At 42.6% G+C, this 55,586-nt stretch overlaps 2 protein-coding genes across 3 annotated transcripts; both read left to right on the top strand.

The window, feature by feature from the left end:
• Positions 1–23,755: 23,755 nt before the first annotated feature.
• LOC134753014 (RING finger protein 17-like) lies at positions 23,756–34,314 on the top strand. Its single transcript, XM_063688778.1, has 7 exons — positions 23,756–23,865; positions 24,020–24,237; positions 26,589–27,135; positions 27,283–27,480; positions 28,510–28,679; positions 28,883–29,158; positions 32,991–34,314. The coding sequence occupies exons 3-7, from the start codon at positions 26,698–26,700 to the stop codon at positions 34,084–34,086; spliced, it is 2,178 nt and encodes a 725-aa protein (XP_063544848.1). The 5' UTR covers positions 23,756–23,865; positions 24,020–24,237; positions 26,589–26,697; the 3' UTR covers positions 34,087–34,314.
• Positions 34,315–39,957: 5,643 nt separating this feature from the next.
• On the top strand, positions 39,958–50,929 carry LOC134752883 (uncharacterized). Of its 2 annotated transcripts, none has more exons than XM_063688661.1 (12): positions 39,958–40,132; positions 40,208–40,479; positions 41,216–41,445; positions 41,910–42,016; positions 42,399–42,618; positions 42,903–43,077; positions 43,976–44,085; positions 44,252–44,398; positions 47,696–47,820; positions 48,181–48,310; positions 48,979–49,124; positions 49,773–50,929. In XM_063688661.1, the coding sequence occupies exons 1-12, from the start codon at positions 40,038–40,040 to the stop codon at positions 50,905–50,907; spliced, it is 2,892 nt and encodes a 963-aa protein (XP_063544731.1). In that variant the 5' UTR covers positions 39,958–40,037; the 3' UTR covers positions 50,908–50,929. The 2 variants fall into 2 exon arrangements, with proteins under 2 accessions (XP_063544731.1, XP_063544739.1); XM_063688669.1 differs by lacking the exon at positions 39,958–40,132 and adding an exon at positions 40,765–40,906 and having other exon boundaries at positions 40,342–40,479.
• The last annotated feature ends 4,657 nt before the right edge of the window (positions 50,930–55,586 follow it).

Below are 55,586 nucleotides of genomic sequence, written 5' to 3'. Positions count from 1 at the left end.
TTCACACTAACAACAAGATCTACATTAGTATAACGTCAGAAGTATGTTTTTAAAGAAGTAAACAAATGTAGCTTTCGTTAATTTATTACTAGCGTGTGCCCACGACTTTGTCTGCGTGGAAAGATGATGATGATTGATAGTAACTATCCTATGTCCTTCCCCGGGCCTCAAATTATCTCCATGCCATCATTCATTTAAGTTGGTTCAGCGGTTGAAGCGTGAAGAGGTAACAGAAACATAGATAGTTACTTTCGCATTTATTGTAGGTAAGTTATGAAGTTACTCCAACTTCAAAACTATACCTATTTACTCATATCACTCATATATGTAAATGCAATATCCAGATTTCCTTTGCAGACGATTAATTTGTGTTAAAAAAACGAACCGTTAAATAGTACCTATTCTTCCCGCTTGGATAATAATTAAACCTAATTACCTACTCTTGTTTTAGGTCCTGAGTTAATAAAGAAAGCTGCCAGTCAGACAGTTATGCCATTTGCCGAAAATAAACCGTCGATTGAACTAAAAGCAGGTAAGCATGTGATTTATTTGTCAAATCAATCTGTAACTGCTGTAAGAGCTTATCCACCTAAAGCTGAATGTGCATTGAAATGTTTCAATCTCAACGTCAAACTTTTATAAACAAAATACAGTAGCTTTTTTTTTTGTATCATTGCTTTCTCAAACAAACGAAATTCATCCCAATTTACTATAAAACAAGGTTCAATTTAAGCAATACTAATGCCGGGAAACGGTTGATTAAGTCGACCAGATTTAATTGTCAAAATTTTTGTTATTATTGATTAAACGAATGTCATTGCATAAGCGGGGTTGCGTAATGCATTGTAGCCATAATATCTGTTTTTAGTTATAAGTTAAATTTTAAAAAATGTTTTAAGTTTTAAGGTATTTGTCTATAGGCCTCCTGCCTGATAAAGATTTATGATAATATGATTTTAGATAATAGTTTTTCTCCATTTATACAGATATACAGATCTTTATTGGTAAAATAAAATACATTTTACACGTCACAAATTCTTAAGAATAAAATAAAGATAAAATTATTATGCACAATAATAGGTTGATATAAATGTTTAGAGGAAGTTACGATATGGAGTCAATGATCATTTCGCCTAGACAGCATGAATTCGTCGATCGAGTAGTAAGCCTTTTCTACAAGTAACGATTTTAGCTTTTTGTTAAATATTGTGTCACTTTTCGATTCTTTTATATCGGTCGGTACTGAGTTATAAAGCTTTGGTATAATATTTAGTGACTTTCGTGACTTCGCGAGCCTGCATTTAGGAGCGAGTAGAATAGGCAACCTGCGGGCTGGGCCACTGCGGGTAGATCCACTGGATTTATACAAGTGTATATTTGTTCTGACATACATACATGCGGTCAGTATATATATACACGGTAGCGTTAATATCTTGTGTTTTTTGAACAGAGATTGTGCAGGATAGTCAACGGGTTTGCCATCAATAATACGAAGGACGCGTTTCTGCATTCTATGCAGTCTATCTCGATCAGCAGCTGTACCCCAAAGATCGACACCTTGAGAAAGTATTGCGTGGAAATATCCATAGTAGGCGGTCTTTAAGTTCTCAATAGATAAACTGGGTGCTATTCGGGACAGCGCAAAACCGGCTGAGGCAAGTATGTCGCAGGTGGATTGTATGTGCGGGGCCCATCACGTTAGTCCTGAGTCGATTTGGTATCCTAGGTATTTTACAGTGTCTACTTGTGGGATTTGGGTATCATTTACTACAATATTCAGTTTATTTGTATTTTGTAGTCGAAAATGTATAATATTTGTCTTGTCGATTAAACTTGTCACGTGACAGAGTTTGGACTTTAAATTGTTGAAATTATCCGCTTGTACAATAATACAGGTATCATCCGCGAATATAATATATTCAGGATCTGGGCAAGTTGCTGTTATATCATTTATAAGAATCAAAAATAGGTTGTTACCTGCGACAGAGCCCTGAGGTACCGCGCAGCTTCCTGCGGATTCTAAATTAGACAGCGTTTAACACGTAAGTGCTCTGTTTCCGGTTTATTAAAAATGATGACATAGTTTCGTGAAATGCACCTGCAATACCATACTGTGACAATTTAGTTAGGAGGAGCGAGTGGTCAATCATCTCGAAGGCGCGGGACAGGTCACAGAATATGGCCGCAACTGCCTCGCGTCCTCGAGATGTTTTAGTACTCGCGTCACTACGTCGCGAGCGGCGTCCGTCGTCAATTGACCTGGCTGGTAGGCATATTGCTGGTTGTTCAGAAGTGAATTGGAGGTGAAATGCTGCATCAGTTTGTTACTGAGCAGTCTCTCAAACACTTTTGAAATAATAGGTACTAGCGATATTGGTCGATAGAATTTGAGTGACTGCAAATCGCCCTTACCCTTATAAACTGGTTGCACCTTTATTAATTTCAATATGTCAGGATGTACACCTGTACGGACACAATCGTTAAATAGGGAAAGCAACAAAGATATAACTACCGGAGGTAAATAATCAAGAACATGAGTCGACATATCATTTATGTTATTTTTGAGGGTTTACGTTTGATTTTTTTTAAAGTGTCTATCATTTCGCTTAATGTAAAATGGTTAAAAACAAGGGCAGGGACAGGTTTATCTAAATAATTGTATAGGTACTCTAGAGCAGTAGTAATGCAAGGTTTTACGTTGTTTACGTTCGGGTGGACATAGTAGGTATAGCCTATTTGACTAATTTTTGAAAATGGTTTTAATTGATTGTTTATGACTTAATAATTACACTACATTGATATTTCCGTGAAATTTCCTGTATTAAATATAAAAAAAAACAATGTTAAAGTTTATTTATTTTGAACGCGCCTTAAACGCTATTTTTGCAAAGGGGCTAATCACGTGACACGTGTGACGTCACGCGCAAGTAAACTCAGTCAATGACCTTAGTTAATCTTATGGTTTATGTGCATTGAATTCATTATTTCACTGTAAAATGCTATATAAATGGTGTATAGTGCCGCAATGTTCAAGTACGACTTTAAAAAATCCAGACAAATCGTTTGTTTCCATTCCAACAATCCCAAAAAAAGAAAAATGTGTTTAAAGCGCGAAGAGACCCAAAGAGCATTTTAGCGCATACAAATGTTTTTATGTGTGAAGACCACTTCGATGTAAGTAATATTTAACTGTAAATAAATATGGTAATTAAAGCAGCGGATTTTGTTATTTAACGAAACAAGATCTAGGTATTTAATGTATTACTACTAATGCTGAAAGAACTATTTTATACATCGTTATTTTCGAAATAAAAACTTCTTACAAAAAAACCGTCTTCAAAAAGGATGAAATAAAATATAATCCTTTTTTAAGTATATGTATAAAAAGTAAGTTACGAAGACGTTAGCGAATATGTAGTGCCAAACTCGTGGTAAGGCTACAGTTGCACTACATCAAATTGGTGGTTTTCGGGAGGAAATGCTTTAGTTACTTTAGAAAACAACGAAATCACTATACTCAATTCCTCAAGGTTCCCATCATCAGATCAGAACCCGGTTAATATGGCACCACCTTGAAGGTACCTCCTTTCAAACAGAAAAAAAAATCAAATCGAACCACGGGTCTCGGAGTAATCGGTGAACATAAATCCTGACCAGTAATATATGATCATTGTCAAGAGGGCGTTGTTCATTCTCATGTATAGGGTGACAGTTCAGTATAGTATGAAAATAGTTATTTACGATACAAGTGCGGAAAAGAGGAAATTCGAAACGAGTGGCGATAAATTAAAACACGACCGCAGGGAGTGTTTTAAATCGACACAAGTTGCGAATTACCTATTCGCACGTGTATCGTACAACGTTTTACAGTACACATGGCCCTTTAAACTTTCGACATATGCACGAAAAGTGCTCTTTTACGCACTAGTGCGAGAAAGTAGCACCATATGTACTGTAAAATTAGTTCCAGTGAAATTCCGCAACATGGCGCGTAATCGTATATTCCTGGTCAGGCTTTACTTAAAAACCGGACAAGTGCGAGTCGGACTCGCCCACCGAGGGTTCCGTACTTTTTAGTATTTCTTGTTATAGCGGCAACAGAAATACATCATCTGTGAAAATTTCAACTGTCTAGCTATCACGGTTGATAAGATACAGTCTGGTGACAGACAGACAGACGGACAGAGGAGTTTTACTAATAGGGTCCCGTTTTTACCCTTTGGGTACGGAACCCTAAAAAATAACATAGCCACAACCGAATTTTTAACCTAACTATGAACAAAAGCATAGTGTAGGTATAGGTTAAATTAAAACCTATACAATATAGGTTTTAATTTTATAGTAACTTCTGTTAGTGAACATAAGTAGACAATTAAATGTATCAAAACCATCTTTATCAGACTCAAACTAAAAGTTATTGTGTAGGTTAGTCATGTCCTAGTCTAGCCATATAAATAAGAGAGAAATTCTGCTAGTCAATATTAATGCCAAATGAACATTCGACCTATTGTGTTTCGTTTCGACCCATGGTTTCTCGGGTAATTATGACAGTTTCCAAATGATTATTCTACGAATAGTAAATATGCGTATCAATTGCTCTGCTTATTGACTACGCTCCAATCGTTACTCGGCCAAAAAACCCGTCGGCGAAACAAAAATCGGCGAAATTTTTTCGGCATATCAATAGGGCACCTTGCATGTTTCATCAGATATTATTCGCCAGATGCTTCGACTCATGTTATCGCTGCTCTTCGCTATTTCCCATTTATGTATGTAGGTAGGTTCGAGTCTATGAAGGTCGGAAAGTGACTAAACATCATATGGATTGTGCGAAAGTTTAATTTTGAGTTTACGAATATTATTACGTTTAATTTTCACTAGATCATTGACCCAAACATCGTTAGACATCTTTACGGGGTGGTTCTTTACAGGAAAATTTACTTCAAAATAGTGTTTTATAACATTTAGTAATAATTCGATTTTTTCGCTAGGACAATTACTCTTCGATAAGATAGAATCCCAATTATACAAATCAAGGCAACTAGCAAAATTCTCGTTCAATTATACAAATTTATCTCTGGCATCTAGTCTAGTCTAGGTTATATTTGTATTAAACGCTTATTTCACAGGGATGCAAGAGATAGTCCGCATCACCTATATGCAGGACCCTCACCATTTCTACGTTCGACGCGTGCGAGACGACGCGTTGCTCTCCGAAATTGAGGACCAACTCCATGAAGATCTTGGACGGTTGACGCGCGAAGTTACTATCTGTATAGGTATGTTTCTATAAACTGGCTACATCTATGCAATTGTAGGTATAGGCATCGGCATCAGATTTGAGGCAGTTTTACATATTAGCCATTTGTATGTATACACTGTGCCTCCCTAGTTTAATTATACTCTGGCATAGCGTCCTTGTCAGTAGAAAAAGGAGGCAAATTTAAAAAATGTAGGCGCGAAGATTTGATTTCCCATTTAAAATTTGTACTTGCGCCTTTTTCTACAGACAAGTTGGGTGTGATCGCACTTAAACTATCGTGAGACATATTTCAAAATATTTATCAGTACGGTTTTTACTCACTATTATTTTTAGTCGCTTTTGGCGACATGTTTCGGATTCTTTGGGAATCCATCCTCAGGCACGAGTGTCCGCGGCGGTTGTTCGTCGTGCCCAGTGCCCAGTGCACGACGAACAACCGCCGCGGACACTCGTGCCTGAGGATGGATTCCCAAAGAATCCGAAACATGTCGCCAAAAGCGACTAAAAATAATAGTGAGTAAAAACCGTACTGATAAATATTTTGAAAGTTGGGTGTGTTTCAGTTTATTAATCTGATTTACATGAGAGATATCTTTACATGTACTATTATATAACTATTAAGTTAACCGGCAGGTCCCTGAAACCGGTCGAATGCATCGAATTTTCCCAAGTATATGCAATTCCTTAAGGGGTCGCTGCGACGGGATCTGCTGTGATTGCAGTGGACTCTGGTTCGATTCCAGCCCTGGGCACTGGAGGCCTTGGTCACATTTTCCTTTGTATATGACATTTATTTCGGTTAATAATATATATAGTAGTGTTTCCACTCGAAATAACAGAAATAAACATATTTTCATAAAAATAATTTAACGTTGATTTTGTTGCAGGAAAAATATATGTTGTCAAACACGAGTACCCATGGAAACGTGGGCGCCTCGATAGAATAGACATAGACGAAGTAACGAGCCAGCCCAAGTACCGTGTCACCTTCGTGGACTTCGGAGTTACAGCCAGCGTCAGTGTTGACCGGTAAATGTTCCTTGCGCCTATGTTTTTACAATTCTCAACCTTTTATAACCCTACTGATATTATAAATGACTGGATCGTACGCCCACGGGATGGATCTTGGGGCAGAGGAAGTCCAAAACGGAGATGGCGGGACGACCTAGACACACATTGTGAAAAGTGGCGGGAGTGTGCACTGGGCAAGACCAAATGGCGGGAAAGAGGGGAGGCTTTTGCTCAGCAGTGGGACATTTCACTCTAGGCTAGAAAAAAAAAACGCGAAAGTAACTCTGCCTGTCTGCCTATTACCTTTTCACGCTTAACTCGTTAAACCAATCTCGGTAACATTTTATATGGAGAGAGTTTGAGGCCTGGGGAAGGACATAGGATCAATTATCATCATCCCACGCAGACAAAGTAGCAGGCAGAAACTGGTAATATTATAAATACGAAAGTAACTCTGGTCTGTCTGTCTGTTACATCTTCACGGTTTCTCCGCAGAACTGATTTAGACGAAAATTAATATGGAGATATTTTGATTCCCAGGAAAGGACATGGATAGTAGTCCCGGAAATCATCCCTTGAGGAGGTGAAAGGGGGATGGCATGTTAACTATGGAAATACTAATTGTACGCAAACTAAGTCGTGGGCAAAAACTAGTATTACAATTAGTGCGTTACTTTTGAATATTTTTTACTTTCTGGGTCTTTAATAGTACATTATTGCCGAGGCTCGGAAGTAGCTACTTGCTGGCTGAGGATTCGTTTTAAACGGACGACCTTGGGAGTCCGTTTAATTGAATCCGAAGCCAGGAAGTAGCCTTCCTGTCAATCAATCAATCTTTAATGTCAAAAACACATGTCAAATAATCGAAATGTCGAGTCATATATAGTGCTTTTCTCAAAAATGGCGCAATATATACAAATATAATAGAAAGTATAATAAATATAATTTTAATTGAAAAACGAAGTGTATTTTTCTGCCGAAAATACGCCAACCTATTTGACACAGCTAAATAGTCGCAGTACCAACATTATAATAATAAGTACTGATCATCTGTTTGGCTGTTTAATGGACCTATGGCCACATTTGATATGGCCACTTCAACTTTTAAAAAGTTTGGAACTCGACAAATAATGGAATTTGTATGCAACATTGCAGTCCCGAAATCGAAACTGCAATGTTTTTAACTTTTTAATTTTTTGACTGATCATAAACTACGCACTTCGCGACCTAATTTTTAACCGGCAACGTCTACTTTGCCGTCCATTTTTGAGAAAAATATGTAATATGTCACTTATTTTAGGCTGCGTGAAATACCGGCGATGTTAGCAGACCGCCCTGCGTTGGCGCTGCGTTGCCGGCTCGCCAACTGCGAGCCCGGCGGCTCCTGGCACCCGGACGACACCGCCCTAATGCTACGCATTGTGGACAAGTATGTACATTACATGTAATAGGTTGCGTGAAATACCGGCGACGTTGCCAGACCCCCGCCCGCCCGACGGCGCCTGGCAACCCAACGAAACCGCCCTAATGATACGGACCGTGGACAAGTAAGTTTGTGTAACAGATGGAATGGACTCCAAAACCATGTTATGTTTTGTTTTATTTATAATGGTGTACACAACGCAAAGTAAGGCACGGGTTACTTGCAGAATAAGTTGCTCAAGTTTAATGCAATTACTCGCGTAGGTCCATAACTCAGGAGCAAATATCTGTGATAAACACCTTCTGCTTCGTAGGCAGGGTCAGTACCGACTAAGCTCTGAGGCCGTTTATTATTGTTAGTATAGTTTGACTATGTATTTGTACGCAGCTCGCCGGTGACGCTCCACGTGCGACGCTTGGGCGCGTGCAGCGAGTGCGACGTGACGACGCACGCCGGCCTCAGCGTCGCGCACGTGCTCCGCTTCCACGCCCGGGTCGCGCTCGTCGACCCCTCGCTACCGGTCAGTGCACACTGTACGCAGCTCGCCGGTGACGCTCCACGTGCGACGCTCGAGCGCGTGTAGCGAGTGCGACGTGACGCCGCACGCCGGCCTCAGCGTCGCGCACGTGCTCCGCTTCCACGCCCGGGTCGCGCTCGTCGACCCCTCGCTACCGGTCAGTGCACACTGTACGCAGCTCGCCGGTGACGCTCCACGTGCGACGCTCGAGCGCGTGTAGCGAGTGCGACGTGACGCCGCACGCCGGCCTCAGCGTCGCGCACGTGCTCCGCTTCCACGCCCGGGTCGCGCTCGTCGACCCCTCGCTACCGGTCAGTGCACACTGTACGCAGCTCGCCGGTGACGCTCCACGTGCGACGCTCGAGCGCGTGTAGCGAGTGCGACGTGACGCCGCACGCCGGCCTCAGCGTCGCGCACGTGCTCCGCTTCCACGCCCGGGTCGCGCTCGTCGACCCCTCGCTACCGGTCAGTGCACACTGTACGCAGCTCGCCGGTGACGCTCCACGTGCGACGCTCGAGCGCGTGTAGCGAGTGCGACGTGACGCCGCACGCCGGCCTCAGCGTCGCGCACGTGCTCCGCTTCCACGCCCGGGTCGCGCTCGTCGACCCCTCGCTACCGGTCAGTGCACACTGTACGCAGCTCGCCGGTGACGCTCCACGTGCGACGCTCAAGCGCGTGTAGCGAGTGCGACGTGACGCCGCACGCCGGCCTCAGCGTCGCGCACGTGCTCCGCTTCCACGCCCGGGTCGCGCTCGTCGACCCCTCGCTACCGGTCAGTGCACACTGTACGCAGCTCGCCGGTGACGCTCCACGTGCGACGCTCGAGCGCGTGTAGCGAGTGCGACGTGACGCCGCACGCCGGCCTCAGCGTCGCGCACGTGCTCCGCTTCCACGCCCGGGTCGCGCTCGTCGACCCCTCGCTACCGGTCAGTGCACACTGTACGCAGCTCGCCGGTGACGCTCCACGTGCGACGCTCGGGCGCGTGTAGCGAGTGCGACGTGACGCCGCACGCCGGCCTCAGCGTCGCGCACGTGCTCCGCTTCCACGCCCGGGTCGCGCTCGTCGACCCCTCGCTACCGGTCAGTGCACACTGTACGCAGCTCGCCGGTGACGCTCCACGTGCGACGCTCGAGCGCGTGTAGCGAGTGCGACGTGACGCCGCACGCCGGCCTCAGCGTCGCGCACGTGCTCCGCTTCCACGCCCGGGTCGCGCTCGTCGACCCCTCGCTACCGGTCAGTGCACACTGTACGCAGCTCGCCGGTGACGCTCCACGTGCGACGCTCGGGCGCGTGTAGCGAGTGCGACGTGACGCCGCACGCCGGCCTCAGCGTCGCGCACGTGCTCCGCTTCCACGCCCGGGTCGCGCTCGTCGACCCCTCGCTACCGGTCAGTGCACACTGTACGCAGCTCGCCGGTGACACTCCACGTGCGACGCTCGGGCGCGTGTAGCGAGTGGGACGTGACGCCGCACGCCGGCCTCAGCGTCGCGCACGTGCTCCGCTTCCACGCCCGGGTCGCGCTCGTCGACCCCTCGCTACCGGTCAGTGCACACTGTACGCAGCTCGCCGGTGACGCTCCACGTGCGACGCTCGAGCGCGTGTAGCGAGTGCGACGTGACGCCGCACGCCGGCCTCAGCGTCGCGCACGTGCTCCGCTTCCACGCCCGGGTCGCGCTCGTCGACCCCTCGCTACCGGTCAGTGCACACTGTACGCAGCTCGCCGGTGACGCTCCACGTGCGACGCTCGGGCGCGTGTAGCGAGTGCGACGTGACGCCGCACGCCGGCCTCAGCGTCGCGCACGTGCTCCGCTTCCACGCCCGGGTCGCGCTCGTCGACCCCTCGCTACCGGTCAGTGCACACTGTACGCAGCTCGCCGGTGACGCTCCACGTGCGACGCTCGAGCGCGTGTAGCGAGTGCGACGTGACGCCGCACGCCGGCCTCAGCGTCGCGCACGTGCTCCGCTTCCACGCCCGGGTCGCGCTCGTCGACCCCTCGCTACCGGTCAGTGCACACTGTACGCAGCTCGCCGGTGACGCTCCACGTGCGACGCTCGGGCGCGTGTAGCGAGTGCGACGTGACGCCGCACGCCGGCCTCAGCGTCGCGCACGTGCTCCGCTTCCACGCCCGGGTCGCGCTCGTCGACCCCTCGCTACCGGTCAGTGCACACTGTACGCAGCTCGCCGGTGACACTCCACGTGCGACGCTCGGGCGCGTGTAGCGAGTGGGACGTGACGCCGCACGCCGGCCTCAGCGTCGCGCACGTGCTCCGCTTCCACGCCCGGGTCGCGCTCGTCGACCTCTCGCTACCGGTCAGTGCACACTGTACGCAGCTCGCCGGTGACGCTCCACGTGCGACGCTCGGGCGCGTGTAGCGAGTGCGACGTGACGCCGCACGCCGGCCTCAGCGTCGCGCACGTGCTCCGCTTCCACGCCCGGGTCGCGCTCGTCGACCCCTCGCTACCGGTCAGTGCACACTGTACGCAGCTCGCCGGTGACGCTCCACGTGCGACGCTCGGGCGCGTGTAGCGAGTGCGACGTGACGCCGCACGCCGGCCTCAGCGTCGCGCACGTGCTCCGCTTCCACGCCCGGGTCGCGCTCGTCGACCCCTCGCTACCGGTCAGTGCACACTGTACGCAGCTCGCCGGTGACACTCCACGTGCGACGCTCGGGCGCGTGTAGCGAGTGGGACGTGACGCCGCACGCCGGCCTCAGCGTCGCGCACGTGCTCCGCTTCCACGCCCGGGTCGCGCTCGTCGACCTCTCGCTACCGGTCAGTGCACACTGTACGCAGCTCGCCGGTGACGCTCCACGTGCGACGCTCGGGCGCGTGTAGCGAGTGCGACGTGACGCCGCACGCCGGCCTCAGCGTCGTGCACGTGCTCCGCTTCCACGCCCGGGTCGCGCTCGTCGACCCCTCGCTACCGGTCAGTGCACACTGTACGCAGCTCGCCGGTGACGCTCCACGTGCGTACTAATAACCGTAAAAAGTCGTTACAACCATCTTAAAGGTTCAACAGATTATCGACTCTTTTTCGCTATTCCCTATGAACCAGGGGTCGGCAACCTTTTAGCAGCCAAGGGCCACATAGAGGTTAGCAAAATTGCAGCGGGCCGCACACTGTTAATAATTCGTGAATTTATTAGACAAAAGGTACATTGCCGTTTGTCAAAAAGGACTACTTTTAATAAACATTTTTGCTGCGGCGCCCCTCATACTTAAAGGTTGGCGCGCTTTTACATGCAGGGCGCCTACGGCGTCCGTCACAGTTATTCAGCGCCCTTCGCGCGCTCTTACATACAGGGCGCCGGCGGCGCCCCTCACACTTAAAGGTCGGGCGAAGCCAGACATTCAGCGAACCCTCCACACTTAAAGGTTGGGCGAAACCCGACATTCAGCGCGCTCTTAAATTGCGATAGGCAGACACTCATATTGGCACGTCTGTGCATATTGAGTGATCAGCACATTTAATGTAGATCTTGTGATAATGGGTCCCAACTCCAAAAAAATTTAATTGAAATTAAAGACTTTTCTTTTTCACTCCATCACTTTAGTGACGTAGGACTGATGCCGCATGCGGCCCGCGGGCCGCCAGTTGCCGACCCCTGCTATGAACAATATACAATTACAATGATTGAAATTCGAATTAAACAAGCGGCGGATATGTCTGCGTGGTCAGTCAACATCACTACCTTAATAAATACTACCTTATTCACTAGCAGATTGGTCGCTGACGATAAATCTGGCTTGTGAATGCTATGAAAGTTAACTGAGTGAAGCCGGATTCACATTTGTCTGACGTGTTGTAACAAATGTGGAGTGGCAAATGTTGTACAGACAGCATCAAATAGACAATCACGGCCAAATATATCACTGCACATCCTTATTATGGTAACTAAAGTGTGTTACGCCTTAGATATATTTGACCACTTTGGCCGTCACTTTCTATTTGATGCTGACTGCAACGGTGTACACCTGGCTCACAATCTGGTTGTTACAGTATCCGGAGGTGACAAGCGCAGCACCGCTGCGGCTGCAACCAGCGGACACCACGCTTCGAAAAACGAGCGGCGCTGACGTGGTCATCACACACGTCGTGTCGCCGGACAAGTTCTACGTCAGAGAGGTATGACAAACCGTCTTGGTGGGTTTCTATGGTGACGACGCAGTACCTGTAACCAGCGGACACTACACTTGGAACATTGAGCGGCGCCGGCGTGATCAACGCACACGTCGTGTCGTCAAACAAGTTCCACTTAAGACAGCTATCATCGTATATAGTATATAGTATCGTAGGGCGCTACCGCAAATTTGTAGTTTTTATATTGAAGTGTTATATGTGCCTTTCCACGAGAGAATTTTAGTTACGGAAATATGTTTTTTTTTCTGCGTAATAATAAAATGTAGGAATAGACGTGTCTTACTAGCTTAGTTTTACTCGTATACGTTAAGTATTTCTATGTTAAAGGCAGGGACACATTTATCCCACGTACGCAACCGACTACCGTAGGCTCAAAGGGCGTAAGGGACAAAATGGCGAAAATGAGTTATGAATGCAGTTATACTCAGAATTTTTCTCTCTATCGAATAGTATATTTAACGTCTCGATAACTTGAAAAAAATGTCCGTTACGCCCCACGAAAACATGTTGCTTGAACTCAATTTTCCACCAATTTAAAAAAATGTCCTAAATCATTTGGGCGTAACTCCCAACTTCGTGTACGATACGCCATTTTGCATCAGAAATTTACGTTTTTGCATTTGCATAAGATTACGCCCATATGCGGTAGATTTTCGAGTGCTCACTGTACGTTACGACCACAACTAGTGGCTATTTATACGACTGTTAGAGAAATCAATATAAGAGATACGTCAAGGTAATACTTACAATTTCGAGTTTTAAAATTGTTGGTTTGTTGTGTTTAGTACCTAGTATTTTCCTTTTAAACTTTTTATTAAGTACTTCCATTATTAGTTATTTGCTTATAGGGTTACTAAAAACTAACTAAACAACTAATACATCTCTATAAGGTTATAAAAAATCGTTTATAGATTACAGTACTCGGAAAAGTGTTTCTTAAATGGGACACCAATATTGTAAGAAACTTGTTGGAATTACGCCAAATAGTACAAAAAAGTATTATTTTTTTGTATATTACGCCCTTTTGCGAATAAGGTTGACATTGCAAAAGTTGCTGTTCGCTGATTAGCGAACTAGGCTCCACACTCGCGTTCGCGGCTTCGCGCCGTGATTCGCGCATGAGTGTGGGGGGGGGGGGCCTTAATGATTAACATGTATTATTTTGGAAAGTTTTTTTATGTAAGGTATTTTGGGGCAAGTGTGAACAATTTTTCGACAAGTTGGTGAGCTCTCACGGTTTATTTTATTTATCAATGATATAAGTACATAACTTTTTGATGGCGTCACTTTTACGTAAACACAAATTTTAGCATTCCGTGCCTAAAGGTTCCTTATACTCGTTATGGAGTTAACATGCATCCTGAATCTACATTATATAAGCTATCTAATAAATAAAAATATGAGCCTAAGTACCATACTTTAAAAAAAAAAACATTAAACCTGAACCTTCTAAAACCGTGTTTTTGAGAAAAAGTTATAACGCATTTAAATATGTTCCCGTTGGAAGTAACATAGATGATGATTGATTAAGTATCTTAAGGTGTTTTTCTTTGAAATACACTAATATTTATTTCAATTTCACTTACAGATTGTGAAAAAAAAAAAACTTTTATTTGCATAAAATATGGTACAACAAGGTGATATTGGAAAGGTTTTCCCGTACAGTGACATATTTTGCTGGTTAAGCATGCAAATATTATCTTAAAGCTATAAGTCTTAATCTATTACATTGTTTACTTAAAACTATAATTTCTATTTAATATTACTATATTTGGAGGAACTCATTTAAAGAGTAAAACACCTGTTTTTTGAGCCACGTATATAGTTGGGCTTTGAATGGATTTAGAGGCAGGGGTTTGATATTTTCAGGAAGGGCATTAAATATTTTCATACATAAATAATAGCTATTTTTCATAAAAAGTGAACTGTTCGGAACGAAGTCTAATACAAGTTTGTTAGGATATCTTGAATTTCTATGGTAAACATCTATGGCCTTTTTACAAAGATCTGGGTATTTTTTTACAACAACTGCTGCCTCGAAAATGTACATGCATGGTAGTGTCAAAATTTCATGTTTTTCGAATAAAGGTTTACATGAATCCCGCGGACCAATCCCACACATTGCCCTTATACATTTTTTTTTGTGTTATAAATGCCCTGTTTATATCACTACAATTACCCCATAAAAGGAGGCCATACCTTAAATTTGATGCAATATACCCATGATACGCCATAAGGACTGTGTTCCAAGTAGAGATGCTACGCAGTCTTCTCAAAACATGTGCAAATTTTATAAGTTTGTCGCACACAGTATTCACTTGGTTTTTCGAATTACAGTTTTTATCAACAGAAATACCTAAAAATTTAGCTGTATCTACTTTTGTAATTTGTGTATCATTATATTTAACGTTTAACTTTTTACCTTTACCTCCTGCGTTATGAAACTGAATGTATTGAGTTTTATTAAGGTTAACGGATAAGTTATTGAATTCAAGCCATTCTATTACAGATTTAATTGTATTATTAATTTCACTATTGTACTGTTTTTCGTCTTCGCATGTAATTAGAATAGATACATCATCCGCAAAAAGTGTACATTGGTGTTTAGTGATATCTGGCAGGTCATTGATATAAATTAAGAAAAGTAGTGGTCCCAGTACACTACCTTGTGGAACTCCTAGGCTGTTTTCTACGTATGACGATCTATGACGGGTTTTTGTTGAATCTCTGGGGCTTCCTATTTCAACACATTGTTGTCTGTTTGCTAAGTACGACTTAAGCCATTGTAATGTTGGTCCTCTTATCCCAAGATTATGAAGTTTTTGAATTAATAGCTCATGTGATACAAAATCAAATGCCATGGACATGTCAAAGAACACGACAACTGTTGGCTTCTTTTTATCAATACTTCGAACGACGTCTTTTATCAGGTTGAAAGTAGCAAGTGTGGTGCTTTTATTTTTTTGGAATCCGTTTTGCTCCTTTTTAAGTATTTGATATTTTTCTAAAAAAGACATGATTCGTGTATAAATAGCTCTTTCAAAATATTTTGGAAGTGATCGGTATTAGCGTTATTGGTCGATAATTACACATCGTGGACTTGTCTCCTTTTTTGAACAGCGGTGTGACTATGGATAACTTTAAAGTATCTGGGAAGCAGCCCACATCAAAGGATAAATTGACTAGAAAGGTAATAATTGGCACTAGTTCCTCAACACATGCTTTTAAAATCTTGGTTGATATTCCGTCATAGCCTGTAGAGTTTGTATTTTTGAGTGACAGTATTATGCTTTTTATTTCACTATGGCTCACCGGGGTTAGAAAAATAGTATTGTTTATTTGCTTCGAATTGGTGTTTTTTATGGTAGGACTCGCATTATTACCTGTTCGCTGAATAAAGTATCTATTAAATTCATGTGCTATTTGAGTGGGATTTTCAATAGTAATACCGTCTTTATTTATTTCAGTTATATGATGTTTATTTGTAAGGTGTTGATTTGGATCGTCGTTAATAATCTTCCAACATGCTTTGGTTTTACTTGTAGACTTCTGTATAAAATTGTGGTTGTGTAGTTTTTGGGTGGCATTTATACAATTAACTAGTAGTTTAGAGTATGACTTGTATTTGAGTCTACTTTCTAAAGTTTTGTCTTTATAATATTGAAATCGTAGGATGCGTTTGTATTTACAACTTAGTTTAAGACCTCTTGTTATCCATTTCTGTGTTTTATGATTGGTTGAGACTTTACATCTGATGAATGGAAAGCAAAGCCTCATTCATGTCTGACGAACTAAATGTTTCCGAAAAAGTTAAAGATTTTAGACATTCGCGGTATTTACGTATGTTACAGGTGCTGTAATCTCTTTTAGTTAGGTATGTTATGTTTGATTGTAAGCCTTTTTTTTTAATTGGTATATTCAGTATTTGAGCTGTCTCATGGTCCGATAGACCTAACGAAAGAAGTTCACCTTCTGCGTTTTCGATGTTGCTGATAATATGATCTATACATGAATTTGCCCGAGTAGGCTTTGAAATGTGACTCTTTAGATTATACAATTTTATAAGATCATTAAGTTGAGTTGACATTTTATTTTGTATTATTGTGTTTATGTTAAAGTCTCCGCTCAACACTAACTTTTTATCCTTTTTTTCTGGTCGTGACTTAAAATTTCCTCCAGTTCTTTAAAAAATATGTTAACATCAGAGTTTGGGGTACGGTACAGGGCAATTATGATTAGTTTACTATGGGTTATCTCTATTGCACAACATTCAAAGCTATTTTCACGAGCATGATTATTGATAAACGATAATTCTCTAAATTCTAGTCCTATTTTTGTCAAAATACAAACACCCCCCCTGTTTTTTTCCCTTGAAAAGTTAGAGGCTAATTTATAACCTTTTAATCTAATATTAGATTCACATCCTTTTTTAACAAATGTTTCGGATAAACAAATTATATCGGGGTCTTTTCCCTTTTCTCGCATTTCTGACAAAGTTATTTCTAGTATTTCGCGTTTTTGTAATATACTAGCAATGTTTTGGTGAAGTAATAAAAAATTTGTCATTAGGCTTATATCGTCTGGTGACAAGCAAAACTCACTAATTACTGAAAAGTATTTAAACAAAAATGAACCTTATTCGGATAATAAGACGATTCACTATGGCTATGAAAAACTTAAATTCGCTGTAATTTTTTAACTATGGTATCTGAAGCTATATAAACTAATTACAGGACTAGATATACCTTATCCTATTGTAAGTACAAGGTATCAGTGCAATCTAGCTAGTCGTTTTAAAATGATAGTGTAACTAAGTTTGTATGGAGAACCAAGTTTGCTGGGGACTCTTAAGGCCGTTCCATCGGTTTGCCGCTGTCACTGTCACATTTCGCAAGAAAGAACGGGAAAGATCATGCGCGCCAATCGTCAATTTTGATCGAATTTTGTCGATTTTTATTTATTTTAAAAACGTTACCTAACAATTTTTTTTTATTTTATTTATTTAAACTTTATTGCACAAGCAAAGAAAAATGTACAAATGGCGGACTTAATGCCAAAAGGCATTCTCTACCAGTCAACCATTAGGTCAAACAGAGACATAAATGTTGGTGCAGGATAGATTCATAAATTATAACGAGAAATAGAACCAAAAAAATTCAAATATTATGTATATATATATATAAACATAATAACGTAAACTAACAAAATTATGATTAAATACTAATACTTATATGATATACAAAAGATAAACTAATACATATTAGTACATACAAGATGGAGAACATTATTTAAATTCTTCTGACAGAAGATGCTTGCGGAGTAGACGCTTAAAAACAGGCTTGCTTGGGGCTTGTCGAATCGAGAGAGGAAGGGAATTCCAGAGACGGATTGCCTCAACGGCGAAAGAGTTCGACATAAAACCAGTACGGTGAGAAGGGATGGAGAGTTTGAGTGAGCGGGAGGAACGCAGTTCACAGCCTGGACGGGGGGCGACAAAAGTGAATTTACATTTAAGATATCCTGGTGTAGAAGGCTCGAACAAGATGGAAAATAATATACTCAGGATTCTAAGGGACCTACGCCGACGGATGGAAAGCCAGTTGAGCTGACGTCGATAGAAAGAAACATGGTCGTATTTGCGAAGGCCGAAAATAAAACGTATGCCATTATTAATGAGACGGTCAAGTTTATTGAGGTACTCCTGCGAGATATTAGTCATGCATACGTCCGCATAGTCAATGACTGGCAAAACTAGAGCCTGCACTAGGAGTTTTTTGGTACCTACTGGGAGAAAATTCTTAAATTTGTAGAGATTACGCAGCGTCCAACAGACTTTCCGACTAACTTCTGAGATTTGGTAATTCCAGGTAAGGCTTGGATCTAAAACAAGGCCGAGATCTTTCACTTGTTTAGATACTGGAATGATGGTGGACTGGAACAATATCGAAATTCGAAAGGTATGAAATTACTATTTAAGTTAAGATTGTTTTTTCTTATTTTCTTGTTTATAGTATCACATAATAAATAACCGAGTAAAGTTTGATTAAAAGTCCGAGTTAGAGGTTACTTTGGGAATTAATTGTATCGAGCGAAGTGTCATAATTCGTGTATCGGAAGCTATGTTATTAAAGATAATATAGTCAAGAACTACATCAATTTTTTCCAAGTTTACGAATATCAACGCCTCTTAGAAAAACATGATCATATAAGGAGATTTTTCGCCTTCTGGCTCAGGGAACCGCCTTAAGAGAAAATGTAAATTTTGTTGTTTAAAATAAAAATGTCGGGGATGGGGCGGCCTAATGGCGGTGGCGGTAGTGGGCGCAGTACATCGATGTATACCTACACAGCTAAATAGTATGCTACCACTGCATGAAATAATACTACGGACTCATCAACCTAGTGCCTATTATATTTTCGTACTAAATGATAAAATAACTAGTCTATTTAATTTGAAATAATAGAATCATTAAACGTTCAATTCTTTATTCAAGTAGGTAGGCATATTACAATGCTTATGAACGTCAAATAAAGCTACTCCGGTTCCAACCGTACACCTCTTGACCCGAGAAGATTTAACCTTATATGGGACCGGCAACAAACTCGGTGGGACATATCTTTTCAAAACAACACTTATTTTCTAATTTTTATAATAGTAAACCTCTAATGACTCTTAAGAAATCAAATTAACACTTGGAATAAAACACTTAGCTAAATGATTAAATAATGTTGGAATCTATAAGCTTTCAGAATAATCCTTCAGGTATAAGCCTTCAGGAACGTAGTGAGTTTAAGCACGAGGTTGGTTAACGTCCGATATCTAGCACGGTCCGATCGAGAATGCAAATTTCAGAATGAATGCCGCGATAGCGATGTTACGATTCGACTTCAAAAGTCGGTTCAAACCGATTTAGGCCTGAAGTCGACTAAATCGACGTGAGTATTCTGTAAATCGACTTAAGATACCTTTTCGATTTGTTGCTGCGTCACTTTCGTTAGTTTCGTTTGACATATTGAGGAATAATATGTACGCGAATCGACTTCAAACCACGAAAACTGTTGCCATGCACATTGCCGCCATTATTGAGTCGTCGAAACTTCGTATCTACTAGTAAAGTAAAATGAAACTTATTATTTGAGTAGTAAGGTTCGATTTCGAATGAGCTCGAGAGATCGATTTGGCGAACTGTACAAATTCGCGGCAATGACTCACGGAATCGCACGAAACCGCACGCTCTTTCCTGCTTGCTCGGATACTGCTTTCCCGTTTTAGCTTTAGCAATGAATGAAATTGTGATCTACGGCGCAGCGGAAAGTAAAAAAATATTACAAAAGTTTTTACGTCATAGTTTTCGCTGTCGTGTGCCTAGATCCTGTCCTAGCTAAGGATTCTAAGGGTCAAACATATAAAAGGTAAAATTGACAAATCGATTTCCTCGACTCAAAACCAAGTGACTACGGAGCGGTTTGTACTGATACTTAAAAACAATAGACGTTAAATCGACTTGGCCAAATCGGTTTGCAAACCGATTTGGGTTTAAATCGGAGTCGACTTATTCGGTTTGATTTTTTTTCTATTTGACACATCACTATGCCGCGGAGCGGCGGAGCCCATCGCTCCCACCAAAGTGAATGTAGGCCAACTTGCTTGACCAGTTACCAACAAAACTGCCAACTCGTACCTAACTTCACGCAAGCTAAACCACTTGACGTTCCAAAACCTGTACCTATCATCTTATTTCAACAATACGCCAATAGATGGCGTTACTCTCTACATAACTGGATAAATTACATTATCAACTAAGTAATACATAGCAAAACTGCTAATCGATTCTATACAGGCGTCTTAAACTGAAATGTAAAGCTGCAATGTGTCCTTCTGGAGTCACGCTCCGACATATATATATTTCTTTAATTCTTGCTTTTTATTTCTATCCTAACTTGTTAATTACAATATATTCAACCACAAAATATGTTAAAGATAGCAAAATATAAAAAAATAATCCGCACAAAGATTTTTTTTCTAATTTCATAGTCTCGGCGACTTGCTGCAATCAAAGCCTAATTTTTCTCAATCTGTAAGTGACATTGAAATAAATATTGGTGTATATCAAAGAAAAGCACCTTAAGATAAATGACCAATCATTATCTATGTAACTTCCAACGGGAACATAGTTAAAATGCGTTTCAAACTTCTTTTAACTTTTTCTCAAAAACGCGATTTTAGCATGCGTAGATTTGATGATTTTTAAAAAATAAAGTATGGTACCATACTTTATTTTTTTTGTATTAGTTAGCTTATATAACGTAGATTTAGAATCCATGCTTAACTCCATATCGAGCATAAGCACCCTTTAGCCATGGAACGCTTCATATGTTCTTACAACGGCAAATGCCATGAAAAAAATCACAAGGAAACTAGATTATATTTGCAAGGGCATACTCCAACCAAAACCCTACTAGGTATAATTTTAATTTTATTTCAATTGCATTGCGTTACCCTACGTACCCAGCATACTACAGCAGTATAATTTTGACGTGACAAGCAAAATTTTAAAAAGAGGTATTGAGAGGTAAAACGTTAAAACCCCTCGCGATGGCCATATCTTCCGTCGCAAGTTTAGCGCGGCGTGCCATATTATTTGTTCCCTTTCTTAATGGTGCAGTACATTGATGTGGCGAGAACAGTACAACTGCGTTATCCTACGTACCCAGCATACTACAGCAGTATAATTTTGACGTGACAAGCAACATTTTAAAAAGAGGTATTGAGAGGTAAAACGTTAAAACCCCTCGCGATGGCCATATCTTCCGTCGCAAGTTTAGCGCGGGGTGCCATATTATTTGTTCCCTTTCTTAATGGTGCAGAACATTGATGTGGCGAGAACAGTACAACTGCGTTATCCTACGTACCCAGCATACTACAGCAGTATAATTTTGACGTGACAAGCAAAATTTTAAAAAGAGGTATTGAGAGGTAAAACGTTAAAACCCCTCGCGATGGCCATATCTTCCGTCGCAAGTTTAGCGCGGCGTGCCATATTATTTGTTCCCTTTCTTAATGGTGCAGTACATTGATGTGGCGAGAACAGTACAACTGCGTTATCCTACGTACCCAGCATACTACAGCAGTATAATTTTGACGTGACAAGCAAAATTTTAAAAAGAGGTATTGAGAGGTAAAACGTTAAAACCCCTCGCGATGGCCATATCTTCCGTCGCAAGTTTAGCGCGGCGTGCCATATTATTTGTTCCCTTTCTTAATGGTGCAGTACATTGATGTGGCGAGAACAGTACAACTGCGTTATCCTTAAGCAGTGTGAATTACTATCAAGTATGGTTAGATTGGTTATTGACTCAACAATACTTCTTGGTACTAATAGTAACTACTTGCACCGGCCATAAAGTTATGGATGGTATAGAAAGGATGCCAATCTCTTAAGGCAGAATTGTTGCAAAAGTGATCGCTTTCAGCTTTAAATAATAGTTCCTAATCTCTCCGGTGGCGCTAGTTAGGATCTGGGACATAAGGCAACAAATAACCCGACCAAATTACGTAGGTTGTTTTTGGTAGTATTTCGGTGTATGGTGGCGCCGCCTTATTACTGTTTTTTTAAAGGACACTTTTCATACGTAGAGATTTGGCTCCTTTATATAGTCTCCATGCATAAAGTTTATAATGTTGACATTACGATTGCGGTAATCGCTCAACGCAAAGCATAGATTGCGCAAAGGCAGTTTGATTAAAACTATTATATTGTTCAAATGCCTTTATCCAGCAGTGGCCGTGTTTCAGCTGTTATTGCATTAGTTAGTCCGTATTGTCAATTTATATGGTGTTACATCATTTCAGAGTCGCTTGCAAGCGGACTATGTGAAGCTTTGCGAGGAACTGAACAACGCATACGACATTCGGGACGAGAGCGATCTCATGTTCTTACCAAAGGAGGGTTAGTTTTTCATTTAGTTTCCAAGCTATGTGAATGTAAGTGCTTTGACAAGACTTGAACTCGACGTCTCAGTACTTCATTCACTCACTATCTACTTCATTGTTCGGTTGATGCAAGATCAAGAGTTATCGTTACTTCGATGTAAAAAATTTGCTATGACCGTATGAACTTTGACGTCGATTTTGTTGGTAGTTTGAAGTGACTTCATTAAAATCAATGGTATTTTTTTAATGATCCAGGTTCGGTGTGCGTGGCGCTAGTGGGCGAGGAAGCAGGCACGCTCTGGGCGCGCGCACAGGTCCTGTCGGCGAGCGTAGCGTCCGCAGTGCGCGTGTGGCTGCCCGACACGGGCCGCCAGCTGTCCGTGCCGTGGGACCGCCTGCGCGCCGTCCGGCCCCGCTTCACTGCGCTCCGAGCGCTGGTCAGTCAGTAACTAGTCGCCGGGGACGGTGTGTGTAGCGTCCGCAGTGCGCGTGTGGCTGCCCGACACGGGCCGCCAGCTGTCCGTGCCGTGGGACCGCCTGCGCGCCGTCCGGCCCCGCTTCACTGCGCTCCGAGCGCTGGTCAGTCAGTAACTAGTCGCCGGGGACGGTGTGTGTAGCGTCCGCAGTGCGCGTGTGGCTGCCCGACACGGGCCGCCAGCTGTCCGTGCCGTGGGACCGCCTGCGCGCCGTCCGGCCCCGCTTCACTGCGCTCCGAGCGCTGGTCAGTCAGTAACTAGTCGCCGGGGACGGTGTGTGTAGCGTCCGCAGTGCGCGTGTGGCTGCCCGACAGGGGCCGCCAGCTGTCCGTGCCGTGGGACCGCCTGCGCGCCGTCCGGCCCCGCTTCACTGCGCTCCGAGCGCTGGTCAGTCAGTAACTAGTCGCCGGGGACGGTGTGTGTAGCGTCCGCAGTGCGCGTGTGGCTGCCCGACACGGGCCGCCAGCTGTCCGTGCCGTGGGACCGCCTGCGCGCCGTCCGGCCCCGCTTCACTGCGCTCCGAGCGCTGGTCAGTCAGTAACTAGTCGCCGGGGACGGTGTGTGTAGCGTCCGCAGTGCGCGTGTGGCTGCCCGACAGGGGCCGCCAGCTGTCCGTGCCGTGGGACCGCCTGCGCGCCGTCCGGCCCCGCTTCACTGCGCTCCGAGCGCTGGTCAGTCAGTAACTAGTCGCCGGGGACGGTGTGTGTAGCGTCCGCAGTGCGCGTGTGGCTGCCCGACAGGGGCCGCCAGCTGTCCGTGCCGTGGGACCGCCTGCGGGCCGTCCGGCCCCGCTTCACTGCGCTCCGAGCGCTGGTCAGTCAGTAACTAGTCGCCGGGGACGGTGTGTGTAGCGTCCGCAGTGCGCGTGTGGCTGCCCGACACGGGCCGCCAGCTGTCCGTGCCGTGGGACCGCCTGCGCGCCGTCCGGCCCCGCTTCACTGCGCTCCGAGCGCTGGTCAGTCAGTAACTAGTCGCCGGGGACGGTGTGTGTAGCGTCCGCAGTGCGCGTGTGGCTGCCCGACAGGGGCCGCCAGCTGTCCGTGCCGTGGGACCGCCTGCGCGCCGTCCGGCCCCGCTTCACTGCGCTCCGAGCGCTGGTCAGTCAGTAACTAGTCGCCGGGGACGGTGTAACGTTTTAATAGGGCGTTTTAAATCTTGAAAGACATTTAGGATCTAGAACGATTTAACGATTACCTATCGGTTTTGGGTTTATTATTACTGAATTGACGATCATTCCTCAACTTCTCACAGGCAATTGAAAGCCACCTGGCGGGGATAAGTCCAGTCGGCGGGCGATGGCACTTGTCCGCCGGCGAGCTACTGGCGCAGCGCTCCGGGCGCGCGCTGCGGCTGGTCGCGCACGAGTCGCGCCGCCGCAGCGTCGGCGCCGTGCTGCTCGAGCTCGACCCGACCGCCGTCGTGTGCCTCAACCGGGAGCTGCTCGCTAAACAGCTGGCTACTACTGACGGGTGAGTGAGCACGAGTTTCAGGACCCGCACGTGTTCAGCAGTTACTTTCAGCGAGAGTTTAAATTCGCATTCAATACGTGTGTACAATGAAATCTAAAATTTTCGTAACGATAGTTCTTCATTATAACGAGTCGATCTTTGTTTACTCACGCTAGTACCTACAGGTCTATTCACAAGGCTGGCACGAATGGAATGAATGAGTGAATGAAATTATCTGTGTGTATCACATTAACCCATAAAATGGTGACTCTAACTGTACACTCGGGAGCAAAAAATCGACTCGTCACATTTTTTAGTTTTTTTTTTCAATTTTTCTGAAAACGTTGGATATTTCAGTAAAAATGAAATTGCAGTATTATTGTTTATTAATTAAGCTATCAAAAACATTAACAACCGTTGAAATCGGTTTGGTAAATTTCAGGTTATTGTTATTTTTGTAGAAAACAACATTTTACCTGCTTTGATTATGCACGAGTTGCGCACCTTTGAGGGCCATAAAAACCGGTGTATCCGGTTATTTCTTATCAGTCCTTATCAGAAGTTGACCTGTGCACATCTCCCGCAATCATTCTCTGGAATTACCTGCAAGAAAATGGATACGACAGAAACTGAAGCCGGCCAAGTTATCGTCTTGCCCAATCAAGGCCTTACGCAGCGTGCAGTTGCTGAACAGCTGAATTTAAGTCAGTCTGCTGTTTCCAGAGTCAACCAAAAGTTTATTCGGACTGGAAACCTGGAAAGCTCGCAAACCTGGATCTGGCCGTCCCAGGTGCACATCGAGGAGAGAGGACCACTTCATCGTTACGGCCAGTCTTCGTGATCGACAGCGTACCGGCGTTGATATCCAGCAGCAGCTGATGCAGAACCGAGAGCAACCAGTCAGCAAGTGGACAGTTCGTCGAAGACTTAAGGAAGCCAACCTTACCCCAAAAAGGCCTGCCACAGGGCCCAAACTGACAGGGAGGCACCGGGACGCTCGTATGGATTTCGTAACCACTTACGAAAATTGGACGTACGAACAATGGAGCCGCGTACTCTTCAGCGATGAGTGCAGGGCAGGGTGTGTCTCCATGGCAGTGACAGAAGAAGACGGGTGTACCGAAGACCTGGAGAACGATTTGCGCAGTGCTGCATCTCCGAGACGGTCGCCTACGGAGGGGGATCCGTCATGATGTGGGCGGGGATATCCATGGAGGGGAGGACCGAGCTGGTTTTCATTCCTGGTGGGGGCCGCGGAGGTGGTTTGAACGCAGATCGTTACATCACAGATATCCTGCAAGATCATGTCGTCCCCTATGCAGGATTTTATGAGGAGGGATTCCATTTCATGCAAGATAACGCCCCTTGTCATACCGCACGAGTCACGCGGGCATACCTTGCTGAGGTTGGCATCCCCACTCTTGCATGGCCACCTCTGAGTCCGGACTTGAACCCCATCGAGCACTTGTGGGATCTAAAAAGGAAGGTTCGAAGGTTCTGAAAGAGGCTTTGGTCGAGGAATGGGAAGCTTGTCTGCAGGATACCATCAGGAAGCTGATAAGATCCATGAAGAACCGGATTGCATGCGTCAAGAAGGCCCGCGGCGGAAATACAAAATATTAAACAGGAAAAATGAAATGGTTTTCTCTCTACGAAATTGCTTTTATTCCCATTTTCAGGACGTTAATTGAACGTGATTTTACCCCATTTTGCTAAAATCGCTCAGATTTCAGTATCTGAAATAATACTTCAGGAATTTTGTGTTTTTTAAAAAGGTAAATTTAGCAGCTTTTTAATGGTACTATTACTTTAAGAATACGCGAATTAGTTTCGGAGATATTTCGTTTTTAAATCCAACACAGATTTGAGTCGATTTTTTTACTCCTAAGTGTATACCGATACAGGTGTCACGCATACAATGAGAGTTTCGTTAATTCCATTAGTGTTAGCTTTCGTGAATCAACCTGTACCAGTGGATACCAGTATTAAGGCCCCCGGCAAGCTCGACCAAATTGCACCTCCCCTTTTAAAACTACGTGTTGGATTGTAATGAAACTTTGCACATACAATGACATGAGGTATATCTAGGTCTGAAATTAGTTTATATAGCTCTGTTTTATATAAAACAAACGAAATAGAGCAAAAACAAGTTTTGTATGAAAAACTTAAATTCTCTGGTTTTTTTAGCTATGGTATCTGAAGCTAATACATAAACTAATTACAGACATTAGATATACTTTATCCTATTGTAAGTACAAAGTTTCAGAGAAATCTAGCTAGTCGTTTTAAAGTGAGAGCGGAACTACGTTTGTATGGAGAACCGGGCTTGCGGGAGACCCTTAAAAGCATATGCCTACTGGCTGTTTTTTTAGGTCCATTGACTTTGAAGCCCTCACTGCGGAATACGATTCTACTAAAAAGGAACCAATCCCACAATCACCCGTAAATAGTGAAAACGCCACATGCAAAAATTATGAAACAATGGCAAGAAGGTATCAGGATGAGTTCCAACCCGGCTCAAAAGAAACACTCCGATTGGAAGCGAAGATCCTTCTCTGCGAGTCCCCATCATTGATATACATCTCATTGGTACACCAGCAGAAAACATTCAACGAGCTGTTTGAAGATATGCAGAAATTCTACTCGAAACGCAAAACTCCGCGCCGCGAAAGATGGAAAGTGAACGATAGATGCTGCGCATTTTGTATGCAGTCACAGACATGGCGTCGAGCTACCGTCCTCAAAACGGAAAAGGACCAAGTCATCGTATTCTTTACAGATTTCGCTCAAACCGAGACGGTGTCGATATCGAACTTGAAAAAGTTGCATACCGATTTTGAAGTGATAGGAGACGCGGCTATAAAGTGTCATCTAGCGGGGTTGCTGCCGGCGGACGGGGAGTGGCCCTCGCTCACCAAGGTAAATTGAGGGAAAAAATACAATTCATATAGTCAAATCTGTTTCACTTTCTGATTTTAATATCCAATCCGATATAATCCATTGCATATCATGCAATCCTAGCTTGGCTTGAAAAATTGTAAAGATAATTATGTTAATATTTCAAAGGAGTTCCTGAAAGACAAACTGGAGGAGTACAAACGCGTGTTCGTGACAAAAGTCGGCGAGTTCGAGGACAAGAGCATGCCGGTTCAGCTGTGGGTGTACCACACGGAGCTGGGCAGCGCGCTCGAGCCCAACGAGTCCGAGTGGCGCTGCCTCAACGCCGAGCTGGCGAGCCGCGGCCTCGCCATCGATACTCGTCAGGTGAGACGTGAGAGCATGCCCGGCCAGTTTTGTGCCATAGGGCGCTGTCAGTCCGCTCGAGCCCGAGTCCGAGTGGCACTGCCTCAACGCCGAGCTGGCGAGCCGCGGCCTCGCCATCGATACTCGTCAGGTGAGACGTGAGAGCATGCCCGGCCAGTTTTGTGCCATAGGGCGCTGTCAGTCCGCTCGAGCCCGAGTCCGAGTGGCGCTGCCTCAACGCCGAGCTGGCGAGCCGCGGCCTCGCCATCGATACTCGTCAGGTGAGACGTGAGAGCATGCCCGGCCAGTTTTGTGCCATAGGGCGCTGTCAGTCCGCTCGAGCCCGAGTCCGAGTGGCGCTGCCTCAACGCCGAGCTGACTGCCGCGGATTGGCACTGCCCGATACTCGCTAAGTGCGACTAGACCTTGCCGTATACTCACTCATACACGTTATTCAATATTGATATAAAATACCTACCTACGACGAAACGACGGTATGCTTCTTTGAAGTATTTTTTGTGAATGCGATATTTTACTTTTCTTATTTTCGATCTTTTAGCATTTAGCAATTAGCATCGTCGACGATCCCAAACTCACAAGCGGTATTGACCTTTAAGTCTAAGGAGAGACTTCGCCTCCTTATGCGTGTTCTACCGCTTGTACAATGGGCTGTGCTCTGAAGAACTGTTTGACATGATGCCAACGGCCGCTTTCTATCACCGCACCGCTCGCCATCGGCAGGGTGTTCATCCTCACACTAGCACCTAAACGGTCGCATACTGTGCGGTTTAAGAGGAATTTCCTCCCGCGTACGCTTCGGCTGTGGAATGAGCTCCCTGCCGAGGTTTTCCCGAGGGGTTACAGTATGGGGTTCTTCAAAAAAGGAGTGTACAGGTTTCTAAAGGGTCGGCAACGCGCGTGTAATATCTCCGGTGTTGCAGGCGTCCATAGGCTACGGTAACTGCTTACCATCAGGCGGGCCGTATGCTTGATTGCCACCGACGTGGTATAAAAAAAAATTAAAACATAATTCGTGTAAATTTTGTTCAGATTGAGGGCGCCACCTCTGGACCAGACGACGAGCTGCGTTTCCTGAACGTGCGCGGCTCGGTGAAGGAGTGGCTGCTGCCGCCGCTGCCCGGCTCGGCCAGCTCGGACGACGTGCCCGCGTGGCTGCCCGCCGAGCCGCTGCGAGCCCCAGAGTTCACCGCCCTGCCCACGTGAGTGCCAGCTGACTCTCGGTACAGGAGTGGGTTCATTAACCGTTTCACTCTTTACTCTATCATTTTGATGTATATTTTTTATTTGAAGGACTGCGGTCCGTTTAGCAGCATTCTCTTATGTTTTCTTTTGTACTACCTGTTTATAATAATAGCAGATGTAACAGTTTCTTACTTTACTAGGGTTGTATTATTCTCCACAGATACATAGACAACGATGGCATCATCTACTTGCACGATGTCTCGCAGGAGGACGACTTGGAGTTCATCCGCGACACGCTCGAAATGGTGTTCAAAGAGGAGGACCTCAAGGCGCCGTACTGCTCGTGGCGCGTCGGGGAGCTTTGCGTGGCGCGATATTACCTCGACTCGAAGTTCTACCGCGGGACGGTGCTCGAGGTCAACCCCGCCCAGGGCAACTGCCTCGTTCAATACGTCGACTACGGCAATTCCGAGCTCTGCGCCTTTACCGACCTGAGGTTAGATTATTCTTAACGTATGCGAGTGAAATCTGGACAAAATTCAATGTCGTATTAAATGAAAACAAAATGGTTATTTTTTTATAAATTTTCATGTTCTTCAATAATGTATTTAACAAAGTTACATGCAAGATAAAGTTTACTCAAATGCGAGATTTTTAACGGCAGTTATGATACTTTAAAGCCATCGGTGTCGAAAACACAAATTTTATCTCGACATATTTCACATTCTCATCCGGACCATTGATTTTCTCAAAATAATAGTTATCTTGCCATGAATTTCCATTTCAAGTGACATTAGTCCCCCATAAATCCCATAATGCAAAACAGCTGATTTTTTTACATTTTTGACCGAATGACGTACCCGCTTTTTCAGTTTTTTTTTTTCGGAGATGGTTGGCTTAACATTTCTTGAACGTTTGTTGATGCCCATATCTTTAAGAGCCCTTATTCCCTGGAGCGTTCACCGATTTCACGAAATAACACTCAATAGATGGCGTTGACGCGCGGTACGCGAGCGCCGGCAACTATAACGCGTTTTGAACGCAGGCAAGAATAATCTTGATCGTTGTCGATTTCAATAGCAAGTAACATTATTTTTATTGTTATAGCCACTCTTTTATTTCAATTTACATGCATGGTAGTAGTAAATTCAGTTTATTATGTTAAGAAAATATACATACTTGTACCCAGAGATGACCAGGGTGCCTAGCTAAGATGCCAACCGTTTAGGTACCTATAGTTTACATTAAACCAAATCTGTAGCTGGCCTCTGAAATGGGTAATAGAAACGCGTTCCGTATGTCTTTCGCTTTCCAAATGGCCAGGGTGCCTAGCCAAGATGCCAACCGTTTACGCTCCGTAGCAAACGAAACGTTACTGTCTCTGTCGCACTAATATGGAAGAGTGATAGAGAGAGATTACGCTATTGTTCGCTTCGGAACGAACGACTGGCATCTTGGCTAGGCACTCGGGTTTAGTACCTACAGTTTACGTAAAAACCATTTAAAACCAAATCCGTAGCTGGCCACTGAAATGGGTAATAGAAACGCGTTCCGTATGTGTTTTGCTTTCCAGGTGACCAGAGTACCTAGCCAAGATGCCAACCATTGGTTCCGTAGCGAACGAAAGGGTAATTTCTTTCTATCACTCTTCCATATTAGTGCGACAGAGACGGTTGCGTTTCGTTCGCTACGGAGCGTAAACAGTTGGCATTTTGGCTAGGTACCCTAGTCATCTGGAAAGCGAAACACATACGGAACGCTTTTCTATTACCCATTTCAGTGGCCAGCTACAGATTTAGTTTTAATGTAAACTATAGGTACCTAAACGGTTGGCACCTTGTCCTCGTCCTGTCTCGGAACTTAAAACACCTATTTACCAAATTTAAACTAAATCGGTTCAGCGGTTTACGCGTGAAGAGGAGTTAAAAAAAAAGTTATTTGTTTAAAGTTTGTATGTTTTTACTTCGGAAAGGTGTATTGTTGATACCATAAATGAATTCAGCACCCCCGATTTATACGAAAATGTTACCAAACCCGGCCTAGCAGCTTTACTGATGTAGATAATCAAGATAAAAATGAGAGCCCTAAATAAACCTTCAAGAGCGGATTTCTCAAAAACTATACAAGATATCGAAAAACTTGACTGCATAAAACTTGTAACAAATTAAATCTCTTTTCATTTTGTATAAGTGGCCATGTCGCTCAGACGCATAGTTTCCGAGATATAATCGAAAAACCGAAAAATGGAACCTTCAAACCCCCCCCCCCTCTCCCCCCCCCCCCCCCAGCACCAGGGTTACGGCCGGGGACTTTTGATATGTTCATCTCCTAACTAGTCCAAACAAAGCTACGAAGTTAAAAATTGTGTTCCTTGCATTTCCCTCTATAGCTTCTTATTGCTTGGCCTACAAAGAAAACTCATTTATTTTAGGTTTAAAAAGAGAAAATGAAAACTTTAACTATTTCAGACGCTAGTTTAGGAAATGATTATTTAAGAACGTTAACAGTTTTTGAATAAATAATAATAGTTACGTCGTAATGTTGAATGAAAAAGGAAGCATTTTGCAAAATACGCTCGTTTGTAGGAGTAAGGCCTCTTAAGATATATTTAAACAGTTTTACTGCCACATTTGAATGTTCTTGTGACCTCTCTGTAAGATTTTGTGACACAGCGGGCCTTCATTTTCTTTAATCTATCTCTCCCAGAAAACCAGACTTTGTAGCAGTAATTTTTTTTTTTAAAGAAAAGAATGCAAAAATATTATAAACATACCTTCAACTCTAACCCGCTTACACAAAATATTCCTCTATCTTCACTTTCGGCCATAGTACGTACAGTTTCGCGACGGTGTTCTTCTAGATTGACCATAATTTCAAGAGAAAGAATCCAATGTCCATGAAACTTACCGGATTAATTGACAGTGATATATTAGATATAATTTTAGTTTAATTTTTTATTTACTTTTTACATGTTCAAAACTTTGTCCTGATTTCACTCCACATATGTTATATAAAATTGTGGCTCGTAGTTCACCGACGAGCCCTGCATGTGATACAAAAAATGGTGCCAATCGATTATTTACCTATTTTTATACTTAGATTAGGCCCTAATCATTAGGGTATTAGCAAAGATAGATATAACTCCGTAATAGATGGATACAGTCTAAGGAAAAAACGTGCCTCGAAAATCAGGAAAATTTGATTCTCGCTCAGATGGCGCCACTAGTATTGGCCTACTCTCGTATAGAGGGCGTTGATTGTTTTGTTTGTTATTTATCATTTTAACGCATATCAGTGAACATAGGTCAAAATCATATAAAAATAATTAATGCAAATAAAAAAATACAACAAATCCATATTTAAATACATTTTAACGTAATTTTATAAATCTTCATTTTTAGTTTTAAAGTATGTCGATAGATGGCAGTGAATTTACAGTGGTTACAAAATTTACTATGACAGTACCGCTCTATCTTATTATATCCTCTTTGGTATTAGTAAGTAAGTACATCCCGGTTATTATCCTGATACAAATATGTGGATGATACAAATTAATAATAGTTTGTTTATAAATCAAATATTTTTTTTTAATTTTCTTCCAAACTGCAAACATATTTTCAGCAAGAGGCAGTTTGAAAATATGAAGTGAACCAGCTTGTTAAACCCTAAATTTCTATTTGAAGCTTTTATACTTGCAGAGTATTTATGTATGTTCGGGTCAAATTTTGCAATCTAAATAAGACTTACTTCTCATTATTCGATTAAGCTGAAACTTCACACACACACACACATATATATGTAATTTGGGTGACAATGTAATATTATGGTACCATCGCGCAGATCTGACGATGTGACGATGACCAACGCAACCTAATAGGGGGTATTGCTGCAATGTTCTGCCGCCAGAGTGCAGCACTAGCACACATTGTAAACCATACTTACTTATACATACTAATACCTTAAATCGTTTTTGACAAGTTTTCACTATGACATTGATGCATCAAAGCGGTTTGTTTACACACAGCCTACCGCAAAACGCGGTAATCGAAATGTCGTTATCTAAGCTGCCCTCTATCGCTCGAATATGCAAGAATGATAGAGAGGCAGATAACAAAATTTCGATTTTCGTGTTTCGCGGTAGGCCCTCAGTTTGTGCTAGTGGCAGTGGCACCATCTAAGCAGAGTTTTGCGTAATATTCCCTATTGTGTTTGTTTTTTTTATATTGTCTTGATGAGCCTGTCTGTTACCTGTTAAAAGAAAAGTACAGTCAACGATAAAAGCTTGTATCAAAAATGACATTTTTGAACAAAAATCTTATTTATTTTAGGAAACGCGTTGCTCTACACCAGATCCCCATCCAATCCCACAAGGTCTCGCTCGCCCGCATCAAACCCGTCGGTGAGCCGTGGGACCAAACCGTCCTCGACTACATACACAAGGCCATCGTCGAGAAGAAATGCTTCGTCAAAGTGGCAGCCCCGCCGGTCAACGACGTCACGCCAGTCGACCTCAAGTATGACAAACTCTGGATTAATGACCACCTAGTCGAGTTTGACTTGGCTGAATACATTGACGGCTCCAAGCCTATAGAACGCAAGTTTATAAATAAATCTAAACACGCTTCAAGTACAACAGTAAAAAACAAAAGAACTGAAACAGAGATGAATGTTATTGAAATAAACAGTGGTTCCGAACCCGATTACATTGTTGAGGAGAATATAAACTCCTCACAAGCGTCAGGCTCGCCGGACTCCTTCAAAATGAGCACGCTAGTTGATCAAAACGGCAGTGCGAGCGAGAAAGACAGCTCTAACTTAGTCTCGTATCTGCGACAAGAGGATCGAGAATTTAGCTGTAACATACCCGTGATAAACGACGCAAACTCTTTGGAATTAATGATCGTTCAAGATGCGGATAGCCATGTGACATATGAAGCACTTTTAGATATTGTGAAAGAAATGGGAAATAATATGCCGCCGTTAAACGGTATATACGAGTACAAACCGTGCATCGCGCTCTTCGAAGACCACTGGTACAGGGCATCTATACTAAAGTACAGTGAAACGAAAAATCTAGTTAAAGTTCACTACGTGGACTACGGGAACATTGGAATAGTTCCCTTGTCTGACGTGAGGGAGATAAGTAAAGATTGGGTGTGTCTGCCGCCGGCCTGTATCACGGTGCGCCTGCACGGCGTCCGCGTCAACCCAGACTTCGACCCGGACGACGTCACCAAAGCCTACATCAATACGTTTCTCGACAAAGGACCGTTCCGCGCTACTATTGCGGACTATGTGGAATATGACAACTCGATGCCCGTCGTAGAATTAAGGAATACCGACGGAGAACTAGTGTATAGGAAATTGATTGAAGAAAAAGTGTTATTACGTGATACGCGCGATGAAGAGAATTTGGCTAAGTAATTAAAAGATCTGAAGACTGATCTGGAATTTGATCTGATCAAAATTTCAAAACTATGATTCATAAGTTTCGAGTCCAACTATTTTATATCATGAATCATGACTATACAGTCCCATTATTGATATAATGACACGCAACGCACAGCATAAACAGTTGAAAATTTGAAATATATAGATCCGGGTTTTATAGGTATTCTATTATTACCGAGGCGTTAATAAAAATAAATCAAATTCTGGTTAGTTTAATTTCACGACTTCAATTAACCTAATTAAAATTATAGACATTGAATTAGATTTTCATTTATTTATTTCATAATAGAATTACATTATAATGCTTCCGCTATGTCAATTGTACGGATGACTCGAATCAACAGCAGCAAGCATAGAAAATCGAAATTTCGTTATTTTTCGCATTACTATATTCTTGAAATTTTGATTTCCGATGTTCACGGTAGGTTAGACTGTTGGATTTGGATATTTTCGAAAATAACTGACATGGAAATAGGAAATATTACTCAAAACTCTGCGTAGAGGGCGTCACTAGCACAAACACAGGGCCTACCACGAAACACGAAAATCGAAAGTTCGGTTTCTACCTTTATCACTTGCATATTTGATCGATAAAGAGGCAGATAACGAAATTTCGATTTTCGCGTTTCGCGGTAGGTCACCTGTAAACAAACCGCCGTGATGCATCAATGTCAGTGAAAACTTGTCAAAAATGTGTAGAGGTAAGGAAATTATGGATGGTATAGAAAGGATGCCAATCTCTTATGGCAGAATTGTTGCAAAAGTGACCGCTTTCAGCTTTAAATAATAGTTCCTAATCTCTCCGGTGGCGCTAGTTAGGCTCTGGGACATGAGTATAACATGAACCAACAAATAACCCGACCAAATTACGTAGGTTGTTTTTGGTAGTATTTCAGTGTATGGTGGCGCCGCCTAATTACTGTTTTTTGATGGACACTTTTCATACATAGAGATTTGGCTCCTTTATATAGTCTCCATGAAGGAAATGAATCTTCATGTATCAAAAAGTGACTGTAAAAAACAGTAAATAGGCCATACACCTAGTATTTTATATAGTTGTGAGACCGTGAGGGACAGAACATACGCAATGCGACAAAATTAAAAACACGTTTTAACATTCCTGACAACATACCAGAAACAACCTACGTAATTTGGTCGGGTTATTTGCTGCCCCCTCCCCCATTTCATCTCTACATTATTATACCTCTATGGTTCATGTCAGAGTCTCCTATATAATACAATACTCTTTGATCTCAGAGCCTACCTAGCGCCACCGGAGAGATTTGGAACTATTATTTACAGCTGAAAGCCTTTCTATACCATCCATAACTCTATAGACAGGACAAATTTGTGATTATTGACAATTTAATCAGGTGGTGTGGACGCAAAATGAAATGGGGTTGGCCGGTCGAAGTCTTTAGCAGATGGCACCAGCATAGCTTGCCCTGTCAATCCCTAGAATTGTGTCAAATTTTTGTTTTTTTTAATGCCCTGGATCATGGAGACTATATAAAGGAGCCAAATCTGTATGTATGAAAAGTGTCCATCAAAAAACAGTAATTAGGCGGCGCCACCATACACCGAAATACTACCAAAAACAACCTACGTAATTTGGCCGGGTTATTTGTTGCCTTATATGGTTCATGTTATACTCATGTCCCAGAGCCTAACTAGCGCCACCGGAGAGATTAGGAACTATTATTTAAAGCTGAAAGCGGTCACTATTGCAACAATTCTGCCATAAGCATCCTTTCTATACCATCCATACCCTGGATGCCAGCCCTTTAAGCCAAATCTCATAGAAAAAGGGGCAAGCTATGATGGCGCCATCTCTGCAAACCTTTGACAGTTGCCAACCCCATTGGCTCGCCGATCCTTATAAGGTCCCTCCACACTCGTGCGCGTATCGCGGCGCAAAGCCGCGAACGCAAGTGTGGAGTCTAGTTCGCTAATCAGCGAAATCGACTCCACACTCGCGTTCGCGGCTTCGCGCCGCGTAGTCTGGAGCGCCTGGCCTGTATGACCTTGCTGGTTATATCCGTGTGCGATACATCTGGTATGTAGACGGTGGTTTACTGTGAAATTGCATTGCGCCCCGGCCAAGGTTAGAGGGTGACCTTGAACTGCAAAAGCTTGGTTCACCGTCTGACCACTCCTCATGGGCTCAACAGATCTTGCCATAAATCACATACAATTTGATACATTTCAGGTAAACACCGACTTAAGAATTTGTACACTTATTTAGAGGGTGGTATTCCACCTGTCCAATGTCATTGCGTCTCACTCTCTCATTAAGCAAAATGTGAGACAAAATACACATTGGACCAAGATATTGGACAGATGGAACACCACCCTAACTGACAAGTGCAAGGCGAGTGGACGCCGTAAAGGCTCCTGTACACCATGGCCCAGTGTAGGCCAGTCCAAGAAATGCAGTTATGCGTTAGAGGGAACAAGTGATATTGCTATCTCATTCCACCGTATAGCTACGTCCCTTAGACTGGCCTACGCTCGGCCATGGTGTACAGGAACCATAATATGTAAACGATGAATCTCCATCTCACTTATCCGCGACTGCGTCCCAGTAGGCTTGACTCGGTCATGAACTAAGAACTGTTAAGAATGAAATCCCGTGAAGGACCGAAAGGAACTAACTAACTTTTTGCACGCTTTTAGTCGGTCTTTAGGTCCTTTAGTTCAGTGGGATTGGAGAGTGCTTGACAGAGTGAAACAGAAAACGGACGGAACGAAACGGTTCTCAACGTCGCTGGCACAAGTGCGAACGAGATGAAACCCCAGTAGCATTTATACGTCATTATGACGTCAGCGACGTCTTTATGACGTAATAATGCCGTCATTATGACGTCGCTGACGTCATTTTGCTACCTGGGAAGACCAGAGTGACACGCTAAAGCCCAAAAAGTATAAAGGAAAATCAAATATATTTCTATATATTTTAATTTTCTTGTGTTAAGGTGGTCCAATGTTTAATATCGACATATCATATCGTTCGTACACCTTGAATTATATTCAATTCAGGTACCAAAGATTTGAAAAAAATCGAGTGTAAAACCGATTTATATTCATTCCCGGCTGAAATAATCAACCGAACTGAAATAAAGGAACTAAAAGACCGAACTAGTTCGTTTGACCGAGAGCGGAGCGCTCTCTGTAGTGAACGAGCAGGCACAAGCCTAGGTCCCAGTCGTCAATAACTAAAATAAATTCAGGAATTATCTTTGTAGTCTGTAAGAGACTTATTTCATTATTTGTCTTTGTTCGTCAATGTATCAAAAAATCGCGTGCGGTTTGTTACAAAGACCGCTCCAGACTATGCGGCGCGAAGCCCCGAACCCGAACGCGAGTGTGAAGTCGATTTCGCTGATTAGCGAACTAGACTCGAGTTCGTTCGCGGTTTCGCGCCGCGATTCGGGCTCGGGTGTGGAGGGTCCTTAAGGTCTGTACTGTCTGTAGAGCCCTGTACCTTGTCATGTATTGTGCGCTCGGATATCGATAGAAAATCTATATCACGCATTTGCTAAATATCACAAGGTCTAATACATTTTTAAAGTTAGTGATACACGTGTTTGTAAAGCCGCGAACGCGAGTGTGGAGTCGATTTCGCTGATTAGCGAACTAGACACCACACTCGTATTCGCTCACGATTGCGGAGGGACCTTAAGAATTAACCATACTAATTTAAGGCAACTATATTTGAACTATATCTCTTTTACTGGAACTGACACAAAACTGACATGAGTACTGTATTGTGAAACCATCGTGCAAATTGCTAGTTAAATAGTTATATCCAGCCCAGGGCTGCCAGATCGTATAATTGGATACGAAATCCGTATAATCAAATTGTTTTCGTATCTATCACGTATAGGTGGTCAATCGGTATAATTGGATACGAAAAAATACACGGATGTCAAACTACTGGCAATCAGGGTGCCAATACTGTTAAGGCCCCAGTACATAGTGGTGAAGGATGGGCCATGCCATGCCATCGCCATTGTATACAGGGGGCAATGGTATACAATGGCGGACGACTGGCCGTCAGTTGTCAGCCGTGGCGGGCAATCGGGAAGTTGTCGGTTTTTTTGAAACTTCAAAGGAATAGTACGGGAATCGTGGCGTAGCATGGCTCCAAAGGGAAAAAGTAATGAAGTTGTACTTTTGGTAGAAAGGAAAGATCCGCATGCGAGCACTTCATTCCCGAAGCTCGGCCTTCGGCCTCGCGTGCTTAGGAAATCGTAAGGGACGCTTCGGGCCTTCGGCCCTACGCGGAGCTCGGCCTTCGGCCTTCGCTGGGTTTCGAAGCTTAGCATCGGGACTTCGGCCTTCGCTGGGTTTCGAAGCTCAGCATCGGGACTTCGGCCCGCCGCTTCGCTTAATAAAACACTTGGGGAGGGTTGGTTTTGCTTTGGGTGGTAAGCGGGAAGTTGGAGCTTAAACACGACCCAATAATAGTAAAAGTGTCTTGACAAGCTCAGCTATAGTTTGTCAAAGGACTGTCTCATTTCAAACATAGACAGGGAGAATCATACTATCTTTGTCTTACACTAGTACTAGCTGCACCCAAAAGAAAAGGCTGAGTATAGTTTTTTTTGTTCTTATTTACTGACAATTTGGTTTGACCAACTATATTGAATGAACAAAAATCGTAATAATTTAATGGAGCGGCAACTATATTCTGTCCCTGTAATCGTCCCATAGAAAATTTGAATTTCGCTCCTTTTTCTATCAAAAGTTGTTTGACCGGCTATACCTACTTAAATACGCGTCAGTTTTAAAAATATTGATTTAAAATTAGCCCATTTTTTAGAATTAGTGTACTCGTATAATGCAATCGAATTTCGTATAGTTGAAGGCACTGGATCGTATAATCAAAATTTATTTATGTAATTTATTTAGCCCTGATCCAGCCTGGCGCAACTAGGAACAAAAATACGAAATGTATGGAAAAAACTATAATACTAATGGCGGTGTAATGGCGCATATTGCCGTCTCATTCTCTCAGTGTATCCATCTTACTTCATCTGCATCTGACAGTCGCCATTTTTATCTGCTCTGTTTCGGCCATATTGTATTGTTGGGAGAGTGGTTATATACTCTTTGGTTATACTTCTTCTTCTTCTTCTTTTAAAATTATGGCTTCAGCCCAGTGGGACTATTTCGCCAGTATCAAGGTATTAAGAGCTTTAGAACGACAAAAATTGTACGGTTGTACAAGACAGTGTACGGTGATTTGTTAGCTCTTGTAAATCGATAGCTAGACTTTACAAGAAGCACGTGGACTACCGGCCGTTGACTCCAAGATGGTGGTTAAACGCGCTTCAAAATTAATTCTCCATTCACTGCACACTACCACATTAGTTTACTGTATAATAAGCTATCGATATTACACTTTAAACAATATTAATGAGCAAAAAACAAAGTAATTAATCACGATGCTAACTATCAAGATGGCGCTCGAACCGGAAGTCCTCTCTTTGGTTATATCTGAACGGCACCCAATCCAACTGTCATTGTCAATGTCATTCTCATTCATTTTCATTATGGATGGAATAGAAAGGATCGCAATCTCTTATGGCAGAATTGTTGTAAAAGTGACCGCGTTAAGCTTTAAATAATAGTTCCTAATCTCTCCGGGTGGCGCTAGTTAGGCTCTGGGACATGAGTATAACATGAACCATATTAGGCAACAAATAACCCGACCATATTACGTAGGTTGTTTTTGGTAGTATTTCGGTGTATGGTGGCGCCGCCTAATTACTGTTTTTTGATGGACACTTTTCATACATAGAGATTTGGCTCCTTTATACAGTCTCCATGATTTTCATGCTTCGTTATCGCTTCCCACTAGTTCCCACATGATGCCGCTCAAAACAAAAAACATTTATACATTTCACTGAACATACAAAATGATTTTAGAATACGTGCTGAAATACCACCTCCAAGATTGTATCAATATTCTGACGGAAGAGGACGTATTAGCATTCTATAGTATAAAAATTGAGTAAGTCAACCAGTACTTGCCTATTGTTACTAAATGTTATTTTACGAGTACCTATTATAAAAAGTTGAATTTCAGTTTTTTAAAGCTGTTCGAGATATATCCTGATATAGGCGATAAAGTACTTTGTAGTCCAGTGGATAGTCTCCCACAATGCCACGAAGGCATAATAAAGGCGCAACAATATATACTGGAACAAAGCGAATACAAGTCTACCATCGAAAAGCTACCTCATTGCTTTTTGAAGAAAAACGTTCACGCTCGTATCTTTGGACTTCCCGTTTGCCCTGAGCTCCATCGAACAATATTTCCGAAAAATGTGGACTTGGCTTGCTTTTTAAAAGTTACTGGTAAGTAAGTGTTAAATGAAAAAACCCGGCCGAGTCGGACTCGCCCACCAAGGGTTCCTTACCAATTTAACATTTCTTTTGTACAAATTTACATATTATATTTCAGTTTTTTCCTGTATTTGTAGTGTAAGACGATATAACTTGCCAAATTTCATAGTTCTAGGTCAACCATAAGTGCCTTATCAATTTAGATTCCCTTGAGAGTATCGAAATTTACATTTTTTGCGACATAAACGGCCGTCTCTTTTTTTTTACGGTTACTTAGAAATTTTGATTTCTTCACAGCTTCTAGGGACTGTAGGCCTGAGTATATGGTTTTAATTTCAACTCGTTACCTCCACGCGTTCCTGAGATTAAGGGATGACTGACAGATGGATGGACGGACAACAAAGTGATCCTATAAGGGTTCCGTTTTTTTCCTTTTGAGGTATGGAACCCTAAAAATGGTAAATTTGCTTCTGCATGGTCATAAGTAATACTTTTTATTATGATTTAATTACATATCACAAATCACAAACTGGTACCCTAGCGGATATAGTCGCAAAAGAGGACCACAGTTCTGCAGGTGGGAAGACGAAATAAAGCTAACGGGATGTTTTTGGAGAAGAGCAGCTATGGCCAGGACCCACTGGAGAGATTTAGAGGAGGCCTTTGCGAGGAGGCAAACTGAGTTCCCCTATCTCAGTAATAAAGGCTATTTTGTTTTATTTATTTATTTATGATTTTATTATTTTAGGGACAATTGTAAGAGTAACTCAAGCTAAGATGTTGGAATATCAACGCAAATATGTTTGTGTAAAATGCAAGTTTGAGAACTGTATGGAAGCAGAGTTTGAGCACAGGTATGTGCTGAAAGCTCCTGCGAGATGTGGCAATGATGAAGCCAGGTGCAAGAGCTCCACATTCACACAAGTTAACTTAGTCTCCAGGGAGTACTGCAAAGATTATCAGGAAATTAAAATTCAAGTCAGTTGTTCGGAATCTACTATTAAGTTTTATGATCCATTCTAGGTTGGCCTAAAGCAAAGGGGGTGCAAAACAATAAAAAATAGGTGTCATAATAACATCACTCCGATGATAATTGTCTAAGTGTGGGCACCCCCTTTGCTTTAGTCCAACCCAATATTATTGTCATTAAATTTTATCCAGGCACTATACTAACTATAACTGCTGGAACTAATTCCATGCAAGGCGCGGGAAAAAGTTTGTTATGAGGTTATGACTTCTACATACCTGGTATTGGTATAAGTTTTATAATACTCATAAAAATATGTTCCTTTAATTCATGATCATTAATGATAGCAGAAAAATGTTACTTACTGTCTAAATTATTTTTTACAAAATACTTAATTCTTTATATTCATACTTCATTTCAATAACAATCAAATGTATGTTCCAACAATAATTATTGATTTTTTTTTTTGTATCAGGAGCAAGTAAATAAACTTGGCATAGGCACTATACCAGGCTCCATGTGGGTTGTGCTGGAGGATGACCTTGTAGACTCGTGCAAACCTGGAGATGATGTGCATATCTGGTAAGTGCATACACTTATTATGATGATCCCCATTGTATAGAGTGATTATAACCTGAAATACATCACCAATTTCCATAATAGATGCAACTTATGTTTAAACATAGTCAGGTGAGAAGTCACAGCCAAAAGGTGGAAACACCACTGCAGCATTTTATATTTGTATGCACGAGCATTTGGGTCTAATTATACATTTTGCATGTACTGCTTTCTTGCCTCACAATATAATCTGAGAATAATCAAATGCATAGATTAGGATGGTATTCCATCTGTCCAATATCTTGGTTCTGGTATTTTGTCTCACATTTTGCTTAATGAGAGAGTGAGACACAATGACATTGCATGCCACAGATGGAATACCCTTAGCCATTCTGGGCTATTTTAGTGGAACAGTGCGTCGCCGCTGGCGTCCCGCCGTCCAAGCCAAGCAGTCAGAGGTAGAATTGGTACTACAGGCTAACTACCTTGAGGTTTGCAATGCCCAGAAGTCAGAGGTCCTAGCCGCCGCTCCCGATGTCAAAGAGTGCTTTGATGAGTTCTGGGCGAAGTATGAAGCTTGTCCTCTGAAGGGCAGAGACCAGATTTTAAAGTCAGTGTGTCCACAGGTAAGTTCCATTGTAGGTACAATTACAATTTTTATTTTTAAATATTTGTAACGTTCCACGGATATCGCGACACGCAACAACACTTCAATACTAATGCGGTGCTACGCGACGTAAGCGCCAAACGCCATACTTTCAAATTTGCAATGTAGGGGGATGTTGCAATCACAAAGTTAGGATCTTAGATCTCTTTTAAATCTTCAATGTACAGACAGAGAGATGTGTTTGTGTATGTTTAATGAGCAGACTGCATGGAGTTCTACCATGAAGCTAATCTGCTTGTACAGGTATACGGCCTATATTCAGTAAAGCTGGCCCTACTGCTGACCGTGCTCACGGGCGCGGGCGCGGGCGCGGGCGCGGCGGACGCGCAAGCGGGGGCGGAGGCGAACAGCGGCGCGGGGGACGACAGCATCACGCGCGTGCGCGGTCAGTGCCATCTGTTGCTGGTGGGAGACCCGGGTAAATATCCGATCAATCTTTTAACTAATGCCATGCACAAGCAAATTTGATTATTATCATCATCAGGTTATGACTATTATCAGGTCTTTAGCTTGACTACATGAATGAAACAATTTCGGCAAATAATTGTGATTGCAAAATCTTGTACAGCATAAAGTTTTGACATCATATTTTCATTGAATGGAATGAATTCATAAAGTAAATGAATATTCATAAAGGCAAACCGCCTTTACCGCAAAAACCAATAACACTATCTATAATCTATATTTCAAAGAAATAAAAGTAACTTTAATTTGACGACCGGTCTGGCCAAGTGGGTACTTGGATAAGTGACCCTGCCTGCGAAGCCGATGGTCCGGTGTTCAAATCCTGGTAAGGACATTTATTTGTGTGATGAACACAGATATTTGTTCCTGAGTCATGGTTGTTTTCGATGTATATAATAATATAATATAAGTATGTATTTATCTATATAAGTATGTTTAAATCTTCGCCAAGTACCCATAGTACAAGCTATGCTTAGTTTGGGGCTAGGTCGATCTGTGTAAGATGTCCCCAATATTTATTTATTTATATCATACAAATTATAAAATGTATACCACAAAGCACCAGAAAACGTCAGTCTAGAACGAGCACGTTAGGAGGTGCGCTAGAAACTGCACTAGACTAAGCTTACAGGGCAGATTGCCAATGATATACATTTATCAGTACTTCCAAAGTGTGTAGAGCGATCGAAGCGAGCGATTTTGATAGCATACGCAGTACAAGTGTTATTTATACGTCATAATTTCATAAAAGTTTGACGTTTAAAATAACACTTGCACTGCGTGTGCTATGAAAATCGTTGCACACTTTTCTTGGTCTAACTCTACCTAACTACCTAATTAAATACGTACAGGTACGGGAAAATCGCAGTTGCTCCGTGCGGGCGCTGCGCTGGCGGCGCGCGCCGTGCTGACGTCGGGCGCCGGCAGCACGCGCGCCGGCCTCACCTGCTCGGCGCTCAGGGTAACTGGATTTCCAGTTCATTTGCTTTGATGATTGACGTCGGCATTGTGGTGGCCTTGTTCGAGGCAGAATTGCTGCTCGAGTATTTCGTAGTATGAGGTGGATAAATGTGTAGCGCGATAAATTATAGAGTGGATTAAGTAGGTATTTATTTCCTTGATCTCAGGAAGGGGGCGAGTGGCAGCTGGAAGCGGGCGCGCTGGTGCTTGCCGACGGGGGAGTGTGCTGTGTAGACGAGCTGGCTCAGCTGAAGCCGCATGACCGCGCCGCCGTGCACGAGGCCATGGAGCAACAGACAGTGTCCGTGGCCAAGGTAAGCAGCTGGTAGCGGCCGCTGGTGCTCGACGGGGGAGTGTGCTGTGTAGACGAGCTGACTCAGTATTAGGTAAGGCTCATTATTTACGTTTGTACAGCCTTTGGAGTTAATGTGCATTTGAGCATGTATGATGGAGACCGGAATTATTGTGGCATTTTTGAACTGTCATAGGGAGTTCTCATTTATCGACTTCCAATAAAAAGCGTCCAGTCTCTGCGTTGTACATGGATATGTCGAAAGTGTTCGATTATGTTGACACTCGAATACTTTTGGACAAACTTTATCGCTACAGATTACGTGGCAATGTCCACTCTTTAATAAAAATCTTATTTAAGTGGTAGGAAACAAATTACTCAAATTAATCAGCTATGTCTTAAGTCGAAGATGGAAGTAACATACACATCGGATATAAGGGAAGTTCGCTATGGTGTGCCACAGGGGAGCGTTCTAGGTTCTCTTTGCTGACGACAGCACCATTATATTTTCTGAAAATATGTTTTGAATTCTTATGAGGTTGACATCAATAGAACATTAAGTAAAATTATAGATTGGCTAACGAATAATAACTTGATAATTAATTTGGACAAAACGAAACTTATGACATTTAAACGAAGGACTAATTATGCACCTAATTTAACTGTAGCCCTTATAAAGGGGCAAAAAGTTGATGACACGGATATGACAAAATTTCTAGGATTGTATGTAGACGATAAGCTGACATGGAAATATCAATTGACTCTATATGTAAGAAATCTCTCCCTTTGATTTCCATGACTCCCGTTGTTGAGCTGTTTTCGGCCAGTTATTAGTGAAGGTGTCTAAGTCGTCCCGCCATCTCCGCCTGGGCCTGCCACGTCCGCGCTTCTTTTGCGGCATCCACTTGGTGGCTATACTAGCCCACCTATCCGGATGCATGCGGCAGAAATGACCTGCCCAGTCCCACTTCAACGTAGCGGTCTTCTCCCCTACGTCAGCTATGCCTGTTCTGGAGCGCAGTGTAGTGTTTCGGATGCGATCCATCCTTGTGACACCTAGAATGCTGCGCTCCATTGCTCTCTGGCAAACCTTCTGGACTTCTGACTCTCGGTGAGCGACCATGTTTGGGCACCGTAGGTTAGGATAGGCAGAATACACATGTCAACGAGTTTACGCTTTAGTGACATTGGAATGTCCCCCTTCATTAGCTCCTTCATGGACCAGTAGCTCTTCCAGGCGTTTTGAACACGGCGCTCAACTTCCTTGTCTTGCCTGTCGCTGAAAGAGACTAACTGGCCCAAGTATATATACTCGTTGACATATTGTATAATCTGCCCGTCAACTTCGACCGTACGTTTCGTGCTATTAGTCATCACCTGAGTCTTTGCACGATTAATTGGAAGTCCAACTGAAGGCTTGCGTTGCTCAGATCATGGAGCATTTGCTGAAGTTCTGTGGCAGAGGAGGCAAAAAGAACTATGTCGTCGGCAAAACGAAGGTTTGACAACCTCCTGTTACGGACGACTATTCCATTTTCCTCCCAAGAAACCGCCAGGCTTCTGAGAACTTCTTCGAGCGTGCTCGTAAAAAGTTTTGGAGATAACGGGTCCCCTCGGGTCGGGTTGCTTGACACCTCGCTGTACCCGAAACGTTGGTCCGGAAGATTGGTGTTAAGCTGTTCGATGTTTTGGTTGTGTAGTGCGGTTATTATGGAGGAGTGGGTGATGCTATCAAAAGCTTTATATATAATTTAAGAAAAAAGTAAACCCATCTGCAGTGCTTACCGCTTACCATGCCTTTGTAACATCGTCTTTAAGGCACGAAATAATATTCTGGGGTAACTCTACGGACAGGGAACTAGCTTTTCGATCTCAAAAAAGTGTGTAAGATCTCTGTGTGGTGTTAGCTTTGAAGAATCTTGTAAGCCTTATTTTCAAAATCTTAAGATCCTAACACTACACGTCTTAGTCTATATATATATATGAAATATGTGTTTTTGTGAAATGTTACGCTCATCTGTTCTTAAGCTTTAAAAGCTAACGATTACGGGGTAAAGTATTGTATTCAGTTGTACCCAAGACAATGTTATTCCAAAAAAATGTGGTCGGAATGGCCCCGAGAATATTTTACAAAATACCACAACACATTCAATTATTACATCAGCTTAACAAGTTTAAAAACCGGCCAAGTGCGAGTCGGACTCGCACACGAAGGGTTCCGAACCATTACGGAAAAAAACAGCAAAAAATCACGTTTGTTGTATGGGAGCCCCATTTAAATATTTATATTATTCTGTATTTTGTTTTAAGTATTTGTTGTTATAGCGGCATCAGAAATACATCATCTGAGAAAATTTCAACTGTCTAGCTATCATGGTTTATGAGATACAGCCTGGTGACAGACAGACGGACAGACGGACGGACAGACGGACAGCGGAGTCTTAGTAATAGGGTCCCGTTTTTACCCTTTGGGTACGGAACCCTAAAAGTGCTTTAAAACTGTTATTAATTTAAAAGAGCTACTACTCTATAAAAGAATTTTTAGATGACAATGGTTTGTAATATGTACATACATTTATATTTTGACATGCATGCTCTCAAAATTTGTATGCCGTTAAGGCGCCACATAGTGAAACTGACTGATCTGTAACATCCTATGTACAGTCGCCATCAGATATATCGGAGCGCCCGAGGTGCTCAAAATGTCTGAACACGCACTCTAACGCCTTGACAATAGAGGCGTGTTCAGATATTTGTGAGCACCTCGGGCGCTCCGATATATCTGATGGCTGTACACCTGTTGGACAAATAAATAAATTTGTAATTTAATACAAATAATATCGATACAATGTAGAACACAAAATATTAAAAAATCATAATAGTTCATGGATATTTGACTGTAAAAGAATTAAGTAATTTAAGCAGATAAAGTTAAGTTACATATCAACAGCTAACACAAACACAAAGGAGCCTCGTCTGCCAACAATCCACTGTGTGGTTTGGCAGAAGAAAATATGTATTTGGTTGTACGTAAGATTTTTGAATAAACGTTTTATTATTTTATTTAAGCAGATAATATGGAAAAAAGATGACTACGTATTTCTTTTATAAAGAAACCAATGGAATAATTGTTAGTAAGTACTGAAACTGACTGAACATGAAATTGAAAAAAAAAAGCACGGAACTGAATTAAATGTGAAATTAATAACCATTATTTTTTTCATATTGCTTTTATTATGTGCGGATCGGTTTTAATAAGATAACCAATGACGTAACCAAGGTAATAAAAATATATAGTAATAGGCAAATTATTCCGCAGGCGGGCATCGTGTGCAAACTAAACACGCGCTGCGCTGTGGTGGCGGCGTGCAACCCGCGCGGCCGCTACGAGCCCGCGGAGCCGCTGCACCACAACGTGGCGCTGGGGACCCCTCTGCTCAGCAGGTATGTGTGCTACTGCTGCCGTGCTTGCTAGAAACACACCGTTCCGATAACATCAATAAGCTCCTGTGTCATTTACACTTAAAAACTAGTAACGCCATCTAGTGAGCTTTCTGGCAGGGCTAACATAACTGACCTTCCGGTGTTATTTCAAATTCGGTGCTAATGGTGCTATATACGATATGTATGTTGATTGTGACTTTGTTTAAGAATTATAATTCAATTACCTACTCTTCATCATCATTGTCAGAGACGGAAGCACACACATTTTTGCTGCACGTAGTCGAGAAAAATCATAGAAAAAATCATGACACTTAAATAAATTGGGTTATTACAACTCTCGTTACCGTTGTTTGTTAACAGGTTTGACTTAATTTTCATTCTGCTAGACACGAAAAATAAGGCTTGGGACACGCTCGTCTCTTCGTATATATTATTCGGCGGCGCTCGGACCATTGACAGCAAAAAACAATGGAGTATTGAAAAACTGCAGGTATGATTACTTCAGTTTCTAATATTCGTTTTTGATTTTTAAAATTAACGCTGAAGTATGGCGCAGCTTAGAACCGCCTGTGGGGGCTAAAGTTACACACAAATTGCGTCAATCATTTCTTCCCGAGAGGGTTCATTAGGAATATATTTTCGTGATCGCGAGTTTGCGAGCTGAGGCTTTAAGCCTAAGCGATTTTTTTAAACATGATGCTCTATGTTCGTCTTTATTGATAAGTGTAAGCCACAGAAAACAGATGTTTTTACTTTTAAGTTGTTCATTAAAATACTTACAATTCTGTTTAAAGACCCTTAGTAATACCCATATCCACAAAGGAGCTGGGGCTGGTGGAGGCTGCCCCTCCACGCAGGGCCAGAGCGTTTGTTCAGTTACGACTTTAAATACGATGTCCGAAATAATTGGAAAACAAGTAAATGATCGACTACAGCGCTGCTCAAAATACGATGACGCACTGTTAAGGCAATGACGTCATTAACCGCCGGTCCAAGCGGACGCGTCCATAAGAACGCTATGTATGTAATCACTTCTTGTGATTTCGATGTAGTCAATTTACGGTGCGTCAGCGTATTTTAAGCAGCGGTAAGGCGATCCTTTAATTTGTATTTAGATATACTAGATTAAGGAGATTCAGAGTCGGTTACCGTTTGCAGATGTACATCGGGCTGGTAGGAGGCGTTCACACGGAAATGACAGCGGCGGCCAACACGGTGTTGCGCGCCTACTACATGTCGCAACGACGCGCTGCGACGCGAGACCCCTCGCGCACCACCGTGCGCATGCTGGACAGCCTCGTCAGGTACAAGAGTGGAGTGCTTCAGTACGAGTACGACTCGCATTTACCGGTACCGGGCTGGGCATCGCAGCGGGTGTGCGGGTGTCCGACGGTGGGGTGGTCGACCGCGTCCGGCGGATAAATCCTAGAAAAATTGCATACGTCGAATGAAGCAAACCGCGCGAAATGACATCCGATATTTAAACGGAATCGAAGGGAGCCAGTTACGACACCCGTCCACAGCTGACCGATTAGAGGAAGCCATACCGAGCTGTGTTACATTTAACCCTTTTCCAGGTCGTACCAATCTAGAAGGTCAAAAACTCCAAATATATTCCAATTAGTTAAGTTGAGACGATTCATTTGAAGACGAGTCACAATTCCCGTAATACCAATCTAATTTGAATTGTAATTCGGATCGCAAAGGTTGAAATTAAATCGACACATTTGTGGTCGATAAATAGTACAATGCCTGGAACAGGGTTAAATATAAAATTATATAATATAAACCTAAAATTCTAATGACCAGTTGGGCGTACTGCGACTTTCGACACTGGGTCGGTCAATGCGAATCGTATTTTTTAGTGAAGCAGCTTCACTAGCTCACCGTTCTTAAGACACACTGATTGTTCTATTTAACTTTACGTTTACGTTAATTTTTTTATGTATCAGGTTATCTCAGGCGCACTGCCGGCTAATGCGGCGCACTTGCATCCTGCCGGCGGACGCGGTGACGGCCGCGGCGCTGGTGGACCTGTCCATGCAGGACTGCGCGCGCGCCGACACCACCGACGCGCTGCACGACTCCTTCCACAAGCACCCCGACTTTCACTACCTGTGCACCGCCCGCACGCTCCTCACCAAACTAAACCTCTACGAAATCTGGCAAAACGAACTCTTGTCCTACGCCAAAATTCTCCAAGTAGATCATCAAACTCTAGAACGCGAAATAGAAAACAAAAGCTCGAAGCTCTTCGAAAAATTCGACGACGTCTCCGATGACAATATCCCGCTATCTTCAACTTTAGTCACGAGCTCGTACTTTAAAAATAAAAACGATGACCATGGGGATATTGTAAATAATGATACTGACGATCGACCCGTATTCGATAGTAGAGATAACGTGAATGAAAAGTTTACAGCGACTTTGAAGAAACATGCGACGCTTAATAAACTTGAAAGAAAACCACCACTAGTACAGAAATCAAGGAAAAGGAAGCGGAAAGAAAATGTAAAAAATCAAAAATTAGGTAAAAAGAAAAACGATAAATCTGTAATAAGATATGTACTTGATAGTATTTCGGAGAGCGATTCAGAAGAACAAAATACCACCGTTAATTTGAAGGGGGTCCCCAGTGTAAACGATATTTTTAATGAAATTGGTATAGATTTTAACTTTGATGATAGTGGAAAAAATAATGCAGTAATAGAAAATAATAAGATTTCACCAGATGGAAAATCAGAGTCAAGTGAGGCAGATATAGAGAGTAAAAAAGACAAATCAAGTAAATCATTTGTCGAAAACAAAGAGTGTGAAAAAGATTCTGTCAGTAAACTAAGTCCTAATACTTCGTCAAATACTCGCAGTAAATTAAGACAATTCCAGTGTGTGGAGAAACATGATATTAGTAAATATGAAGAAAAAGTAAACACGAGCATAGTACACAAACAAAATGAAGTAGTTGTTAAATTGGAAAATGTGTCTGATTCAATAGATAACTCGAGTTATGCAAGTAAGAAATCTGTTACAAGTTCTCAAATGTCTATATTTGAAAGTTCAGATTGTGATATAGATTTAGATTTATAGGTAAATAAAAATCAATCATGTACCTATTTTAGTCTTTTTTTAACTTCCAGTTTTACTTAGTTGAATGTTATTTACTAAAATCTCTTTTACATTACCTACTGGTTATCGAAAATGGAATTTACGTGACCAAGGTATGTAAAGGATTTGCCACACTGGATGCGTTCTGCGGTCAGTGGTCAGGTCAAACCCGAATTATGTATGAACAACATTGACAGCAACCTTTGAAGTTGAAGTTTGACCTGACCGCTGCCCGCAGAACGCATCCAGTGTGGCAAATCCCTAATAGTGATGCAACAAACAGTACTTTTCTGTTACACCAGCGCGCTCACCGCTCAGTCGTGTGGCGATTGCGCAGTGGAAAGACGTCTGTGTTCGGTCGGAATTGTATGCATACGCTTATACTTTGTTTACACCATGGTGACGCCTTTCCACTGCGCAATTGACACGACGTTTTGACTCCAATGTATCGGCTCCATTTGTAGTGCTCGTAAGAGTCGTAAGGCCAGTCTTTACATGACTACTATACCAAATACCTATATAACTGAGAGCAAAAATGACCTGGTGGAGCCTGGATACACGGCTAAGCAAATAACCTCTACTATACGTTCTATGTCGAGAGGTAAGTCACCCGGGCACGATGGTCTCAGCATTGAGCATCTTCAGAATGCGGGGCCTCACATCTCAAGGGTGCTAGCAATGTTCTATACACTATGTGTTAGACATTGTTATTTGCCTGAGGACTTAATGAAAACAATTGTTATACCTGTAGTCAAGAGTAAAACAGGAGATATGTCGGACTCTAGCAACTATAGACCCATCTCTCTTGCGACTATAGTGGCGAAAGTTCTTGACAGTGTCCTTAATGTGCAGTTAAATAGGTATGTGTGTATTAATCATAACCAGTTTGGTTTTCGACCCGGGTTATCCACTGAAAGCGCCATACTGTGCCTTAAGCATACTGTCAGGTACTATGTAGATAGGAGAACCCCGGTTTACGCTTGCTTTTTAGATCTATCTGGGGCGTTTGACCTGGTTTCCTACAATATCTTGTGGGAAAAATTAGGAGCGACGAATATACCACCCGAAACAGTTCGTATTCTAAGGTACTGGTATGGAAACCAGGTCAACTGCGTTAGGTGGTCAGGTACTCTTTCGAGTCCATATAGGTTGGAGTGTGGAGTGAGGCAGGGAGGGTTGTCCTCGCCCACACTCTTTAACCTGTATATAAATGGGCTGCTCGAGGCGCTGAGCGGAATGTATGTCGGCTGCCATATTGACTCAGTGTGTGTTAATAATATAAGCTATGCAGACGACATGGTTTTGCTCAGCGCGTCGGCTTGCGGACTACGTAAATTACTTCTCGTATGTGAGAACTATGCGACTGCGCATGGCCTTAGGTATAATGTTACCAAAACCCAATACATGGTGTTTGAGCCGAGAGGATACAGGATAGGGGAGGTACCTCCAATACAATTAAATGGCACACCACTGGAGAGGGTGAATGGTTTCAAATACTTAGGCCATATTGTTTCATCTGATATGAAGGATAATATGGATATAGAGCGGGAACGGAGGGCCCTATCTGTGAGGGCTAACATGATCGCACGTAAGTTTGCGCGCTGTACAAAAGCAGTTAAAGTTACATTGTTTAGAGCCTATTGTACATCTTTGTACACGTGCCGCTTATGGGTGTGCTATACGCAGAGAGCCTATGGAGCTCTCCGGGTCCAATATAACAACGCGTTCCGGGTGCTGGTGGGGCTACCCCGCTTCTGTAGCGCATCTGGGATGTTTGCGATGGCGCGTATGGATTGCTTTTACGCGACCATACGCAAGCGATGCTCATCCCTGGTGCGCCGGGTGCGGGCCAGCCCCAACCCCATCCTGCGCTCTATTGCGGACAGGTTTGACTGTCCATACTTGAGGCACTGCTGTGAGATGCATGTTTCTTGCAGCCCATATTTTGTGTAACTTATTAATTATGTACTAACATTAGGGATAAGAATTAATATTGTAAACTAACAAATTTTATGAGTCATGTTACTTGAAATAAATAAAATTTATTATTAAAATTTATTATTATTATAACTCCGTATAAGATGAATAGTCTAAGGAAAAAACATGCCTCGGAAATCAAGAAAATTTGTTTCTCGCACAGATCGCGCTACCACCAATACCAACCTTTGGCCTATTCTCGTTTAGATAGCGTTGAGGGTACCTTTTGTTATTGAAAGAACATGGGGTCAAAATCATACTCAAATAATAAAAACATCCATATATACACGGTGGCTAAAAAATAAGTGCATTCCCGTTGCCAGGGAGGTTTAGGGATTATACTGAGCAACTTTTACTATGGGAACAACCCCGATATCGCGATAGCAAAGAGGATATATTAGGATAGAGCGGTACTGTCATAGTAAATTTTGTAACCACAGTAAGTTCACTGCCATCTATCGACACACGATTAAAACTAAAAATAATAAAAAGTTTATTTATATACGAATAAATGACTTTTTTTATTTGCATTTATTATATTAATTATTTTTATATGATTTTGACCCATGTTCTTACACTGATATGCGTTAAAATTGTTAATAAAAAACGAAATACATAATCGACAACAATTGCAATTGGAAATTACATATAGAGGATCTGTGTGCGAAGCTTTCTAGATTTATATATCCTCTTCGTAGAGTTGTACATAGCACATCAGAAAAAGCGGGAATTCTTGCGTATTTTGGATACGTTCAGTCGTTGCTTTGCTATGGCATTATTTTAGGAATTCCACGGACTGGCTTAAGGCATTCAAAGCTCAAAAACAATGTGTTAGGGCTCTGTATCGTGCATCCCAACGTGACTCTTGCAGGCCATTGTTAGATATAAGATATTATCGCTACCATGTCTTTATATTAAAGAGGTGGCGATGTTTGTTAAAAAACACCTACAACTGTTTGAAAAAGTAGCCAGGTATAATAGAAATTTTCGAAACAATCATAAATTGGCTAGTTTGCAAATTTAAAAGCAAAATAAATGAATGGTTACTGCATAGAAGGTTTTACACAGTTAATGACTTTTTAAATAATAAAGGGTGCTTATAATTAAATACTATTATACATATAAAAAATGTCTACTTTAAACTGATTGTCAATTAGTCTTAGTTATAATTTATTATGCTTAGCCAAATATAATTATGTTAATATAGGTACTAATTATGTTATCTTTTGACATTAAATATTATTTTTAGCTTTAAGTAAGAAATATTGTACGCCATTAAGATGGTAGGCTATGGTTTTAGTACTTACCCATAAAATGTAACACCTTTTTTTTTACCTATAGTCACAATAAATATATTATGATTATGAAACCGTCAACGCCATCTCTACGAGAGTAGGCCAAAGGTAGTGGCGCCATCTAATCGAGAATCACATTTTCTTGATTTTCGAGGCACGTCTTTTCCTTAGACTGTATCCAGTTAGAGTTATATCTTATCTTTGGCGATAGTAAAAGTTGCTCAGTATAATCCCAAAACCTCCCTGGCAACGGGTTTTTAACCGACTTCAAGATCCAAAGGAGGAGGTTCTCAATTCGGTTGTTTTTTTTTTTTATGTTTGTTACTCCATAACTCCGTCATTTCTGGACCGATTTTGAAAATTCTTTTTTTGATTGTAAGTATATACATACAGATTGGTCCCGTTTTTATCAAAAAGCAGTTCTGATGATGGGATCCATGAGGAATCGAGGGAACTCCTCAAATGTTAAAGGCATACATATAGTGATTGTAGTATTTTTATCAACAAATCAAGCAATTACATTTAAAAAAGTGACATTTGATGAAGTGGAACTGCTGATGATGATCAGAACGGAACTCTTCAATTACGCATAGTTCACGTTTGGCGATTTGTCCTCTTCGTTATGTTTGTTAAGCAAGTTAGGTTTTCAAGAAACATTTTTGTCAAGCTCAAGTTCTGATGATGGGATCCATGAGGAATCGAGGGAACTGCTCAAATGTGAAAGGCATACATATAGTGATTTTTGTATTTTTATAAACAAATCCAGCACTTCCATTTTAAAAAGTGACATTTGATGAAGTGGAACTGCTGATGATGATCAGAATGGAACTCTTTAATGACGCATAGTTTACGTTTGGCGATTTGTCCTCTTCTTTATGTTTGTTAAGCAAGTTTTTAAGACATATTTTTGTCAAGCTCGAGTTCTGATGATGAGACCCACGAGGAACCGAGGGAACTCCTCAAATGTGAAAGGCATACATATAGTGATTTTTGTATTTTCATCAACAAATCCAGCATTTACATTTAAAAAAGTGACATTTGATGAAGTGAAAACTGCTGATAATGATCAGAATGGAACTCTTCAATGACACATAGTTCACGTTTGGCGATTTGTTCTCTTCCTTATGGACCCAGACCTAAACTTAGACCCGGACTCGGACCCGGACCCGGGTCTGAACATGGACCCCAACTCGGACGCGGACCCGGACCGAACTCTGACCCGAACAGCCGGACACGGACCCGGACTCCGATCCGGACCAAGACCCGGACCCGGAAATGCTACTAGATAAGTGGGTTAGATGGGTGGTTGGGTTTTGAACTGCGATTCTCACAGAACAGAACTGCTATCAGAAAAGTAGGTTAGGTTAGAGCTGTGACCCTTACAGAAAC

Source organism: Cydia strobilella, chromosome 2 (genome assembly GCF_947568885.1).
Source record: "Cydia strobilella chromosome 2, ilCydStro3.1, whole genome shotgun sequence".
Taxonomy (NCBI): domain Eukaryota; kingdom Metazoa; phylum Arthropoda; class Insecta; order Lepidoptera; family Tortricidae; genus Cydia; species Cydia strobilella.
The sequence above is the reverse complement of the archived record's forward strand: the minus strand, read 5'-3'. Positions and strand labels throughout refer to the sequence as shown.

Excerpts from the sequence above, each read along its gene's own strand:
- LOC134753014 (XM_063688778.1), top strand. The coding sequence starts at position 26,698 with ATGGCAAGAAGGTATCAGGATGAGTTCCAACCCGGCTCAAAAGAAACA. Across the intron at positions 27,136-27,282 it reads AGTGGCCCTCGCTCACCAAG|GAGTTCCTGAAAGACAAACT; the intron begins GTAAATTGAGGG and ends AATATTTCAAAG. Across the intron at positions 27,481-28,509 it reads TCGCCATCGATACTCGTCAG|ATTGAGGGCGCCACCTCTGG; the intron begins GTGAGACGTGAG and ends AATTTTGTTCAG.
- LOC134752883 (XM_063688661.1), top strand. The coding sequence starts at position 40,038 with ATGATTTTAGAATACGTGCTGAAATACCACCTCCAAGATTGTATCAAT. Across the intron at positions 44,399-47,695 it reads AGACAGTGTCCGTGGCCAAG|GCGGGCATCGTGTGCAAACT; the intron begins GTAAGCAGCTGG and ends ATTATTCCGCAG. Across the intron at positions 49,125-49,772 it reads ATGCTGGACAGCCTCGTCAG|GTTATCTCAGGCGCACTGCC; the intron begins GTACAAGAGTGG and ends TTTATGTATCAG.